The sequence below is a fragment of the Eublepharis macularius genome, chromosome 1, assembly GCF_028583425.1.
Source record: "Eublepharis macularius isolate TG4126 chromosome 1, MPM_Emac_v1.0, whole genome shotgun sequence".
In the NCBI taxonomy this organism is placed as follows: domain Eukaryota; kingdom Metazoa; phylum Chordata; class Lepidosauria; order Squamata; family Eublepharidae; genus Eublepharis; species Eublepharis macularius.
Genome location: NC_072790.1, coordinates 250,875,321 through 250,930,835, shown reverse-complemented (window position 1 = coordinate 250,930,835; position 55,515 = coordinate 250,875,321). Strand labels below are relative to the sequence as shown.

Here is a 55,515-nt window from a genome sequence, read left to right as displayed (position 1 = left end):
TTTTGACATCCTTCAGAACAACCTAATTCTGTTTCCTTCACTCCTGTGAACATAGCTGACCACATCTTGAGGGCGAGAGAATTTTTCCAAGCAGGCAAGAGGCTGTGGAGGCCTTCCTCCCATGAGCTAACCGCCCAGGAATGTAGCAATTAGAGCCTCTTCAGGTGAGGAGGTGGCAGAAGGGAAAACAGCACACCTCACTGCTGGGGAGCGGCGAGGCGGAGGCAGCACGGTCTCCTCGGCTCCCTGCCCTCACCCGGGCGAAGGTCTTGTTGATGGATGCTCCTTGGAAAAGGGAAACGATGGCCTCCCGGAGCCCTTGGGGGCCCAGAAGGCTCTCTGTGCCGGTCCTGGCGGGTGCCGGTGCCGCATCCTCGCCCCATTCTCACTTCTGGAGCCAAGTGGCGGAGGAGAAGAAGGTCTTCTGCCCCCAGGTGTGTCTCGAGGGGACCCAAGGGAGGGGGGAGTAGAAGGGGGAACCTTTTCTGCCAGTTCTCCATGGCAGGAGTTGGCAACACACAACCCCTGGCCCAAATACTGCCGCTTGAGTTGCCAGCTCCAGTTTGGGGACTTTCTGGAGATTGGGGGAGGTCTGGGGAGGGCAGGGTATGGGGACAGGCCTCAGCAGGGTATAATGCCATAACGGCTACCCTCCAAAGCAGCCATTTTCTCTAGAGAACTGATTTCTGTCGCATGGAGATCAGTTGCAGTTTAGGGAGACGACGACGATGCTTACGTACCGTTCTTCTAGACAGATGAGTGCCCCACTCAGAACAATGAGCAAAGTCAGTGTTATTATTGTCCCCACAATACAGCTGGGAGCTGGGGCGGAGAGAAGGGGCTTACCCAAGGCCGCCTGCTGAGCTCACGGCAACAGGAGGATTCAAACCAGCTAGGGTTGCCACCTCCTGGCGGGAGGTGGGACCCAGCGCTTCCTTTCCAGACATTCCCGGCGGTCCCACGCCAGTGTGATGACATCACTTCCGGAAAGTGACCTCATCATTGTGCCAAGTGGGAAAGCGGGCACGCTTTGCAGCGGGCCGATTTGAGTCCCCAAACGGGGTCCAAATCGACCCACTGTGAAGCACGGGAGCTCTCTCAGGGCAGTGCGATGACGACAGTGACGCCATTGCGCCAGCCTTGGGACACGCTCAAGCAGCCCCTTCCCTGCCTCCCTCGCCCCCGCCGGCTAGGTAAGCCCTGGGGGGATGGGATCCCTAAAACCAGCAGAGCATTGACTGGCATCCCAACCATTTAACCACTATGCTACAGCTGCTCCCTATCTGGAAGTTAGGAGCCCTGCCCAGGAAATGGTTCAGAGAGGTGTGTTGGGAAAGGACAGGGACTGTAGACTATACTGCTGTATACTGTCTGCTGCTGTAAGCACGCTCCTACTGGATAGTTCCACGTCATGTAACATCGTAACAATTTCCTTCTGTTTTGTTCAGCGTTATTTCGGCTCTGTCTTTGGATTTCTGCTTTTTTTTAAATTTCTGCAATCCTTTCCTATTGCATTGTTCGCAGCTTTTGACTGTATTGGCTTACACAGTGTCATCCCCTTGAGTCTCAGCAAGAAAGACAGACTATAAATAACATAAATAGATAGAAAGATAAGTGGATAAAGAAATAAATGCCCCCTCCAAAAGAGGCTGCTGAATGGAACGGCAAAGGGGACAGCAAAAGCCTACCAATTGCTGCCACAGAGACTGTTCTACATATATAAGACATAGCAAAATGGAACCTCCATGTAAAGAGGCAGCTTACCTTTGAATTCTCAGTGTCAAAGGAAAGGAACAATGTTCTATTTACAAGCCAGTGTCCAGTCAATCCATCAATATTATTTATGTTAGGACTTTGGATGAAATTCAATTGCATTTAAAGGGGGTGAGCCCTTTTTATTGGGGCAGTCGGACAGGGTGAATTTACACCCTCGTAAATCTTCCTGTTGGGTGTCTGGAGGCTGCTAGTTCTAATTTAGTGGTGAATATTTCTCCAGGCATGAATGAGGTGTTTTCCAGCAGAGCTGTCAGCTGCTTAAAAGAATGGGTACTTGATTAATCGCCCGCCTTTTGAACAGACGGGACTATTAAATTAGCATAGCTTGGAAATTTTTTTTGTCTTTTGGAAAGAGGGCTATTTGCATTGCGCTTAGCAGATGCTGCCACTCACTCGTTCTTAGAAGGGCAGCCGCTCCATTTTTGTGCTTTTTAAAAAAAATGTAGCATAGTATTAAATGGTCAGCTGTAAATCAGCACCCTGCTGGTTCAAATTCCACTCCTGCCATGAGCTCAGCAGGTAGCCTTGGGGAAGCCACTCCTCTCAGCCCAGCTCCTCAGCTGTATTGTGGGGATAAGAATAACATTGGCTTTGCTCACCACGCTGAGTGGGGCACTAATCTGTTTAAAAGTGCAGTTGTTGTGGTGGTGGTGGTGGTTAACAAATGTATTCATTTGAATGAATACATTTATATCCCACCTTACCATGTGATTTAAGGCAGCATACAATAATATTTTTTTAAAAATCCAATTAAAACCCAGATTAATGACATGCCGTCACTAACATCCTGTTCTGTCTCACTCCATGTTCCAATTATGTGCCCAAACCAAAATGCCTGGAGCTGTTCTGGAACTCGCAGCCCTTCAGGTGAAAAGCAGTCTTGATCCACTTTAGGTATATATTTGCAAAGCAGCTACTAGCCCCAGATGCATCTCCCCCATCTGTCTTTTGAGCCAAGAGACAAGGAGGGGTATATTTTTAATCAATAAAACAAACATGTTAATAGCAAACACTAAAACCAGCTTTAATGAGGGAAGGGGGGGTGACAAATATAACCCGAAAATATTTAGCAAACCTTCAACATTTAGAGAAAAGCTGGAAAATATGTGAGATCAAAATCTGCGACTGAAAATTCTGAGGACAGGGCTTATTGAGATGGAGGGGGACAAGGTCACCCCTCTGCCAATGGTTTTGTTCCTTTCTGGGTGTTCTTTACAGCTTTACAGCTGGGGAATTCCTGGGGACGACATATTTGGGGAGGGGAGAGACCTCCCCAACAGTCCACCCTCCAGAGTAGACATTTTCTCAAGGAAACCCATCTCTGTAGCCTGGAGATCAGTTGTTATTCTGGGTATCTCCAGGCCTCATCTGGGGATTGGCAACCCTAGGCTCAAACAATAATAGGCGTTCCCCTTTTTTGAACTGTTGCCATTTCTTGGGGGGAGGGCTCTGTATGGCAGGCAGGAAACCTACAGGACAGCTGTATGGCAGGCAGGAAACCTACAGGTAACCCCCCCCCAGAGCCGCATTAATAGGTTAAACTGCACCTGTTCAATTTCTGCCTGTCCTATAACTCTGAACTTTGGAGCACCTCTGATTCCTAGCAGTAGAATTCTTTTCTGATGTCAAAGTGCCTTGATATTCATTTACTTGAACGTTTCCCCCTTCCCACATTCTTCTCCTGACACACCCAAGTCAAATTCCTATCCCAAATGCAACAGATTTTTGTTTCCCCCTTGCCAAAACCCTCTTTCCCTGGTAGTGATATTCACTACCTTGGCAGTAAATTGTTTCCCCTGCCCCAGGTATTACCTATCTTCAGCTGGCTAAACTGCCTTACAGAAGTTGTGTTGTAAGCCGTGATTTTGAACATGACTAATCCAACTTGCCTTTCACTGGGCTGCAAGATCTTTCTCCTGGCAGGTTACTTATTAAGCTGGTCAGAGGAACACGGAATGTTCTCTAACATTCCACCTACTGTCATGAGATGCTGAAAGTCAATAGTAGTGTTAGGGGCAGAATGAGACAAATTTTTCCAAGAGGGGATTTAAAGAGCATCCAGGGACAAGTATCTGCCACAGGAAGCTGAGGAACCAAACAGCTTGGGATAAACTGTGAGGGGTGCGAAAGTGAGGATCAGGTGTGAATTCTTGCCAAGGAAGACGAGAGTCTACTGATTAACAAGATGTGAAAAGGGCCAGTTTTATTAATCTGAATTAATTAAAATATTGATATCCCTCTTTAGCTTCTTAAAGTCAAGAGGGTTAACAAAGCAAGTTGAAAACACATTTAAAAAAAAAACAATGTAACAGCCCACCAAAAAGAAAACACAGACTGGATATCACACTCCAGAGAAGCCGTCGGCTCTGATAGCTAGAATATTGCTTCCGTTAAGGAAAGCTTGGGAGGGAAGGAGGCTTGGTATAGCTTGATCTTGTTAGATCTCAGAAGATAAGCATGGTCAGTGCTTGGATGGGCGGCCACCACATAAATTGGTTGTGATTTGATGGCACGCACATACACGCAAGGAAAGCTGGGGAGAAGTTAGGGGAAGTAATAATCCAAGATTAGAAGAGAGGTATTACGAGCCAAGTGTACTACAAATAGAGGATCCAGTCTGGGTTCCTTTGCCATTTCTTCTTGGTGCATTTATCCCGTCCCTTCCCCAAGCTATCTCTGTTAGCAACACAGTGTGGCAATGAGTGCCGCAGGTTCATTAAGCACTCATGCTGTCAGGCTATGGATGACAGGCTATGGTAGACAGGCCTCTGTACCATTGCAACAAGAAATCCCAGCTCTTGGTTAAATGGTTTTATTCAGAAATCCAATCATTTCCATATATATGTCCATAGAATTACTCAGGGCCAAGCTACACATGACGAATGACACTTGAACGGCAAGTGGATTGAGTGGAGGGCAAGTGAACAGGGAGAAATACACTTGCCGTTCAAGTGTCATTCGTCACTTGTAGCTTGGCCCTCAGAGGCAAGAAAACATCTAAGCGGTACATGTTTCCTTGATAAGAATAGAAGCTTGAAGAAAGTACAACTCTAAATACCCACTCATTTCCCCCCTCCCACCTAGACCACAGGTTTGCGCGGGAAATGGTCTGGAAATGCATGAAAATAAACTATAACATTTCAGACAGTGAGCTTCGAAGAAAAGAGATAAGTCAGCTGTGTTCTCAGGCTGCTAGAGAAACAAAAGTGATGGTTAGAGCATTTGCAAAACAAAATCAAGGTACAGCAGTAGCAATGGTTCAACACACAGGAACAATGGCACGGATGTAGGGGTACAGACATGACACCTGCCTTACAAAACCACTGATCCGCAGTAAAGCTTGCTAGACAGCCTTCTCGCACTATTATCGTTCAAAACAGAAGGAAAAATACATTTGGCAGTTCATATAAAATAGACTTGATACTGTATGGGGCAAAGGGAGGGATAGAGGAATTCCTTTCTGTGTTTGTAGAAGGGTGTGTGGGATTTGGTACGTACTCCTTCCAACCTGCAGCCACTCACAGCAGAGACAAAGCTGCTTCTATGGGTTTGGCCTGTAGTTCTATTAACTGTTCTTGGAAACAGATATCAGAAATGCTGATTTTTAAAAGGCTAAGTTCCCAGCTCTTATGGCTGTGTAGGAAAAAGGCCCCTTCCCAAAAATTCTGCAGATTTGCCATCACAGCTTTGAGAGAAGGGCAAACCCTCCCTTGTGTGGTGTGTTTATTTTTATACCCTTCTGGGTTTTGGCAGAGCACACCTGTAATTTTATCCTTGCTTGTGAAAGGTGTGCCTCATATTTAAGTGGTAATTTGGTGCTCCATGTGGGGTTACCTAAGAGGACATTTCAGAAGTCTCAGCTGGTCCAAAACCGCAGCTGCTAGCAGGTACAACTTACCAGGATAATCTCTTGCCAGTTTTCAAAGTTCTCCAATGGTTGCTGCTTAAGAACACAACTGAAAAGTGCCAGTTTTGATGTCTAACGCTCTGCCCAGGGGGGCATTAAGGATCACTGTCTCCCAAAGGTGGGTATTTATGAGAGTGCCTGCAAATTGCAAAGCTAGGTCGGTGTGCCTAGAGACGAGGCCTTCTTTGTGGCGGCACCTGCACCTCGCAGTTCCCTCTCCCTGCAAATTGCGAAGCTAGGTCAGTGAGCCTAAAGGCGAGGCCTTCTTTGTGGTGGCACCTGCACCTCGCAGTTCCCTTATAAATAAAGAAGCAGGGTATTGAATAAATATTTCTTTTAATAAGATATATTTGTCTATGGATGGGGGCTAAGAAATCACCCTACGCTGGGCATATTTTGCATGAAGAAGCCTGGATGGTTCCATACCCTCTCATCCGTCTTTTCTGTGAACCTGGGCAGATCATGAGAGGGAGGGCAGAATGGGTTCCATCAGTGCTTAGTTCTCGTGGCCCCTTCTTACATGCCCAGGGTAAAGCTGATTGCAACCTTGGGGTCAGGTAGCAATTTTCCCCAGGCAAGTTTGGCTAGGGATCCTGATGGAGTTTTGCCATCTTCTGGGCATGGAGTACGGGTCACTGTGTGTGTGTGTGTGTGGGGGGTGGTATTTGGGAATTTCCTGCATTTTGCAGGGGGTTGGACTAGATGACCATAGAGGTCCCTTCCAACCCTCTGATTCTATGATTCATGCTGTGTTTGATGATTGATGACCACTGATCACAACAGCGGTATATTTGGCTGTGCTTCAGAAGGACCGCTTGTTTGGTGGTTATGGGACTGGCTAACAGCCCCACAGACCTGTCTGCGGCAGACATTGAGAGTCTGAGCCCAGAGATGATTTCATTGGTAAAACAGTCTGGCACAGATAGGGGGTGTAACCAAAAGAGCACATAAATCTTCAGTCCTCTACATACTTCCCCGGGTTTAAGCCACATTGAAAGCAACGGAAGTTACTTCTGAATAGGGCTGAGTAGGGCTGTCCTCAGAAGGGCTACTTCTGAGTAGGGCTGCCAACCTCCAGGTGGGGACTGATGTTCTCCTGGAATTACAGCAGAATTACAACACCAAACTGAGAGCCAGTTTGGTGTAGTGGTTAAGAGTGCAGGACTCTAATCTGGAGAGCCGGGTTTGGTTCCCCTCTCCTCCGCTTGAAGCCAGCTGGGTGACCTTGGGTCAGTCACAGCTCTCTCAGAGCTCTCTCAGCCCCATCTACCTCACAGGGTGTTTTCTTGTGGAGATAATAATGGCATACTTTGTAAACCACTCTGAGTGGGTGTTAAGTCATCCTGAAGGGCGGTATATAAATCGAATGTTGTTATTATTATTATTATTATAAATTTTCAGATGACAGAGATCAATTCCCCTGGAGAAAACGCTGCTGTGGAGGGTGGACTTTCTGGTGCTATATTCCACTGAACTCCCTCCACTCCGCAAACTCTGCCCTCCCCAAATTTCCCAAATCTCCAGGAAATTCCCAACCCAATCGGCAACCTTATTTATGACTCAATTTATTTTAAACTTCAATTCCAGGGAATACACAAGGTGGGTTAAATAGGATTTGAGAATAGGCCTCCTTACATGCAGCAGGGTTTACTTTGAAGTAAATGTGCCTAGAACAGAGCTGTGTGGCTGCTGCCCAAAGGACACTTAGGGGGCAGTTTTTCTGGCTAAAAACGCAGGAGCCAGTCCAAGGGCAGGTTGAGACTTACGGTGCCGGATCACAGGAGGGTGGCTGGGGATGTTCATGTACTCAGAGACTTTTATGGAATGTTTTCTGGGCTGAGTCCTCTGGACTCTTTAACTAAAGCTGAGCAACATTAGATGGTTTTGCGTGCATGCATACATCCACCAGATCTTTTAAATGCATAGTTTCAAGTGTAGTAGAAGAGCAAAATTCAGATCCAGTAGCACCTTAAAGACCAACTAGATTTCCAGCGTATGAGCATTTGAGAGTCAGAGCACCTGTACATGAATCTTGTTCTTTTAAATGCGTCATGCTCTTAATTCCTTCGGTTCGTCTGTCTCCCCCTGTATGCTAGTTGCTGGCAACAACTAACAAGAGAGCTTTTATTTTGGAGATGTAATATTTTGCAAAACGATGGCGACGCATGTCTCACAGTCTACCTGCAAATCTCCATCCCACTTTTAATCTATTTAAGGCCTTAGGAGCTTCTCAGATGCGCCCTGCTTATCTGCCATGTATTTTTTGTATTGTGGCCTGAGCCTCTGAGAATGTGTAAAGATCTATCTGTGTAACTGTCTAACTGTGTAGCTGTGAGTTGCTTATCTCGCAGGTGGTTGCTTAAAACAGCAGCTGAAAATCCTTAACAAGAAATATTCAACTTCTTTTCTTAAAAATAATGTGAATTTCAGCATCAACTAGCAACAGCAAATAACTAATTAACTATCTAACCTAGACAAACACAACAATCTAAATTAAAACAGAAAAAAGAGGTAACAATTGTTAACATCACATCTCTTACTCTCAGTAACCAGGTTATAAAGTGCCTAATAATGTAAGAATCAAATAATGTCTTTGTACAAAAAATTATACTATGATTAAAGGTAGGCCATAGAATAGTAGAAGTCTTGTTTCACCCTATTGTTAGACCATTGTTCCTCTTTAGTCAAATAATCCAATACTGGTAGCCATTGCTCAAGAAAATAAGACCTGTTGATGCATTTCTCACAGTCTATCTGCAAATCCCCATCCCCCTTTTAAACCCTTAGAGGCTGCAGCCAGGGTTGCCAACCTCCAGGCGGATCAATTTCCCATGGAGGAAAAGGACTCTATGGCAATACACCTGGCTGAGCTCCCTCCTCTCCCGAAGCCACCCTTTACCAAGGTGCTGGTGGAGGAGGAAAGTGCTATCAGGTCATAGCTGATGTATGGTGATCCCTGCTGGGATTTTCCAGGCAAGACAAGAGACTAACAGAGGTGGTTTGTCATTGCCTGCCTCTGTCTGCACAGCAACCATTGTCTTCCTTGGAGGTCTCCCATCCAGTTAGTAATAATAACAACAATAACAGTGAGTTTCTATACCACCCTTTTGGACAGATTAGTGCCCACTCAGAGCAATGAAGGAAGTCAGTGTTATTATTATCCCCACAATACAGCCGGGGAGTGGGCTGAGAGGAGAAGCTTTTCCAAGGCCACCTGCTGAACTTCTGGCAGAAGTGGGATTCGAACCAGCAGAGTGCTGATTTGTACCCCAACCATTTAACTACTATGCTAGAGCAGCTCCCCACCTGGAAGTTGGGACCCCCACACAGGAAATGGTTCACAGAGCTGTGCTGGAAAAGGATAGGGACTGTAGACTATACTGTCTATTGCTGTAAGTATGCCCCTACCAGATAGTTCCACATCATGCAACATCGTAACAATTTGCTTATGCTTTAGTTCAGCTCTGTATTCCAATTTCTGCCTGTTTTCAAATTTCTGCAATCCTTTCCTGTTGTATACTGAGCTCACGGCAGTGGTGGGATTTGAACTAGCAGACTGCTGTTCACAACCCAACTACAGCAGTATCCCAGGCTGATCTGCTCACCTTCCCAGATTTTAGGAGATCTGGCTTGCCTGGGTTATCCAGCTCAGGGTTTCCCATGCAACTGATCGTCCCAAATCTCCAGGAATTTGCCAGGCGGGAGATGGCAACCCCAGTTACGGTCCTTCAACATCTGCTTGGAAGCAGCTGGGTGTCATCTGGCTGTCCACCGCTGGGGACGCTCTACTGGGGCTTGGGAAGGCACTTCTCAGACAGTGAAGTCATCGCTGCGGATTGCCGGATGGAAGCCGGCAAAAAGAGACAGGAGGGGGCGGAGCTTGAAGAGAAGGGGCGGAGCCTCATCAGCAGCTGCCGCGCGAGACTGCCAGAGCCTGGAAGAGCAGGTGGGGGTAGTAGGCGCGGCTTCCAAGGCGGAGCAAGGGCGTGGCAAGAACGCTCGGGGAGCCTCTCAGGGGCGAGCGGGCGTGGCTCGGGAGCGCAAGCCGCGGCCCGGAACAAAGGGAGGGGGCGTGACCGCCGCGACTGGGCGTGGCCAGTATATAAGGAGCGGGCGTGGCTGCCCTCCCTTTCAGTCTGCGCGGAGCGGCGCCGAGGCCGGTGGAGTCATGAATGGGGCGCGGAGCCTTTGCACGTTGGTGGATGTGCGGAGCGAGGAGAACGGTGTGGTAAGGAGCCGCTCCTTCTTCGCCTGGACTTTTATTTTAAATGAATTTAATTAAACGAAATTTATTTTAAATTACTACGTTAATCATGTTTTTTAAAATCAATCTGATACGATATCTTTAAAAACCTGCAGAAAATGCAAAAGAAATTTTAATTGGATTATTTTAACTTTTTTCTCGGTGGGTTTGGTCGATTTTTTTTTTAAAAAAAACTTCTGCAATACTGTACCATAAATAAAGAAGTCCCGCTCCTAGCAATCATTTTTGACTTTGGGAAATGTTTGACATCTCTTAATTGCATTGGCTTTTTAAAAATTTTGATTATTTTTATTTTTTTAAAAAAATCTCTGTTTTTTAAAAAACGAAACCATCCGCTGTTTTCACCCCAGCTCTAATTTAGAAATGCTGGACGAAATGGATTGGAAAATGGCAAAGATTTGATGTTGCGGGGTGAAAAACAATATTTAAGCGTAGTTCAGTTGCAGATGCAAAAGCGCTGGCTGATGCCCCGGGGTCTGGTGCCAATCAGAAGCCCAAATCCATGCCAGAGCAGAATTGGCAGCACAGAAAAACCAGGGTGGTTCTTCTCCCCACCCACCTCTTTTTATCTCAGTCCAAGACGGTTACTCATCGCTAGATACAAGCCAGGACTGAAACTGGAAACCTGTCCTGGCTCAGGCCTTGGTGATACAGCTGTCAAGTGGGGCGCCTGAGCATGTGCAGACTGCCTCTTGCGCTCATGCTCTGTTGCAGGGAAAATGGAAAGCAGTCCAGGGGATACCTTGCAACCTAACTGCTTTATAAGCATTTGGAGGCTGTTTTGTTGGATCTCTGGTGTGTACTTGTTTGTGCCACAGTGAATCTCTGTTCCTTGGACCATCTGGAGTAGCTGCAAGGTAGTCAAAGGGAAGGGAGTTTCAAGTGAGTAGCCATGTGGATCTGTAGTCGAGGAACAAGATCCCGGTCCAGTAGCACCTTAAAGACCAACTAGATTTCCAGGGTAGGAGCTTTCGAAAGTCAAAGCTCTCTTTGTCAGATACGGGGAGTAGAAAAAGGAAGGCGCCTTAATAATCCAAGCAGAGGGTGAGAGGGGCATTGAAATTTAGAGAAACTTTCAAGATAGGCCTTAGGCTCCCATTCATTTGGCACAGCAATTCTAATAGCAAGAGTCCGTGTTTTGGGTGGGGTTGCTCCACTGTTGTAAAGGCAAATCAAAGAATGTGCCGTGAATCACTTTACTAGGGCAGCAAAATTAAACCGTGTATAACAATAAAGAGTTAATCCAATTGATTGGAGAGCATGTGTTTATAATCAAGCATTTCCATAAAAACGCACACAGTCGTTTTTGGAAATGATTGATTATAAACACACACTCTCCGATCAATTGGATTAACTCTTTATTGTTGTACACGGTTTAATGTTGCTGACCTAGTAAGTGATGCACGGCACATTCTTGCTTTCCGTGTTTTTCTCCTCCTTTGCCACTGCTGGGGCTTCCTTCAGATGACCTGTGTGGATGGTGTGCGGAAGTCTCTCTCTTCTGCTGCAGGTGGTTAAATCGTTTGGTTTCTGTGAGATCCGGGAAGCTTGGCGCATTGTTTGATTTTTTAAAAATCTGGTGTTTTAGGAAGGGGGCATAAATTGGCTTCAGTGGGTGGTTGTTTGGGGTTTGGCATAAGGTGTTAGAAGAAGCCAAAGTAAAATGCAATTTAGCTGTTGGCAAATACTGAACAGGCACTGCAAATAACACTTAAAAAAAAAATTCCAAGGTAAGCTTTTGTGGAATAGAATTTGCATTGTGGGCCCTCTTCATGTAGACATTTTTTTAATTGAATCTCGCTGTGTCATAAGACTCCTGTTAGTCTGTCACAGCAAAAAATAACCAAGGCTGTTCCTCTCAAAGTATTGTGAGCCGGATTCTTATCATGAATGCAAGCTGTGTTCTGTAGGTAAACCATCCTAATATAGTTGTGGTGTGAGAATAGTTTCAAATATGCAGTACAGGTGTGTAGGGGAAATGCTTTGGTATCCCTGGGTTGTAACACACATGAGCTTCAGCAATCGATGGGATTCTCGAAGGCTTCTGTTGTTTTATTTTATTTGTTGATTAAGTCTGTGCCATTTGGCATGCTTACTTTTGAACTCTGTGGGGTGTGTGGCTTGAGTAAACAGGTCTAGGGTCAGGCTGTTGTCGTTCTGAGACACCTCCCATGTTCTATTATCCATGCCAGTCGCCAGTTTACTCCCTTGTGCTTTGGTGTGTGTGCATGTACGAATGTGCGCGCAGGTGTGGAACTGGGAATGCCTCTTCCTGGATGACAATTGTATAGACGTTTCGAGGGACCAAAGCATTGCTCATGCCCAATCTTGTTTATCCTCATATCTGGACGATGTAGGCCGGTTGTGGTGCGATCCCTGCATTGCATGTTTGGTGGGCTAGGGGGAGAGATGGAGGCTAGGGACCAGTGGCTGGCCTGAGGCTACCTAGAAACTTCATGGCTCAGGCGTGACTTGAATTGAGGACTTTGTGCCTCTTGCTCGGAACCACAATTTATGACAATTACTGCTTCCTGCCAAATTTTGTCCAGAATTTGCAGAGGGGCATGAGTGATGCCCCTTACTCTTGTTTTGAAACTGGCATTTTCTGAGCTGCCAGTCCCTCTCCCCATTGGACTTTGCTCCGGGGCTCGTGTGTCTCTTTTGTTTTGGATGACGCAACTCTCATGCAAACCCGTTCTTGTACTTTCAGTCTGGATGTTTCTCTTGCAGAGTGTGTGCGCGTCTTCCTTTTTGGAGGGGGGAGCCTGCCCCTTTAGGGCAACCCTCTTGTTTCCTTAAAAATGGGATCCTGTAATATGCTTTCTAAATCTTGAGTCTGTGGCAGATTCCAGGGAGTCTCTGATTTGTTGACGGTGGCCCTGTGCTGCTTGTAGCTCTCTCATCTTGTCCTGTGCCACGGTTCTTGACCTTGTGTGTGTCATGGAACCCTTTGAGTCTGGTGAAAACTGTGGACCGTCTCCCTGGAAAAACACACATCAACACATACCCACAAAGCAATAACTAATGTCCCAAAATGAAAGTAATAAGCTTGGGTGAGCTGTATGCACAAAACATATCTGATGCATGGTTTTAATTAAATGTGTGGATCTGCCGGATCAGCTACTGGCCACAAACCAATTTTGATTTCTTTATATCGCATTGTAAATACGTGCTGTTTCTTTGCTACCTAACAGTGGTAATTGACAAGTATTAAACAATATTATCATTAGTATGGAATGAAAAAATTCCAGTGAACACTTGAAAAGACTAGTGTTTTATCTTCAAAATCACTATCTTCCTATGTAAAGAAGGACAGATGTCTGTAATCTTGATGTCAGGATACATTTTGCTTTTTACCTTTCACCGGGAAACTGTTCTAGGCATTATAATATGGAGACGATGATGAGTGTACATTATATTGTCAGAGGCTTGCACAGCTGGAGAACGATGGTTGTTGTGGATTTTCCGGGCTGTATAGCCATGGTTTTGGCATTGTAGTTCCTGATGTTTCACCAGCAGCTGTGACTATCATCTTCAGTGTCACACTGAGAGATCTGTCTTTTGGGGCTACACCTCTGAAGATGCCAGCCACAGCTGCTGGCAAAACGTCAGGAACTACAATGCCAAGACCACGGCAATACAGCCCGGAAAATCCACAACAATCATGAGTGTACATTATCTGACCATGTGCAGTAAAATTTTGTGCCACCCTATGCTGGCTTGGAATGAAACAGTGCCGTAATAACAACAAAGATTTTTTACAGACAATTTTCAAAGTCTGAGGAAGGAAAGAGAAGAAAAAACATGTGTTTGTGCTCGGTTCATGGACCAGAGGCGTGGTCTGGTGGGAGGCGGGTGCAGTTATGTGCCTTTGTGTGTGGTACGAGTGTGAGAATTTGGCCACCATGGCCCTTATTTTCAGATGCTTTTCTGTTGGTATATGCCGGAATAATTCCCAAACTCCTGGAAATATCTGGAGAAGATGCTCTTTTTGAGCACCGTCATTTGCTCGCCTCTTTGGGGAAGCACACGTGGCATCAGTGCTGTGGCCAGTTTTCCACTGTGTCTGACTAGAACATGACACGCTTGGGCTCTGTGGATCTGGTCCGCTAATGGCAATGCTTTCCCCCGATAGAAGAGGCTCAGAGAGAAGAAAGTGTCATCAGTCCCTTGTGTTGGGGGAAGCTGTCACCATTAGCTGAATGCGTGATCCCACGATTACTTGTATGTTGTCACCAGTGGTCTGTCGGGGGGGAGGAGACTTGGAGAGCATCGATGTACCACGTCAATGAGACATTCCTGAAAGGTTTGGGAAAATCATGCAGGGTGGCAGTGAAAGGGAAGGGCAAACTAAGAACTATGTATATAAAGCCTGGCTTACACTGTATTGATACGAATTTCTGATGCCTTTCCATATTTATGTGATGCAGAATTCTGTGGAATGCCAAAGCTTGCCTACTGCCAAAGTGTTCCAGGAGGAGATAGAGAGCTTGTGAAGTCACCTATATCCCTTTACCAGTGTTTCCCCACTCCCTCTTATCTTATTCTCTGCCTTCCTCCTCCCACTGAAATTCTTGGAATTGCTGAAATCAACCTTTTTGTGACCTTCCGTAGTCCAAAGGCTTGAAAGAAGTAATCTACTCTTCTTCTCAACTCTGGAGGCGTAGTTTGCAACCGGGCTGGCTCGCTGTAATTCAGCATCAGAATCTGTTATTCTACTCCCAGACTTGGGCCTGATAATTGAAAGCTTGCAGCAGCAAGAACCTCTGAACACGTGCAGAGTTCTCTCCAGTGAGTAGCGCTGGTTTGCATCGAGAGCTTCTGGGGAGATTTGAGGTCTGGAATCTCTCTCGAAGATGAGCATTGCTCAGGCTGTTTTTTCCAGCTTTGATCTGCCCTTCAAGGGGGAGGTGGGGTGGGTGGATAGCCTGACACCCCCTTTCCCCCCAGTAGCATCTGGAATGTTTAGCCTGGCTATAAATCTCCGAGCCCTTCCCTGCCTCAGCCTCCAGAACAGTATTTATAATGGTGATTCTTTCTGGGGAGATAAACACAAAGATTGCTGAGGAAGCCAAATGCTCTCTGCCGCTTATTGACTCTTATCTGGCGGGCTGGTGACCTTGAATTCCTGAGTTATTGGCAGACCTTGAAAGAGCTTCTTCAGGAGTTGGAATCTCCCCCCCCCCAACAAATGCAGTCTCTTCTCTTTTGCTAGGTCCATTCTTCTAATAGGTTTGAGTTCAGTGGTACCTTAGAGACCAAGATTTTCAGGGTGTGAGCTTTTGAGAGTCACAGCTCCCTTGAGCTCTCGAAAGCTTACACCCTGAAAATCTTGTTGGTCTCTACGGTGCTCGGCTACCCACCTAAAACATTCTCCTAATGCTGACCTCTACCCGCTGCGAGCCTATTGCACATGGGGAAGGTGCTACTATTAGAAGAATGAATCCATTGATCCAACCCAGTATTTCTGAAATTCCAGAATATTGCATTTAAGAAAAATCCGGCAACCAGGTTTTCGGTTGAGGCTTGGCCGATGGAGCTTTGTTGTGCTGCAAGGTTTGCCCTGATTGGTGCGAGGGGACAAAGAGTCACCCCCCCCTTTCCCCTCCTGAACAAATGACACCAAAGTGCAAGAACAGGTCAGTTGTTCTGTGCACTGGGGACTTTTTAGCTTCCTGGAATGTCTGGTAAGACTGGCATCAAATGGCAGAAGGTCAGTTGATGGTAAATAACCGAATACCACACTTCAGGTGTGGCTATTGAGAAATAGCTTTGGTCCCTCTTGCCCTGTTTTTAGGCTAAAAGCAATTGATGATGGAGTTTCCGTGTGACATAGTAGGATGTAATTGGTGGCGTCACAAGCGCTCTCCAGTAAGTGTCTGCTGCCCTCATGCAAGTAGAAACAGACCCGCCAGCGGAGGGAAATGTGTTCCTAGGGACAATGTAGCAATGGACAGCCACCATGCAGTTGGGAAGACACTGGTGTGCGCTTTGCAAAATTAACAACTGCCTGTACACGTGTATTCTCTGTTGTTGCCCCCCCCCCCTTGTGAAATTGCTTGCCTGTAGATGTCAGGAAAGCTCCCATTCGCGAGGCTTTCCACAAACTATGAAAAACCAAATTACTTAGGAGGGCTTTTTTACACAGGTAGTAAGGCTATACTAAAATGAAACAATTCAGAAAGACCCTTTGATAAAAGGATAACAGCTACAGACTATACTACTAAAATAGTAAAGAGTCCAGTAACACCTTTAAGACTAACCAACTTTATTGTAGCATAAGCTTTCGAGAACCACAGCTGTCTTCGTCAGATGCATTGACAGCTTTCGAGAACCATAGCTGTCTTCGTCAGATGCATCTGACGAAGAGAGCTATGATTCTCAAAAGCTGACTGCATCTGATGAAAGAGAGCTGTAGTTCTCGAAAGCTTATGCTACAATAAAGTTGGTTAGTCTTAAAGGTGCTACTGGAGCTTTCGAGAACCACAGCTCTCTTCGTCAGATGCATCGACAACTTTTGAGAACCACAGCTCTCTTCATCAGATGCATCTGATTTTGCAACTACAGACTAAGATGGCTAACTCCTTTGGATTTATTTAATTTGTTTATTTTGATTTATTAAATCATTTTTGCCCCGCATTTCCTTGCAGTCCAGGGAATCTCAAGTCACAGTGAGAAAGGCAGACTGTAAATGATGCAAATAAATAATAAAATCAGTGAATGTGCTTGAACTATCAATGTCCCAGTTTCATCACTGCACATGTCCTCCCACTACGTGATCTTAAGTAAATCAATTATTCTCTAGCACCCCCCACCCCAAATCTGTGGACATCTTGTAACACTGACAGCTGTTGTATGAAAGCAAGATTCCGGTCCGGTAGCCCCTTAAAGACCAACTAGATTCCTAGGATAGGAGCTTTCAAAAGTCAAAGCCCTCCCCCTTACCTGTCTTCCACCCTTCCCCAAAGCTTGGCTCCCAAAGTGGCTTGCAGCAATTTAAAAAAATTAATGCAAATACGCACTGAGAATTTAATACTCGTGAGTGTTACAAATCCTGTAATCCTGTGAAAAGTCTCTCCACCCTGAGCCCACTGAAATCAGGGGGCTTAGATTGGGTGCCTCTTTTGCACAGTTGTGCGGCTGCTAACTCTGGAACGTGCTTGCATTTGAGGCGGGGAGGGGATTTTCTTGTGACCTGTTTTTGCAAAGTGACCTCTTCAACACAGATCTTATAATCTGTCCTGCTTGGCTGGAAATGGCCAAGCAAGACAAATGGCTGATGGTTTGAAGAAACGCTCAGCTACAGCTCTTTCGCTGGATAATTGGACTTGGGCGTCACTGTTTTGATATTCGTGTGATATACTGGAACTCTTACCTTCACCGGTTGGATGTCGATAAGTATTGATTGAAATGCTCATGGATTGATGAACTTTACCAGTTGGACTTGGATGCATATTGATGAACTTTACCAGTTGGATTGGGATGTATATCGATTGACCTTGTTGTTATATGTACTGATTATTGTTTGCACGATATTAGCATTTTGCACTTAAAAATATAAATATCTAAAAATTAATATTTTTGAGTACTTGTGGAACCTCGTAGTTCCAGTACACTGGAGCTTTTTGTAGTTCTTGGTTTATGTATCCGGTGGTGCTCGTTCAAGTTTAGTCTGTGTGGAAATGGCAGCAACTGTGTGTATGCCGAGCCCACCAGTAGCATGTGGGGAAGGTTGTGAGCTCAATCCCTGGTGACCTGTCTTAAGCCAGAAGAGGCAGGAGAAGGCGGATGCTTTCCCATAACCAACTGGCTCACTTGCCTGCACTGTTGACTAGTCAGTTGTGGCCTGATAGACAACCAAATTTTAGGTGGTTTCCACAGTGGGAGGGGCTTGTGTGGTTTCCCTGTTGCTGCTGCAAATAAAGCACAACAGCAGTAGGTCTTCCATGTGGCAGGTTTCCCCAGTCCCCCAGCAATGGCCACACCCCTTCTCCTGGGACACAGGGGCTTATGCATATAAAAAAAATCAGCGCTAGAAAACCATTGTATTGTTATTATAACAATAGGGTAACAGGTTTTCCAAATTCCTAGCTTGCATTTAAAAAAACAAGGTAAGTCTCTACCCCCCCCACCATTGCAGAGATATGTCTTTCCCCTTATATCTCCGCAAGGGAAATGGCTAGAGATGTACCCCCCCTTTTTAAGTGAAAGCTGGGAAATCAGAGAGCCTGGTACACTTGTTGTTACAATGGTTTATTGATAGAACAATATTCTAGTGCTGTAATAAAAAAAATAATTATAAAGCCCCCATTGGCAGTGAGAGGAAATGGCCGCCGCAGGGACAGTGTCAGGGAAAATGGCTTCCGTGGGGGCAGGAAAATCTGAATTTCCCCACCCACACAGCAGCCATCCAGGCTTTATCATGATTGTTCTCAAAACTTCAGCGCAAAGCAGGTTTGAGAAAAGCCGCACAATGCTGTGTGGAAGCAGGCCGGGGGGTGGGGGTTGGCGGGAGCCACTACGCTCCCCAGGGCATTGTACCTGAGCAGAGATAACCTTTGTGGAAATAGCCTTAGTAAATATTCTCCTGGAGACCAGTCTTGCTCTCCATAGGCAAGTCTGCTCCGTATGTTTATGCAGCTCCTGAGAAAACTGCAAATGGAATATTTTCCCATTAGCGGGCTCGAATATTTATCACCGTTGTGCTTCTTGGAGAGAGGAGCTGCAATTTTATCTTCCTGCATTTATCAGCACTCGGGAGGGGGGCCGCAAATAGCCCTGATGGCATGCAGGTGCCGACTTAATTGCATCCCCGGCGCAGCTAATGGCCTCCCCCTCTTTCCGCGATGCTTAACACGCTCCTGGTAGGGTGGATGATTGCTTCGGAGACTCGGAGAGAATTGGGTTTGCGTAATGGAGACATCGCCTGATAGGATTAAATGGTGTTGTTGGTTTAGTCATTACATATCGTGGGGCAGCCCGGAGGCTTTGCTGTCTTTTACGCCTTCCTCCGATTGCGTGTTTCAGATTGAGATGACAGATAGCAGACTGCCTGACAGCGCTTAGGAAGGAGAGCGAAATCTGTTTTCTTCAAGTTGGCCGTGGCCAAGGAGTTCGGCAGGGCGGCTGTGAGCTGCAGGGCTCTTATTGCAGACTGTGTTAAGTTGGCACATCTAGAAAAATTGGGGTTGGATTCTTTGGATCTGTTCCACTAACTGGTGCCTTCCCCGGGTGCAAGGAGTCTTACCCCAAGCTTTACATTTGGGGCGAGGATTTGCACCACCAAGTGAAGGCGTGGGATTAATGGAATTTATCTGTGTGATGTAAATTGCATCTTTTAATTTAACTCTCCCCTGTTGCAATGAATTCCCCTCATTGCTGTGGTGGTCACCATGCCTGGTTTTGTGCAAAGGTGGCTGAAGCTACCTGGTGCAAATCTAAAAGGGGATAGTTTAAGATGTTGGTGCCGAACTTCCTTGCCAATATTCGAGTCTCACAAAACATCTGGAAGCTGCTGTCCACAGGTCATGGTGAGGCAGCATAATCAAAACTAAAATAGACTTAACAGTTTATTTTATTCAATAGTCTGACAGTTAAATAAAATAGTTAAATTAACAAGCTAAGATATTCAACTTCATTTAGAAGCATTATAGGGGTGATGAAGGGGAAAATTTACTTTGAAGTTTATCCATTCTGGTATCTTTAATCACTGTGATTTATTTAATTATATATCAATTGGTTCTGTCAGCCTTGTTCCTTTTATTATTGCTCTTCTGTATGTCCTTTCCTTTTGTATGTTTGGATGACATTTTCATATATATAATAGTTATCTAGATTAATAGTTAACATTAAAATAGTTAAACTAACAAACTAAATAAATTAATAAACTGACACACTAAATACTTTCCTTTTTTCATAGGTTGAATAGAATGCTGAATATAAAATGTTTAAGTAGAGATGTAAAAGTATAATATTCAGTTTTGTTATACACTGTGTTTATAGCTCTTATGCAACTCAATTCTATTTTATATATTTTTCTGTTATAGCTTAATGAATTCTCTATAAGGTTCCATGCACTTTCTATTGCTGTTCTTTTTTTATTTTTACTTCTATTTCTAAATTTTTAAAAAAGGTCACGATGAGGCAGGTGACAGAATCTAGCCAAGCTCCGTCCATGCAGTTGGCAAGCACATAATTGGTCAGAGAGCTCGAGTCCTCCAGGGGTATGTGGTTGACCACATATTGTTGCCAGAAGGAAAGATTGAAGGACTTCGTCCTAAGGAAAATGGCCAATACGGTTTAGGAGTGTATGTGAATTTCAGGTGATATTGTTGTGCCTTTGAATATGCTATTTGTTCTGAATGGAATTGCGTTTTCGATAAAGGCTTATCGAGTTGAAACGGAGGAATAACCCAGGGCTACCAGTTAGCTGACAACTGAACGGAACACAAGTTCTAAACAATACCGGTTTAGAACTGAAGGCACTTTATAACAAGTTCTAACTACAGAAGTTCAAGATTGAAGGCAATTTAACGTTGAAGTTGGAATTTGCAAGTTATTTGCCTAAAATCAGTATGGATCTTATTTTTTGTGTGTATGGCTGTTGTAAATATTGGATATAGAACACTTTATATTTAATGGTATTAATTTGTCAGTGTGTCTTTAAGTTGTTACTTTGTATGCGTGTGTAGGAGAGATTGTATAAAACACTTTGGCTAAGCTTTGTTTCTAATTAGTCTGGTTCCACAGTGGGTTATTTATTTTGCTAGTATTACACTGTGTATCCTGTTGTTGTTTTTTCCTTTATGTCAGAGAGACAGAACGCTGTTGTGCCCGTTATAATTTCCTGGGGAGGGGAAGCATTGCATAGTGGTTGGAGTTGTAGGCAAGGCGCAATCACCTCTGTACTTGGGGATACCGAATTCTCCTTGCCCAAGAGCTGGTTAGCTTCTGGTCCTCTTCCGTAACCTTTCCTTGGCATGTTGATGGCTGGCTTGCTACTCTGAGAGCCAAGCTACAAGTGACGCGTTACACAGGTTGGACACTTGTCAGCTTCCCTCAAGTTTTGATGGGAAATGTAGGCGTCCTGGTTTTACAGCTTGGCTCTCCATTACAGCTGCAAGACCAGGATGCCTACATTTCCCATCAAAACTTGAGGGAAGCTGACAAGTGTCCAACCTGTGTAAGGCGTCACTTGTAGCTTGGCTCTGAGTCATCTCAAGGTATTTGCTTGCTCAGCGCCTTTCTGCACTTCTGTGCTTAGTGTGTAGGTGGCTTTTGGATAGATGCTCCTGGGAAGGGGCTGGACTGGGTAGCCTGAAAATCCATCTTGGAGTAATAACGTATTGGGGTTATGTCCCACAGGTCTGTTCTGCTAAGGGTGGTGCCCGCAACTGGTGCAGAAAGCCTTCCTGTGATGCAAGAGGCTCTGGCGGGGACGTGTGATCAGTTTGCGACTCCATGTGGAATCTGCCCTCTGGTTTTCATGTTGCAACTCACTGCTTTTCATGTATACATTGCAGTTCTTCCTTTAAGACTAACCAGCTTGGGCATAGCATAAGCTTTCGAGAACCACAGTTCTCTTCGTCAGATGCATCGAGAACCACAGTTCTCTTCATCAGATGCATCGAGAACCACAGTTCTTTTCGTCAGATGCAACTGACGAAGAGAGCTGCGGTTCTCGAAAGCTTATGCTACAATAAAATCGGGTAGTCTTAAAGGTGCTACTGGATTCTTTACTATTTTGCGACTACAGACTAACACGGCTAACTCTTCTGGTTCTTCCTTTGAGGACACAAGGGGGAAACTGAAATTGGAGTAGTCCATGAAGTTGATGGAGTTAAGCATCCTTGATTTCTCCCATGGTATCTTTGCTGTGGTTATATTCCTTTATTGCCAAAGGAAAGCACTTAACAAAGAATCCCCCGTCCCTGCAGCTGGTAACATTGCGCAGTCTCTACTGTTGTTACTTTTGTGTCTTGTTTTGAGATCTGCTCCCCTCCACCAGATTAGATGGGAGGGTTTTTTGTGACAAAAGTTTATTTATTTATTAGTCCACCTTTCTCACTGAGACTCGAGGTAGATTACGTAGTGTGAGATTAGCACAGTCAGTATCAAGGACATTTCAATATACAATGCCGTAGGGTAAATAAATCCTAGAAATGTAGAGTTGGAAGGGACCTACAGGGTCATCTAGTCCAACCCGCTGCACAATATAGGAAATTCACAACTACTTCCCCCCCCCCCCCACACACACTCCCAGTGACTCCTGCTCCATTCCTAGAAGATGGCAAAAACCCTCCAAACTAGCCTGGAGAAAATTGCCTCCTGACCCCAAAATGCTGATTGGCCTTACCCTGGGTGTGTAAAACGGGCCACAAGACCTGATGTAAAATGCAAATTTACAAAGACATAACATTAGCAAAAATCCGATACAGAGTTGAAGAAATGCTGAAACAGAGCATGAGCAATTCTAGGACTGACATTAGACAACACAGAACTCCCCAGTGGGTCATACTTAAAGTAACAGGTAGTAAGTACATAGTCACAGGTGGTACATAGGAGCACATACTTAAAGCAACAGATGCACTAGGCAACATAGTGGTGAAGTCTGTGGTCCCTAAGTTGTCAGTGAAGGATCTCTTTGAGACCCCCTCCCTACAATACAGCCCTCCTCTCTGAGTAAAAAGCCCTTTTGAATAATTCAGTATCGCTTGCGCCCTAGGAGTGACAGACTGTGGGCTTCCTGTCCCGCTCCTGAGCATCTTTTTCTCCCCCCCCCCTCCATGCACCGACGAAGTTATGTGCAAGTTTTCTCTCTGTTTTCTGATCTTCTAGCTGACCATGATAACGTTATTGCCCTACTGTTGTTTCTGTTAATTCCTCTGGGTCTGAGTTCCATAAAAGCCCACCAGGACTGGCCTGTGCGTGCGCACATGAAATGGCTTCAGAAGCGCAAATCCCTCTCCTAAAGGCTAGACTTCCTCTGCGGAGTGAGAGATTGCAGCCAGAAAGGTGCCTTCTGCACATGGGCCTGTGTTTATACTCTAGAATATCCCTTTTCCCTCTGCGTTTCCCTCCCTTTCCAGATCTGCCTCCGGCACCTTTGCACCTCTGCGTTAGGCTTCGTGACTCAGCTCTGCCTCTTCCACGGACCCCGCCAGCCTTTTTTTCCCCTCACTCTGCCATATATGGAGCGGTTGCAGGGCCGCGCATGTTTGCTTTGCATGCACGTGTGTGTGTTGCGTGCCGTTTGCCGCTATAGATACTGGGGTAATGAGAGTCGTGGCGGTGTGTCACGCTTTCGGAACGCGCAGGAGGTGAGCGAGTCTGTGTTGCAATCCTGAGCGGGGGAAAGAGCTGCCCCGTTTTATGAGTTAGCATAGGAAGGGGCCGTGGGTACGTGGCGATTTGCAAAACTGGGGAGGCTGAGCCAGGTGTGAAACGTAACCTCTGCTATAGGGTTCATTCTTCGGAAAAGGTTGTTGTAAGGATTACTGAGGGTTGCCTAGATTGGACTCTGAGAAATCAGAGAGTGAATCTCTGGTGCTTCCTTTAATTGGTAAATAGCCTCGGAGAAGAGGGAGAATTTGATTCCGACGGGAGCACAGTTTTACCTGATCCCAGGTACCCTCTCTGCTTGAGATATTTGTCCCAGTGGGGGGAAGACTACCTCACTATTATTATTATTATTATTATTATTATTATTGAAATTTCACACAACACAATCAATAATAAATAAAGATCACATGTTATCATTGATCGGCCTTGCTGAGCTGTTACAAATTTCCACCGGAGACCTAAGTATCAACCAGATATCGGCGTAATATGTATGCTGTTCCAAGTAGCGCCGTCTTTTGCATTTCTGTAGGTGTTACGTCAGAAAGCTGCAAGTTTTTCGAGATGGCTCCCAGTGCCCCGATGACAAGGGGAACTACTGTTGCGTTCTTCTTCCATAGTCGGGTGGATTCTATTGCCAGATATCTATATTTAATCATTTTTTCATGTTCTTTTTCTTCGATTCTGGCATCCCCGGGGGTTGCAATGTCGATTATCCAGACTTTTCGATTTTCCACGACTGTTATGTCTGGATGATGATGATGATGATGATGATGATACTTTTTGTCTACTTTCCCTGCAAGCAGGCTCAGAGCAGAGCATGACATAACAGTAAACAAAAAGATAAAAATAGGGCACCAGAAGCAGTTTTGGTTGGGGAGGGGGGATTTGAAGAGAAATGATAGCAGAAGGTTCATGCCTTTCCCTCCGTGTTGTAGCCCATGAATTGGGTGGGGCTCTTGACCAAGAGAAACTGAGTTTTGTCCCCTTTGCACACCAAGCGCACGTCACAGAAATGACATGGAAATCGGCGAGGTCCTTGTGTCCCAGTCCCATTTCCTCAGCAGTTTCAGGGCAGGGCAGGCCCTTTCCCAAAGCCTGCTGTTTGAGAGGGGGGTCCTTGAGATAGAGGGGCTGTCCCTGGAACCTTCCTCGTGCCAAAGCAGGGCTCTACTACCAAGTTGTGCGTCTTTCCTCCACTCTTCTTGCCCTCTGCTGAGTGCTGCCCAGCTGCCTTCAGGGAAGCAGCCAGTTCAGCGTCTCCCCGCCTTCTGCATCTGCATTCTGGCTGTACCGGATCCTTGCAAGGGATGCCGTAAGATAATGCGCATGAAGCACTTGGCTTTGTCCCAGAGCAGGGTGTCCGCAGGAGTTTCTTAGCAGCAGGGCTGCCAGGGTTAGAGAGGGCACCCACAACGCACTGGATGCCCGGCCAAGCTCTTTATGATAATTAAAAAGGGCAGAGTTTCACGGCAGGGCATGTGCTTTGCATTTGGAAAGTAGGGCTCTTCCCTTGCCATTAGAAGGTACCCAGGTCTGGTCCCTGGCAGCTCCGGTGAAAGACACTTGGGTGTTGGGGAAAGACCCTGTCTCTGCCTGAGACGCTGGAGAACCGCTGCCTCTTGGAGTAGGCCTCGCTGAGTTAGACAGTCCTGCAGTTCGACTCGGTATGTAAGAGGTCTGGCATATGTGTTCAGACTTGTGCAATAAATGGGCAATAAATTAGGGAGAAATTATGGGAGAGGGGTGGGTGGGTGGAGCTGGCCTTGAAAACTTCAATTATACCCATAAATCTACATTCCAAATTCCTGTTTGAGTAATTCTTAGGCTTGCTAGTCCACGGAGGGGAAGAACGTGGAAATTCCTGCCCCAGCGACTAGCAAATCGTACCCACTTCTCTTTTCTGAAATTCCAGCTGACGTTGCTCGCAGTGCTTTGGGGCATGTCCTGAAGATACTACGGGTAGAAATGTACTTTTGACAAAGAGGGTTTCGCACCCAGGACCGCATTCTGTGTCGGTTCTGGGCCTCTGCAGAACACTTGCCTGTAAAGCCTGCTCATGGCTACATCTGGGAGGCTTCGAGGAGTGCTTTAAGAGACACCCTTCCCTCTACAGAACTTGTTGAAGTGTGGTGGAGGAAAATGCCATCAGGTCACAGCTTGACTGATGGCGACCCCTGCTGGGGTTTTCAAAGCAAGAGACTTACAGAGGTGGTTTGCCATTGCCTGCCCCTGCAACTCTGGTCTTCTGTGCAGGTCTCCCATCCCATTACTAACCAAGGCCGGCCATGCTTAGCTTCTGAGATCTGGCGAGATCGGGCTTGCCTGGGCTGTCCAGGTCAGGATGGTAGAAGTAAGCAAAACAAAGCAAGTAAGCTGCATGGCTTGCGTTGTAATGAGAGGAGACTCTGGATTTTTCTGGGCCTGGAATGCAATTGTCCCTTGCCCGGTCAGTCCTGCTCTGCAGCTATAACAATGCTGGGCTGCTGGTTTTCTCTTGCTCAGGCCCCGAATGTCGTAGGTGGGTCTGTGCAGCTGAGCAGCGCATGATCGGGCAGAGAGAAGTGCAGCAACGTCACATAGCCTCTGTGCTCCAAGCAGCCCCTGGGCATCTCTGATCTTTCTGGCGGTGTGCGGTTCTGTTGCAGACGCCAAGAAGGTGGGCCGTGAGGCTCAGCCTGCTGAGTAATTCAGACATTCCTCTTGTCATGTTGAAAGGCCATGTGCCGCCTTCTAAAATTATTAAGCGCAACCCATTTTCTGCCTCTCGGCTGCAATTGGGAATACAGGGGGAGCAACATGCTTTTCCTGAGCGTGTACAAATTGCTCGTGATTAAGCAGGGGAGCTTGAAAATGTGGGCTGGTCCTAATTGCTGCCCAACGGCCTTCCGTGGGGCCACAGCTCTCCTCGGAGGGATAGCATTGTTGTGGCTCAGGGCAGATGTTAGCCTCTGCTTCTCTTCCATATAAATGGGCTCTAGTCCACAACAGCTTCTCTAGGCTAGACTACTGCAACTCGCTCTACGTGGGGCTTCTCTTGAGCCTGACCCGGAAACTGCAGCTGGTTCAAAATGCAGCAGCGCATGTTATTTTAGGAGCGCCAACTGGAGTGCATATAACACCTATATTGCGCCAGCTGCATCGGCTGCCAGTGGAGTACCGGATCAGGTTCAAGGTTTGGGTACTAACCTATAAAGCCGTATGCCGACTGGGACCAGCGTATACGAGACCGCCTCTCCCCATATGTGCCCCAGAGGACGCTCCGATCGGGAGAGAAACATCTATTGGTGGTCCTTTGCCCCCAAGAGGCCCGCCTTGCCTCAACCAGAGCCAGGGCATTCTCGGTCCTGACCCCAGCCTGGTGGAACTCTCTGTCTATTGAGACCAGGGCCCGGCAGGATTTGTTATCATTTCGCTGGGCCTGTAAGACAGAGATGTTCCGCCAGGCATATGGTTGGGGTCAGGCTTGGCCTCCACCAGCTGAAAAATGGAGAAGAATAAAATCTGAACCCCTCCCTACTAAGGTTGTCCACCACCTTATCGTGTCGAGTTGTGTCTGCTGCTGTTGATTGCTGCCAACTGGATATATATTTTTATATTATATTATATTTTTAATCTTTCTATTATGGTTTTTACTGTATAAATTAACTTTAATGTGTTTTAATATATTCTTGCCCCCCCTTCCTGATCTTAAAATGTTGCAGCCCGTGAACATCCCTTCTTGTGATTCGAGGAGGAGGGTCTTGTCTTTGTCATTGCCCTGAGACTTCTGAAGCCTGAGCGAAGGAGGGAGTCTTGCCACCTCCCTCATTAGGAAATTGTGACGGCAGGAGGAGGGGAGGGACGTCTCCCTTCCTCTGGCTTTGCATATGCTCGAAACACGGCATCCTGAGAAAATAGAAAGATACTTGAATAGAAGTGAAAAAATTGTGAACATATATGAAATGAAATCCTGCCTTCAAGTCATAGCTGCCTTATGGCAACCCCTGGTGGGGCTTTTGTGGCAAGAGACTAACAGAGGTGGTTTGCTATTGCCTGCCTCTGCAACCCTGGTCTTTGTTGGAGGTCTCCCATCCAATTACTAACCAAGGCCAACCCTTCTTAGATTCTGAGATCTGATGAGATCAGGCTCTCCTGGGCTGTCCAGGTCAGGGCATGAAGATATATAAGCAGATATCTATATATATGAAGACAAGAGTCCTTACTGACTCATCAGCACCCAGCCCAAACCCCTGGACCTAGAAACATGGAAATTGGGGAGAACATTTCTTTCATGATGTAAACACCCACTAAGAAGGGATTTTAATTCTCCCCCTAAGGGGGTAAAAAGGAGTAAAATGTGGTTTCCCAAAGGGATACAGCTTCCCTGTGTGGCTGGCAGGCTTGCTGCCTGCTTGCGCCCCCACCAACTGCCAGCTCGGCCACTCTTCCCCGATTGGGCCAGCCTTTCAAGGTCATTTGCATATGTAGGCTAATTGGGGCTCACAACATTCCACACATCATTCCCTCGCCCCTCCTGAGACAGTTGGAACACAGAGGTCATTTGCGTATGAGGCCTGATTGGTCCTCACTCCCCACATTCTAAACAGTATGTAGTTGTTATTGGGAGTCATTGAATGTGTCCTGGGGTAAAATGCACCTCCCAGTCTTCCCCCCCAAAGTTCACTAGGGTTGCCAATCTCCCTGTGGGGCCTGGCTTTCCTGTGCGGTTGGGAGGCTCCTCCCTGCTTGCACCCCCCCCCTCTCTGATTGGTTAGCTGTGGAGCTCTGTGTTCTGAGGTAAAAAACAGGCGAAAGAAACTGCATACAGATGAAGAAAGACGGCACAAGACTCCTGAATAGGGATAACACACTTCGCTTTATTCAAACACCTTTGTGAAGCTTGCGTACTATCCTATACAAAACCAACTTTAAAACCCCCCCAAAATATTACATACCCACAAGTATTAGAACTGGATTTAAAGTAGTTAAATACTGTAGCGACGCACGGGTATCAAGCTAATACAATATCATTTACCATTTTTTTTATATATACATGGTTTGGATGATGTGTGATTACGTTTTGTGTAGGGTTTATTTTTTTTAAAAATTTTTTTAATTAGTTTATTAGGATTTAGATGATTATCGATGATTGTAGTTGTGGATGGTGGTCGATATACAACCTGGGTGATCGATTGTATTTTGTGTTGTATGTTTTCAATTTATCAATTGAAATAAAAAATTAATTATTAAAGAAAAAAAGCAGTCTCCTGTTTGACGCTGTGTGGACCCTCCTCGCTTTCCTCCCAACGCCAGAGAAGGGTGGTCCCTTCCTATTAGCCTTTTGAGAAAAAAAATCCATAGTTCTCCTTGTGTGCACGTGTGCACACCCCCCCCCCATTCCTGACAAAAGTGGTCTTGCACTAAGCACTGATTTGGGGAGGAAAAAATGTGTCCTAGAATGGGACAAACTCCTTGATCTTCCTGGAGCAAGAATCGAATCCAGTCGCACTTTAAAGACGGTCAAGATTTCCAGGGTCAAAGCTCCCTCCCTCCGATACCAAAGATATCTGAAGGTATCTGATGAAGGGAGATTGATTCTCGAAAGTTTATACACCAGAACTCTTGCTGTTCTTTAAGGTGCTGCTGGAGACGATTCTTGCTCCTCTACTGCAGGCCAACTTAGCCCCCCACCTAGAACAAAATAGCAAAAAGTTCAGTAGCACCTTTAAGACCAACCAACTTTATTGTAGCATAAGCTTTCAAGAGCCATGGCTTACTTTGTCAGATGCTTTCGAGAACCGCAGCTCTCTTTGTCAGATGCATCTGACGAAGAGAGCTGTAGTTCTCAAAAGCTGACGATGCATCTGACGAAGAGAGCTGTAGTTCTCAAAAGCTGACGATGCATCTGACGAAGAGAGCTGTGGTTCTCAAAAGCTTATGCTACAATAAAGTTGGTTAGTCTTAAAGGTGCTACTGGACTCTTTACTATTTTGCTACTACAGACTAAACATGGCTAACTCCTCTGGATCTGACACCTAGAACAGTCTTGCTCTTCTTGGCGTGCGCATCTGTTTGCAGGCCAGAAAAAGTTAACCTGCATGTGAGGCACCATTCAGCATCTGGTACCTCTTAGAACTAGAAAGTCATGGGTTTGTGGTGGAGGGGGTGGGTGGGTGGGTGGGGGGAATCATGCAGCTGGTTCTTTTTTAAAAAAATATTTTGATTTTTTAAATTAAGTTTTATATAATTAAAAACAAACCTAAAAAAACTACGACAGGTATACAATAAAAACAAACAAAAATAACTCATCAACATACAAAAACATACGTAATTCAGAAATAAAGCAACAAAAACAAACAATCTAAACTGAAAGTTTTCCGATTTTCTCCAACGAAATCGTATCGTGTCAAAGCTACACTTTCTTTAAGTAACGATTAACAACTCTCTTTTTTCTAATGTCAAAATGCAGAGCTGGTTCTCATGGTTGCGAAAATGTGAACTTTTTATGCCAAAGCTTGAAAAATTGCAAAAGCTCCCGGGAGCTAACTTGACAGCAGTAGTTGGCAGCATTTGATAGGTTTTGTGTGTGTGTGTGCGCGCACGTGCATCCCATTGTGGCAGTATTGTGTCCCTCTGCTTCTCTGCACCTGTTGCTGCCCCCCTTGCAAATCCTGTGCATGCTGCCGGAAGTCCAACTAAATTTGCACAGTATGAGTTTCCCTGAGTCAGAACTCCCTTTGTCAAACCCTGGAAATCTAGTTAGTCTTTAAGGTGCTCCTGGACCCAGATCTTGCTCTCCTACTACAGACCAACACAGCTGCCCACCTGAAACTCTGCCGAAAGGGCGCTGCTTGATGTTGGCAGCGAGGAATAGCCGGGCAGGGCAGGACTTGTTCCCATCAGCTGCTTTTCTTTCGGGGTTAATTTCTAGTTCTGAGGAGCAACCTGTCCTTGGCACTGTTCCATGCCTGCTTATATAACACGACGTGTTGCTTTAAAGGGGATGTGTGTCTTTTATGCAATGTTCTTCACAAATTAAATCCGGAGAAGTTGGGAATCTGGCATTGGAACCAGCATGTGTTCTGCTAGTGGCTGTGCTTACCCCAGTGTAAGTAGCCCTGCTCCCGTCCCCCTTTGCGCCAAGGGAGGGCTCCCTCTTTGGAGGAAAGCATGGGTTCTCAGCAGCCAAATAGGCAAATCTAGGGGGGGATCTTGGCTGAAGTCAGATCAGCCGCAGAAAGTGGTCGCACCGAGCGATGCCACTAGGCCCAGTGAGGTGACCTGAGTATACCTGGGTGGCATGGGCAGCATTGCAGGTGAAGGCATGCCCGCCTGGCTGCCCCCCGGCCCCAGCAGAGGAAAGAAGGCTGGAGCCTTTCGGCTTCATGCCACCTGGTGGCGGCGGCGGCTTCTTGTCTGCCCAGCTCTGTGTGCACCTGGGTCATGGCGAGGGTGCCCGGGTCTTGGCGGCTGCGCACATGCTCGGGCTGGCCCTGCATCCTTTGTGAGTTTGCCAAAAAGGGCCGTGCAGGTTTCCTGTATGCGCATGTCAAATTTTGCACAAGCGAAAAGCCAAGTGGAGAAGATGTTTTCGTTGTGTCTCGGAGCCCTGGTTCACCGACCGGTGAGCCTTCTGGCTGGGGAAGGAGAGGGCTGTGCAGGGAGGAAAACTCTTCCTCTGTTCAGCTGTTCAGGCACCGTGGGAACGCCGGAAGCGTCTGGAATTTACTGTCAGTTTCCCATGCATGAAAGATAAGAGTGGCATCCTGGCAGAGCAGGTGACAGAGGAGGGATCTGATAGAAAGGCATGTCTTGGTTCTGCTACAGGCTTAATTCATGGACTTTGTGGATTGGAGTGTGTGGGTATCCTTGCACTGGGGGAAGGCACTACCGTCAGAGGCCTGGGCCCTTAGAATCCATCTCCAGCTCTTCCTGGGGTGTTAGCAGGGATTTGAGGGTGTCTCCCTTCCTGCTGCATTAACATCTCCTCTAGGACTTTTCCCAGACAGAGTGACTCCGGATTTCCAGGGCTGTATACGTATTTGCCTGAGGTCTAGGAAGTTTCAGGCACCCTTGTGATGTATCTTTGCAAACGGAGCCTCAGGCAGCAGGCCAGTGCATAGTGCTACTCTTTGACCCCAGAGCGATACATCGGGATCCCTTTTGCGGTGGGGCTTTTGCAAAGCGTGGCTTCAGATTGGCCGCCGGAGTATTGATGGGCTGTTCAGGTTTTTAAAATTATTGCTTTGGCAAAAACTGCTTCCACCGTACAAGGACCGTCACTGGGTGACTGAAGGTGAGCTGTAGCAGCCATTTTGTGGCTGGCTCCGCCTCTTGCAGCAGCCATTTTGTGACAGCCATTTTGTGGCCACGCCCACCGCACTGTGCCAGAATTCCACATGTTGAGTATAAAACATGGAAGAAATGACTGATTAAAGACTATTCATATTAAATTTTAGTTATAAGCAATTAAGGAGAGGAGAAGAGAACTATCAAGCTAGATGTTTTGCCACATTTTCTGTTGTAGTTCAAACGTAGGCCATTTCCACACATGTTGAATGATGCACTTTCAATGCACTTTAGTAATCCTTTAGAAGTGGATTTTGTGTTTCACACATGGAAACATGGGGCCAAGCTACACATGACGAATGACACTTGAACAGCAAGTGTATTTCTCCCTGTTCACTTGCCCTCCACTCAATCCACTTGCCGTTCAAGTGTCATTCGTCACTTGTAGCTTGGCCCTCAGTCTGTCCACTTGCTGTTCAAGTGTCATTCGTCATGTGTAGCTTGGCCCTCAGTTCCAAATGATCATTAAAGAGTGTTGAAAGTGCATTATCCAATGTGTGTGGAAGCAGCCGTAGTACTTTGTTTTCTGTATACGTTTGCGTACTTTCTCTTTTCATTTCTGTTTTTCTTTTCCGAATAAATATTTATTTAAAAAATTCCAAATGTGCTCAAAAAGGTTGGGGTCCCCTGTGATACATCATTGGAGCGCCCAGCTGGCTGGGGCCAGATTCTTTTCCTACTCCTTGGCTAGAGTTCCAGTTTCAAATTCAGATTTTTCGCCAGACAAGCTGAGTGTCTTGGTAGCCTGGAGACACCAGAAAGAAAGGAGTGGGCATCTTCTAGCCTTAGTGCCAACAGAGAGGAGGTGTGGCCTTCTGCCACCTTCTGATTGGGATATACGGACTCATGGATCTCCTTTCCGACTTGTATCTGGAGAAAGGAACTTGGAGTCTGGACTCCAGCCTCCAGGTGGTAGCTGGAGATCTCCCGGAATTACAACTGATCCCCAGGCAAAAAAGATCAGTTCTTCGGGAGAAAATGGCTGCTATGAAGGGTGAATTCGATGGCGTTATACTCCACTGAGGCCCCTCCCTTCCCCAAACCCCGCCCTCTCCAGGCTCCACCCCCCCAATCTCCAGGAATTTCCCACCCTGGATCTGGCAACCCTCTGTCCATTAGCAACACCGATCACAAAAATCTGAAGCACTCTCTATTTCGTTTTCTTTCCTGCATCTTTAGGACAGTGTGAAAATATTACGCCTCACGCTCCAGAATGACCTCCCTGGCGACAGGCGTGACCCAGTGAAGCAGAAGGTAAGCAGGCGCCCTTCCGGGCTGTTACTGAGGTCTGGCTTGCAAGAACCCCCTGGGTGGAGGGACCCCTCTGGCTTGGGGAGAGCTGGGATGTTTCTTGGCCTGCCGCTTGTTGTACCTCCGTCTCTGCCCACCTTTTCTCAATCTCTGTACGTGTGTGTCAAAATGGGCTTGGAAGAGTCCAGTGATCCCAGACCCCCGGTTGGGGCGGGGGATCTCCCACCTCTGCTCCCCACACCCCGCCCCAATTTACCTGAGCAGCGGGGGGGGGGGCTGTGCACCTTCCTTGCACACTCCCCCGCCGTGCGGCACACTCCCGTGCACCACAGCCGCTGGGATTGGGCCCGTTTTGGCCCGGATCGAGGCTGCTGCGGAGCGCAGGAGCGCTCCTGCGCTCCGCAGCGCTCAAAATGGGCCCAATCCGTGGCAAATCAGCCCGTTTTCAGCATCTGCGGAGCGCAGGAGTGCAGCACCCAAAACAGGCCCGTTCTGCCACGGATCGGGCCCATTTTGAGGTGCTGCAGAGCGCAGGAACACTCCTGTGCTCCGCAGCGCCTCAAAACCGGGGCTGATCGGCAGCACAACAGCCCGTTTCAGGCACATTCTGCAGCGCCCGGCCACACGATGACGTCAACTCGAAGTGACGTCATCATGCCTGTGGGGGCACGCGCATGCACAGAGCGTGTGTGCGTGTGCACCCCCCTCTCCCAAAAAGTAAGTGCCAGGCCCCTGTCCCCCCGCCGGGAAATTGAGGGGGCCTGGCAACCCTAGAAGAGTCCCGCTCTGGCAAGCCCCATACGGCATTTCTTTAAAAAGCAGCTGGTTTGTGCAGCGTATGCTCACGTGCAAGAGACCAGCGTTCAGCCCCTTGTTTTGCCATCTCTCCCTACAGCCGGTGGGAAGGGCCTTTGCGATGGTGGCCAACCGGCCCACGGGCAGCCACACCTTGGCTTCGGAGTGCGTCAAGTCCAGCGAGGGGGATGAAGAGATCATCAAGGTGAGCCGCTTGCCGTGGCAAAGCATCCGTGGCTGAAAGCAGTGGTCTGGAGCCCTCTTGAGAAAAGATGGGGTAGTTAGAAAACAAGGAGGTCTGAAATACTGGAGGTCGGAAAAAATGCTCGTAATGCAAAATAGCACAATGAGATCTTTGCAGATTTATAAAAACATCCTATGGTAATAGGATAGGTACAATGAGGAATTAACAAAACTGAGGCTGTCGTACTTTGGTCACATCATGAGAAGACAAGACTCTCTGGAAAAGTCAGTAATGCTAGGAAAAGAGGAAGACCTAAAACGAGATGGCTGGACTCAATAAAAGAAGTCACGTCCTCCGGTTGGCAGGATCTGAGCAAAACGACAGGACGTTTTGGAGGTCTGTCATTCATAGGGTCGCCATAGGTCGGAGGTGGCTTGATGGCACATAACACACACAACAAGGAATTAACGAAAGACAACGACATACAATCTCACGTGCACATAATATTTACAACTTGTTTTTTGGATATGAGCTCCATTGTTGTCCCTGAAACCGCATAGTATGAATTGGGTTTTTTTGAGTCTCTGGCTTCCTACCAGTGTAAGGTCATTCATGACCAACGAAGATCGAAGCCAGGATATTTATCTTTTGAAGTTACAATACACTAGAATTTATTGGCTTCTGAACTTCTTTCTTCAAAATTACTTGCCCAAGGTTGCTTATGACTGAGGAAGATTTACACATCGAAACAGGAATGCAGCCAGCGTCCTGACTTGTTGTATGTCCTGTGTAGCTTGTCAATTCCTCCGTGGATATGTTTTATTGCAGTAATTTTGTTGTATGTCTTTGTAGTTTTATTCCTCATTGTACGTATCTTATTACAGTAGGATGTTTTTTATAAATTGGTGAATATATCATAGTGCTATTTTGCATTACAAGCATATTTTTTCCCTGGTCTCCGGTATTCAGTACTTCCTTTTTCCCTGTCCATTAGAGGTTCTTACCCCTTTTGTCTATTTGGTGAGGGGTAGTTAGCCTTTTTTGTAAAATGATGCATGGCAGGAGATAGTGGGTAGAGGACTTTTTCTCTCTTAGGAGAACTTGCAGACCCCCAGTGGAGCAGATGATTAGAATTCAGGATGGACAGTCTTTATTTATGCATTTGGAAAATGCACATATCCCCTCTCTGGAGACCTGATCGGGACAGCTTACGACTAAAACAATAAAATGAAACCATTATAATACATTCATTTTTTAAAAAAACTCTATTAGAAACAAGTTGGAACCCTTTCAGATAACCCAGGGTGTAAAAACAATTTAAAACACATGACCTACATGTTCTTGATAAATCATCCTTCAGGCAGGCTATAAACCAGCGAAGAGGTAAAACCCCTTAGTTAGAAGCCTGAGGCCATATTTTGGCCTGGTGCCCAAAGGAAAGGAAGGACCAAGGAAGTACTTCATTTAAAGAGGGACTTGCCGGCTACAGGATGTAACAAGGGCCATTAATTCGGATTGCTTTAAGACAAGATTAGGCAAATTCAGCCCTGGCATCGATGGCCCAGGCTAGCCCGATTCTGTCACTTCTTGGAAGCTAAGCAGGGTCAACCCAGGTTAGTACATGGGTGGTAGAGCAACAAGGAAGACTGAGGTTGTTATGTGTAGGAAGGCAATGGCAAACCACCTGTCAACATCCCCTGCCTTGAAAATCCGATGGCGCACTATAATTTGACTACAACGTGACAGCAGAGGAAAAAAAGATGAATTCAAGGAGGAGACGTCCATCAGTGACTACTGTCCACAGTGAAGAAATGGAACCTCCATGTTTGGAGGCAGTCACCCGCCATTACTATCTTTGGGGTGGGACAACTTTAGCCAGTTGCCTGGTTTGTAGGCCTTTTGAAGACATCTGATTGGCCAATGTATGAAGCAGATGCCAAGACATTGGTCTTACTTGGCAGAGATGCTCTTATGTACTGGATGAGAGATGAGCAGGGATTTCTATCAGTTTGCCCAGATCAGTGGTCTCCCACTAAACTTATTAGTGCTCTGTGTGCACGGGAATAACAACAACAACAACAACAACAACAACAATACACTCAATCAAAAACATACTCCACCTGGTTCTTCCTGCATTTCCTTTTTAGCCCCTACGTTTCCAAATGTGAGACACATGGGCAAGCACGCCAGTAATAATAATAACAGCAACAGTGTGCTTATATACTGCTCTTTTAGAAAGATGAGTGCCCCACTCAGAACAGTGAATATAGTCAGTGTTGTTATCCCCACAATACAGTTGAGGAACTGGGTTCACGGAATCACAGAGTTGGAAGGGGCCATACAGACCTTCTAGTCCAACCCCCTGCCCAATGCAGGATGAGCCTAAAGCATATTTAGAGAGGAGTGGCTTACCAAGGCCACCTGTAGAGCTCATGGCAGTAGCAGGAGTCAAACTAGCAGAGTGCTGACGCACAACCCAACCACTTAACCACTGTGCTACAGCAACTCTGTTATAAAAACTGTGCTTATATACCTCTTTTCTGAACAGATTAGTGCCCCACTCATTGCAGGGAACAGTGTTGTTCTTGTCTCTGCAATACAGCTGGGGAGCTAAGGCTGAGAGGAGTGGCTTCCCCAAGGCCACCTGCTGAGCTTGTGGCAGGAGTGGGATTTGAACCAGCAGAGTGCTGACTTGCCTCCCAACCACTTAACCCTACATTGCCCTGCAGCATGCAGGGACGTTCCTTTGCAGACAAACCGGACATAGAAAGGGTTTTCCTGAGAGGTCGGAGCTTGGAAGACTACAGGCTTTGGGAGACCGAGGGTACCATAGAATGATTCGGCGACTGCTAGAAACCACTGGGGCAAGCAGTCCTTGAGACCGGAGAGGGAAATACTGGAGATCTCTGGAGTTTCTACCACATACTGAAGAGGCAATCCTCATTTCTATTTCCGCTGTAACTGAAAGGAGCTTGCCTTTTCAGCGCCACGTGGTCCAGCCGGAGAAACTTTAAAGAAGCTCCGGCACCCCAGCTTGGTACCCATGCAGGCATGGAGCGCCATAGGGTCACGGCCCGCTAGCCTCCACTGAAAGAGGCGATGGCCTGCAAGCGCTCTTGCAAATAAAATACGTAGTCTAAAAAGTGCAAGTGAATTTTCTTATCACGTATCTTCTAGTTACCAGCAAGTCAGAGAACTTGCGCTAGGGAGAAATCCTGAAGGCCTGATTGAAAAGGGAAAAGGGAAATTGAAGGCCTGATTGAAAAAGGGGAATTGGGCTTTTGTAGCCCACTCTAAAGGAAAAGAGGAATAATTAATCAGGCTGGGCCATCCCGGGAGAGGCCCTGCTTCTAGGATTAAATGTTCTCTTTGATTGGGTCGGTGGTGACTGAACCAGAGTGGCCTCTTGAGGCCTTTGAGGATTTGAGTATCTTTCAGGAGTGGTCCAGCCCTGCCTTAAAGCAGTATTGCCTCCTTCATGGATCTGGACTGGGTATTGTGCTACAGCCCCTTCCGGATTGAGTGTCTCGCCTGTCTCCTGGGTTTGGCAGTCTTGCAGCTGGGAGTGGTTTTCTTACGGGCATTGTGTTTTTTCCCCCTTCTGTGGCTCAGGTGTACCTGAAAGCCCGGGCAGAGGACAAGACGAAGAATGAGAAGAGCCCCCACCGACTGAAAAGTGATGGCGGTGAGAGCCAAGAGGTACGTGGCGGTTTTTCAAAATGGCTGCGCGAGCATCCGTGAGGATTGCGAAGGGAATAGCCGTGTCCGTCGGCCATTGCAAAACGCAGCAAAAAACTAGATGCTCTTTGAAATTGTTAGTCTTTAAGGGGCTGCTAGATCTCTATTGTGCAACTATCCGAAGTGAACAAAGGGATCCTAAAGCATTCTTTTCACAGCATCGGCGCAGCCTGCATCTGGCCCTCCTGGCGTCGAGAGGTGCGCTTTTGCAAGATGTGTGGGCCGTGCCTGAAATCTCCGGAGCCAGCGTGATGGCTGGATGTGATATTTCCGTGCCCGGGGTGGAGCCTTAGCACCTTGCAGTCGGCCCTGTGGTGGCCAGCAGAGGAGCGCATGCCAAATAAGAGCAATGCCCACGTGTGGGGCGTGCGCCTTGTTTTGAATTGCCAAACAGACTTGCCCGTGACTTTGCAGGGCTGAGCAGCCTCCCCAAAGCGGGCTATTGGATTTTTGCTCTTGCAGATAAGCGTGTCCCTGCTTGCTGGCTCGCCGCAAATGTTTATGCTGCTGTAGCACAGTAGTTAAGTGGTTGGGCTGCAAGTCAGCGCGCTGCCGGTTCGACTCCCTCTACTGCCATGAGTTCAGTAGGCGGGTAAACCTCTACTCTCTGCCTCAGCACCCCAGCTGTATTGTGATAATAACAACAGTGACTTTGTTTGCTGCTCTGAGTGGGGCGCTCATCTGTCTAGAAGAGAGGGTATATAAGTGCAGTTATTACAAAGAGCTGTTGTATCATAGTGGTTAATAGGCTGGGCTGTGATTCAGCCCTCTGCTGGTTCGACTCCCACTACTGCCGTGAGCTCAGTAGGTGACCTTGGGCAAGCCACTCCTCTCAGCCCCAGCTTTATCATGGGGATAATAATAACACTGACTTTGTTCACTGCTCTGAGTGGGGCACTAATCTGTCTAGACGAGTGGTATACAAGTACGTTGTTGTTGTTGTTGTTACCACCAGCCTGCTTGCCCTCGTGTGTCTCATTTGGAAACGTAGGGGCTAAAAAGGAAATGCAAGAAGGTCCAGGGAGAGTATGTCATCCTCCAGAGGTGAGCCGGCGAATGGTGTTGGGCAGGCTTCCTGCATTGCTTCACCGATACTTTGGCCCTTGGGAAAGCCGAGCCGTGTTGCAAAGCCCGTCTGCTCTGCTCAAGGGGCTCCGTGTTTGGGCTTGCCCGCAGCGCCTCTGCCTGGCCGCAGCTCACTTCGGCAGCTCCCTGACTCACCACGCTACAGAGGTGCCAGATTCGAGTGGCTAATTGAGTTTTGGTAGGGAACTGTCCCCTCTCTTTGCAGCCTCCCCCGCCCCGGTGCCACGCCCGGCAACACCGCTGGCTCCTCACCCCCTCGCAAGGTGTCGGCGCTTCCTGCTGCCAAGTGGCGGCTGTTCCCGAGAGCGGCAGGACCGTGGGAGCCTGGCATTGGGCTCTCGGCTCTTCCAGAGGCAGGGGGAGAGATGTAAAAGAGGGCGTGTAAGCAGCTTGCCTCGCTGGCAGAGAGCGAAGAGAGGGAAGCAGCATGGGATCCGCGTATGCTCCTGCCGCAGTGCTTATGTGCAGGTGTGGAGGCGTGCGCCCCACTCGCCTGACCTTTGTGTCTTGGGGACCCTGGCAGGCAACAGGCCCTCTCTGTGCAGGCGGCTGATGGGGTTGGAACGATTAAAGCGCAGGCATCTTTTCCCCACTCCCCTGGCTGCGTGCTGCAGCTAGACTGCCCAGTGACTTACTGGGGGGAAACGTTTCTCATCCTTTGCCGCCCGCATCATCGTGGTATCCCACTCTTTCCCCAAGGAGTTCAGGGACCCCGTGTGCATGCACCTACCTCGCAGGGCTGTAGCGAAGCTGTAATGGTCTCCTTGTACAATTCCTTAGCCGTGTTAGTCTGTAGCTGCAAAATAGTAAAGAGTCCAGTAGCACCTTTAAGACTAACCAACTTTATTGGAGCATAAGCTTTCGAGAACCACAGTTCTCGTCGTCAAATGCCAGAAAGCTGTGGTTCTCGAAAGCTTATGCTCCAATAAAGTTGGTTAGTCTTAAAGGTGCTACTGGACTTTTGTAGCCTGGCCTACCTCACAGGGTGGTTGCTTTGACAAATGAGGAGGGGAAAACCCTGTGTACCATGATGAGTTCATTAGAGAAAGGACTGGATAATTGTGGGTGGATTGGAGCTGTGCAAACATACATGGGATAGATCTTGTTTTACTGTTGTCAGAGCAGGAGAAGGTTTGTTGATGCCTGTTGAAATGCTGAAGGTATCCGGAGAAGGGAGCTTGACTCCTGGAAATCTTGCTGGCCTTTAGGAGGTGCCATTGGACTTGAAATCCTTCTCTCTCTCCCCTCCCCTCCGATACAGTTGACTTCGGGAAAAAAGAACGGGATCCATCCATACAGAACCACCTCGTATCGGAGTCTGTCTGCAGGAGAGGTATGTAGGGAGAACTTTGGTCTCCTTGTGGACGATCAAAGGTTGCCAAGAGAGCCCCCCTGTTCGTAATTTGCCGTCTTCCTCCATCAGCCCTAGATACCAATGGGGTGGGAGGGGCGGAAAGGGGTCAGCCAACTTGAGAGAGGATCCAGCATGCATTCCAGGGGATTGGAAATGAGGGTCTGTTGGCAGGCTTGAGTCCTCTGCCCTCTTCAGATAGCCCCTTCCCTGGTGCAGTTTTGCAGGCCTGCCCCCAACCCTGACCTGGGGGCGTACGGCTGTTTGCTAGATGCACCCTTCTGCCCTATGAAATTACTTCCTTCTACTAGCCGCCTTGTGGGACAAACAGGGCAGTGCCTTCTAAACTAGGGAGGCACCGTTTGTGACCGCTGATCACATCTCTTTCCCGTGTCCTGAAATTCGCCGTCAGGAGGAACCGTCCTGTCACGGAGAAGACATCCGAATCATGCGCGAGACGACTAAGAGGCTTTTCTCCAAGCTGCAGGAGGCAGAGAAGCGGCATCAGTCGGATCGGGCCGCGTACGAGGTGAGCGTGCAGGGCCTGGAGCCCCGGGGTCTGTTCGATGCAAGACTTGCTCTCCCTGGTGCAAGAAGCTCTCTGTTCACGAACGAAGCTGCAGGACCCAACCTAATAACAATAGTAGGACTCCCAATAACACTCCCTTATTCTAGGGTGGAAGAAATGGTTGACTAGAGTTTCCTTTTTCAGTCTCCCGTAACTTTCTGTGTGAACCCCCTGGATACTGGAAAACAATTGAGCTTTTATTCCAACTATCTGAGGTTTTAGTCTTGTGGCCAGAGGCTTGGTTGAGGATAATTTTGCCTGAGAGCCAGTTTGGTGTAGTGGTTAAGAGTGGCAGGACTCTAAATCTGGAGAGCCAGGTTTGATTCCTTACTCCTCTGCTTGAAGCCCACTGGGTGACCTTGGGTCAGTCACAGCTCCTTCGGAGCGCTCTCAGCCCCACCCACCTCACAGGGTGATTGTTGTTGTAATAACATACTTTGTAAACCGCTCTGAGTGGGTGTTAAGTCATCCTGAAGGGCAGTATATAAATCAAATGTTGTTGTTATTAACACCGAAATCGAGTGTTGTGTTCCTCACAACAATGTTGTATCAGAACGAACTGTTAAGTTTCACGGTCAGGGGGATCACTACAACTGTGCCTACAACTAAGCAGTTTGATTGTGCAGTGTGTTCACGCTGTGGGTAGTTATGGGTGTAATCTAGGCTTGTAGTAAAAAGACCAACCAAGGGCAGTGAAAACTTACTTGTTTCTAAAAAAGGTGCTGTTGTCTAAAGGTTTTTTTAGTGACAAAGCGCAGATAAAGTAAACCCGAAATTGGGCAGTTTTCAACATTGTAAATTAGATTTCCTTTTAGTCCCATGTCCCTCCAAGGAGCTTAGATCCCTCTCCCGCATTTCTATCTTTGCAACAGCCTTGTAAGGTAGAATACACTGAGAATGACTGCCCCAAGGTTGCCCGTTGAGCGCTGTCGCAGATTATGGATCTGGGTGTTCTATGTGTGCCCTTTAAATAACATGAAATGTGGTTCATTGAACTTCTATGGAAACCCATGTTGCTGGCATGGTCGCCCGCAAATTCTTGGTGGGGCGTTTAGGACGGGCGTGCTTGCTGCAAAGGCAGGTGACTGTCGGAGGGGAACTCCTGCAACCTACTCAAACGGGGCTTTTCTTTTGCATTGCAGACGTCCATCTCTCACTACCGGAGGGAAGCAGAGCAGTCGGGTGCCGCTCTGCGACAGGCAGAACTGGATCTGGCAGAGAAGGATCTCAAAGTGGAAGAAGTCCAGCGGCTTCTCTCGGGGATGGAGAAGGTACTGTTGTTTCCGTGGTGATGCTCTGGATGGAAAGGAGGGGGCACATGGGTGTTCCCTGAAGGGTTTTCTGCCTTCCTTTGTGTCTGTGAAATGCTCAACTCTTTTGAACTAGATCGTTTCAGATGGGTAGCTGTATTAATCTGTAGTAGAAGAATAGTAAAGAGTCCAGTAGCACCTTTAAGACTAACCAACTTTATTGTAGCGTAAGCTTTCGAGAATCACAGCTGTCTTTGTCAGATGCATTGTCAGCTTTCGAGAGCCGCAACTTTCTTCGTCAGATGCATCGACAGCTTTCGAGAACCACAGCTCTCTTCGTCAGATGCATCGACAGCTTTTGAGAACCACAGCTCTCTTCGTCAGATGCATCGACAGCTTTTGAGAGCCACAGCTCTCTTCGTCAGATGCATCGACAGCTTTTGAGAGCCACAGCTCTCTTCGTCAGATGCATCGACAGCTTTTGAGAGCCACAGCTCTCTTCGTCAGATGCATCGACAGCTTTTGAGAGCCACAGCTCTCTTCGTCAGATGCATCGACAGCTTTTGAGAGCCACAGCTCTCTTCGTCAGATGCATCGACAGCTTTTGAGAGCCACAGCTCTCTTCGTCAGATGCACCGTCAGCTTTTGAGAACCACATCTCTCTTCGTCAGATGCACCGTCAGCTTTTGAGAACCACATCTCTCTTCGTCAGATGCACCGTCAGCTTTCGAGAACCACAGCTGTCTTCGTCAGATGCATGAGGGATCTGACAAAGAGAGCTGTGGTTCTCGAAAGCTGTCGATGCATCTGACGAAGAGAGCTGTGGTTCTCGAAAGCTTATGCTACAATGAAGTTAGTTAGTCTTAAAGGTGCTACTGGACTGTTTACTGTTTTGCTGCTACAGATTAACACAGCTAACTCTTCTGGATCTATGTAGCAGAAGAGCAAGATTAGGGTCTGGTTGTACCTTAAAGACCAACTAGGTTTCCAGGTTAGGAGCTTTCGAGACACAGAGCTCCCTTTGCCAGCTTTTGAACTAAAGGCCACTGCACCTTGGTTGTTACCGTCTCAAAACTCTGAACGCCTCTTTGAATTTTTTGTTGTTGTGTTGCTAATTAAAGCAAGCAATACAAGCTGTAAGGGGAAAGCTGTTGAGGTCAGAACTGATTAAAAACAGCAGCAGGGGGGTTATAAAACTTAATAATGTAAATGTTATCTGGTAGCTGTATAAGACGAACAAAATTAGTGTTAGGGTATGAGTGTTTGTGAGTCACAGTGGTGTTTGAAGAAGTGAGCTGTGACCCATGAAAGCTCATGCCCTACCACTCATTTTGTTATCTAGTAAAAGAAATGATGCTTGCTCTCCAAAAGGATAGCACAGGCTTTGCCCAGCACTGACGGTATGCCAGGGAATGTGGTTGTGGAGGCCTTCTAGGATTAGGACATCACCATGGAGGGGGGAGTAAAGCACAAGTTGAGCAAGTGGGAAGGAATTTGTGTGCTTCTCCTCCTTCAGCTGAAAGGCACGTTCGTCTGCAGAGGACGGCGTATGCCACGATTGTGCAGGATTACGGAATCTGCTCTGGGCTGAAAATTCATCTTTACAACAGTCTCGGTAGAAAAGAGCAAGAGTTCAGTAGCACCTGTAAGACTAACAAAATTTGTGGATACCGAAGAAGCGGGCTGTGACTCACAAAAGTTCACACCCTACCACAAATTTTATTAGCCCTGTAGGTGCCACTGAACTCCTGCTTTCTTCTACTGCTGTAGACAGACTATTATGATTCTACTGTGCAATAATTACTCTGCAATTTTATCCCTCAACCCTCATGTTGCTGCTGGCACGTTCCCCTCATGCGGGAGGCTCTTCGAGGTCCCAGGTCTAACTTGTTGCCTGCAACGGGAGGCTCGGCAGTATTTTTGGACCATCTCAGAAGCTGGGAGGGGGGAACTGACTATGTTTCCATGTGGACAACACCTGGGGAGCTTATTTGCATTTGCTTGTACGGCCCGAACCCTCGGAGGCCTAGCCCTGCGGCTTCTCGGTCTTTCCCTGGCCGTGGCTTTGGAGGGCCTTCCTTGGGGCGTCTTCTCTGTTGCTTTAAAGCCTCCTGCAGGCCCTGGCAGCTCTCCTGACTCTACTTCCCTTCCTCTCCTTGCAGGAGCACCGGAGCCTGCTGCAGAAGATGAAAGACAGCGAATCCGAGCTGGAGGAGCTGAGGAAGCTTCGGAGCGAACAAGCTGCCGAGCAGGAAAGGTGAGGCGCGCTGCCAGGGGACAGCTAAGCTCTGGGCGTGGCTCCGTGGTGCTCCAGAGGAAGACACCTGCCGGGCCTTGACGGCTTAGGTGGTTCTCAGATCCCTGCTGCCCTCGAGAGGCTGGAGAGAGAGTGTCTCTGCTACAAGCGAGGACCGATACTTTCTTCTTTGCTCCTCTTCCGTGAGATGCTTTGCTGCTGATGTTCTGAGGGCATCTGCTTTTTAATCTGTTTTTGAGAGTATCTCATAAAATGCCTGTATAAGTGACTTTCGGAGGAAGTGAATTGCCAATTCTCCTGCGGTTGTCACTCCTTTCCCTGGGAAAAGGGCAAAGTTGTAGATTCTGCTCATACCAGTGCCTCCCTTGGGGGAACGGCTGTCAGCACCGAGAGAAAGCTCAGGCCGTAGAGAAACGAGCCTGTGGGGTTCACCTCAGTCTTTGGATTTGGTAAAAAAAAGTGAAAAGCCTGCCCTAAACCATTCTAGGGGCTAAATTTTCCCTCCCCTTTCCTGGCTAACTTTTGAGCAGAATAATCCATTAATGACAGCTTGCAGTCCTGATAGCAACTGTTCCCATTTTACAGGTGGAAAAACTGAAGCTAAGCTTTTAAAAAAATGTTAGATACTCCTTTACAGGTGGCTTTTGTGTAGTGGAAAAGATGCGCATTTTTTGTTTGGGGTGCCAGTGCAGACAGAAATAATCTCTCATGTTCTGGTAACTTTTTTTGGGAACGTCTAATAGTGCAGCAAACATATGGATGGGTTCCCCCTCGCCCCAAATGTAGATAAACTTGAGAGCTCTTGCAACAATTCCCAGATTTCTTTGCGGGGGGGTGGGGGGGCGGTCTTCATCAGCTCTCTCCCATGCCCAAAATGTGCATGCTGCAACACACTTTGCAGTCCTTCACACTTTCCAGGCGATGTCGCAAGCAGCAATTTTTTTAAAAAATGACTTTCCCTTCAAAAGCCTACTGTGTATTCGTTCTGCTCCTCCTCTAGGTCTTCCAAACTTGAAAAGGAAGTAGCCACTTTGCGGGAGAAAATCCACCACCTGGACGACATGCTGAAGAGCCAGCAGCGCAAAGTGCGGCAGATGATAGAGCAGGTGGGTTTCTCTTTGGGCTGGGATCAGCCATGGGGCTTCCGGTCCGGGCTGAGGGGCTGCAGGCCAGAATTCCCTCCCTTGCTAGGCCTTCTGCTCTGCTTGCTCACCTGTTGTAATGTCCTTTTTCTTGTGAGAAATGTTTTGTTTTATTAATAGAGTCAAAAGCCCAATAAAAAGGGCAAAGAACTAAAAAAGAAATAGTACAAGGAGCGTAGAAAAAGAAAAGAGAGACTGAAATTAGAAATAAAAGAAAACAGTAATACATATTTCATTTTCCAATTTTCTCTGCAACGCTTATGTTAGCAAACATCGCACTTTAAATTTTAATCTCTCCCAAATTTACCTTTTCAGTACTGCTTCCCTTCAGTTTATTCTTCCCAAATTTGTCTTCTTAAAAATCAGATCCACAAATCGTCAAATCATTTTTCCTTGTTTCACACAGAAAGTCAATAAGGGGGTTCCAGTTAGCCGTAAAAGTAGACAATGTTTTATCTCTGATCAAAGCTGTACGTTTAGCCATCTCTGCTAATTCCGTCGTTTTCATAATCCAGCCCTCGATTGAAAGCAATTCTGTACTTTTCCATTTTTGTGCATACAAAAGGTTAGCTGCTCTAAGTCATATACAGAAATAAAATACCGTGCTGATTTTCCAACCGTTTGTCCATTAATCCCCACAAAAACCTGTTGTATCTTCATGGAAAGCATTCAGAGGCACTTAATCTATCGATCTTCCCCTATTTGCTGTTGCTCCAAAATAACCACGTTATTTACTCTTCACTGGGTTGGATCTTGAGGTTCTATTTTGTTCATTGTGGCACTAACCATGAGAGAGTATCCTTGTACCGGGGAAGGCGCCACTGGTAGCCGAATAGGTCTGTTGAGTACAACCCACTGTAAATATGCTGAACTAATAAGCCACGTGGAAGAAACCAGATCCCGAGAGGGACTCAAAGCCTTTCCAATCCAGCTGTAGGTCTGTCTGCCTTGGCTGTCAGCAGTCAGACCCCCTCCCCACACTGCTTTTTATTTCTTTTTTAATAAAAAAAATTTCCTGTTGAACATCTGCTTATTTGAGAGTTCTCTAAGGGAACGATCCCAGTAGACATAGGTGGAGGCTCCCAGTTACCCTCCTTTGCTTGTCTCCTTTAATGCTAATTCCTCCAAATAATTAAGGATATCTCCTATATGGGTAACCTGGTGAAGGTTCATCGGAGTCATGCCTTTTCTGTGCTCGGGAAATTTTGTGAGGAGAATTCACTTGTCGGGTTGTCTGCCTCGGTGATGGGGCTGATGCAAAGAAGGCCCCGTATGCACAAGAGTTCTTGAGGGGCTTTGCTAAGCTGCAAATGTTCAACAGCCGGTTTGGTGTCGTGGTTAAGAGTGGTGGGACGAGAACCGGGTTTGATTCCCCACTCCTCCACTTGGTCAGCTGAGTGACCTTGGGTCAGTCACAGCTCTCTCAGAGCTCTCTCAACCCCATCCACCTCATAAGGAGTTTTGTTGTGGGGATAATGATAACATACTTTGTAAACCACTCTGAGTGGGTTTTAAGTAGTCCTTAAGGGTGGTATATAAATTGAGTGTTGTTATCATCATCATCAGTAGTCCTGGTTTCCCTCCTCCCAAGAACTCTGAGGAATTATTGGCTGATGAGGATGTGGGAGATCTCATGAGATCCCCTTGCCTGCTTTTGCTAATTCGGGGTTCCAGTGGGGGGGTGGCGGCCTCGGGTGTACCCTATTATCTTCCTAGGGAGCGGTTCCCTTCTGAGGGTGCCCCTTAATGCCGCTCTTCTTCCTAGCTTGGGTCTCACCATCCATTTGGAGGCTGGGGCTGTTCTGACAAACCGTTTGGGATTTTTTCCCCCCTCTGCAGCTTCAAAACTCCAAGACGGTCATTCAATCCAAGGACGCCATTATTCAGGAACTCAAAGAGCGAGTGGCTTACCTGGAGGCCGAGGTATTTCATTTATAATTTTTAAAAACTATATCCCCCTCTCTGGCCCCCAAAGACCCTTGGGACAGCTCACGACGTAGCAAAATGCAAATCAGTAGCAACTAGAGTTGCCAGGTCCCTCTATCCTCCCGGCAGGAGGGTTGGGACCTGGCCCTTACCTTTCACTGGCTGACTTTGAATCCTCGTGCGTGCGCCAAGCGCGTGTGCTCCGGCCGCGGTGTGATGCCGTCATTTCCAGAAGTGATGTCACCACGCCGCGTGCGCAGCAACATCACTTCTGTAAGCGATTGTCATCGCGCCGGCCGCGGGAGCACTCCTGCACTCTGCACGGTTCAGATTCGGCTGGTTGGCCCCAAACGGAGCACAGGGACACTCCTGTGGCCGGCACTCCTGAGGTGGTTGCCGGTGGTGGGCAAGCTCTGGGCAATCAGCGGACGAGGGGGAAAATCTCCAGGAGTTTGCCCACCACCGAAGGGCACCCAGAAACCCTAACAGCGACCCTTCCCAATCGAGCCCCACTGAGTGCTAATCACCAGCAGCCACACGATACGTATAGAGAACCCAGCAGAAGCCAGAACAGCAAAGCCAAAAAACACACGTCCAGCCCAGGCCAAGAATAGAAACCCAGATAAAGCAACCGGGGAACCTTAACCCCCACCAGTTACTGAACAGATCGCTTGGGGTGCGTGGCTCTCCTTTTAGAATGGAGCATGGTCACTTCCTGAAATGGGATGTTGACGATTTCAGATCAGGATGAGTTTTGGGGTAAGCTGCAGGGTGAGGGTAACGGCTGACAGTTTGTGCAGCGATATTATACTTTAGAAAAATAATTCTGCTATATCAGGGTGGGGCGGGGTTCTCTAGCCCAGTTTCCTGTTTCTGGTAGTGGCCAGCCACATTCTTTGGGGGAGCCTGCAAGCAGGGCGTGGAACCAACAGCCCCCCCCCCCTGGTTGTCTACAGCGCTTGGTGTTTAGGGGTATGTTAGGTTGGATCCCGCAGCTCTGCCCTGCAAATATCAACACTTTCCTCCTGTTCTTGACCGTGGAAGTTCTGGCCATCACCGTCAACAGTAGTTGATAACGGTGTTATAAAATGATTTGCGCCGCTTCTTGGGGCAGCAGGTCCCACCTTGCTGATAGGTAAGATGGCCGATAAGTAAGATGGCGTGGAGAAGGTTGGTGCTTGCCGGTCAACGGGACCGACCAGAGGAGACAGGCCTTCTGTTTGGTTGCCCCCTGGTGGCACGTGCCAGCGCTACGGGAGGCCAGATGGATCAAAGCAAATGCACTGGCATTTTCAAAGCTCGAAGTAGTTTTTGAGGGGCCAGGTTCTTAAAGACCTCCTGCTCCCCTGCACGTGAATTGGGATCCTCAACATGCACAAGTGGGCATCTCCTCTTGGAAAAAAGGAGACTGCTGGCTCACCTTCGGTCCTCAGCTGCCTGTTGAGGGTGCCATGCCCTGCAAAGCCCCGTCCCCATTTGTAGCACGGGATTGCTGCCTGTGTCAGGGCCTTTTCTGTGATGGCTCCACAGCATTGGCCTGCAGCTACTAGCTGGTGCCTAATTCTTCTGCTTCTGGGTTCAACAAGTGAAAACCTCCCTCCAGCTTTTTGCCTGTGTGACTGTTTTTTTTTAAAAAAAATGTGGTTATAGCAACAGCTGCGTTGTAATAATTTACTCTTACATGATTTTTTTTTAATTGGATTTGTATGACAGCTGCCACAGACATTTTGGCTGAAAGACAGCCAGATACACCCTTTTCTTAATAATTTAGGCAGGTCTGTGAACATACCCTGTGTCCTGGCGAGTTCTGGACTGAGATGCAGACTCGTATATCAGTGCACCCTGAAATTTACCGTCCTCTTTTGGCTTTCAATGCAGCGTCTATCGGCTGCTTCAGAAACTAATTTTGGTTTCCACTTTTAACCTTGGGAACATTTCCATAGTTGTCAGCACTATTAGCTTGTAAGTACCCTGTCTGGTTGCAAAGACGGTGTCCTTGAATCCTCTTCGCATTGTCAAGAAATGGCCTTTCTGAACATTAAACCTAACATTGGCCAGGTGCACAAAAGTGCCTCTGTGCCTTATTGGCCATTAGCAATAAGGAGATCACGCCGGATGCAGCAAAATATCCCTGATTAGCATCTTGTGAATTGGATTTCTGATGTCACCTTAAGAACAGTATCATTGATTCCTGTTATTTAATGCTTGCTTTGTTTTCACTGATTGTACCACTTTGCAATGAGAGTCCCTTAAAAAGGGAACCACTCAGATGGAGGAAGCGGCAAGATCCCTGAACACAACGAGCTCAGTTTTGCCTCTGTAGGCTCACAGCAGCTCTCCGAGGTCTTGGACAGCGTAGGGTGTGTCCCAGGAACTATTTCCGGATATCCTTTAAACCGGAGATGCCGGGGACTGGTTCATCCTTCATTGGCTGCCTTACCAGAACTCCTGCCTACTTGGTGCCAACCCAGTTTCCTTCCGAAGAAGACAGATCTGTCTACTTGAGGTCTGGTCAGGGTTGAACAAGAACGATGCAACTTCTGTGGTATTAAGCGAAGGATTCAGCTTTCAGAATTCGGCTCGCATCTTGGAAATGAAGATTCACGCTCTCGGGGAGATCGGTTTGCTTTGCCTTGTCATGCCTAAGCAGGCCGGAGATGGGCCAGATCAGATTTTTCAGCAGGTTTCACAATTTTGTGATTGCTGTTTATTGATTATTTTCATTGCAAGATGCTCAGCGCAGTGTACAAGGAGCATCTCCCCCCCGCCCCATCAGTTGGGCTGAGAGATGCTGCAGAGGGGCTAAAGCCAATATGCCCTGGAAATTCTGGGTCCGTAGCTTCCAGCAAGTTTTTAAACTTAATTTGCAGGCACGGTATGAAGGTGTGGGTGGGGGGGATGCGCCTGCAGTCTTTCAGCATGCATCTAGTTTAGCTCAGAGCAGCAATTTGAATCCTGGCCTTAGAGTATTGGACTCATGCTGTGATGGTGGCAGGAGAAGGTCAGCATGCCTTGTGTGGCTCCTTTCCCCTCCTCCCATAAAGCCAGATTGTGTATGTTATGTGCCATCAGGTCGCCTCTGACCTATGGTGACCCTATGAAGGGAAGACCTCCAAACGTCCTGTCATTAACATTCTTGCTCAGGTCCTGCAAACCGGAAGGCGCTGCTTTTATTGAGTCCAGCCATCTTGTTTGGGATCTTTCTCTCCTCCTACTTACTGCCTTCTACTTTTCCTAGCGTTATTGATTTTTCCAGAGAATCTTGTCTTCTCATGATGTGACTGAAGCCAGGTTAAATTCTGCAAAATAGAAAGCTTTTGCACACTTGCTGTTTAACCAGGTTGGGGCCTTTGGTCAGTATTCCTCTCCGTTTCCTCCGGAACGCCTGCTGTCCTGCCGTGGGTGGGTCTGGTGTTAGTGAGCCCCTAAGTCATAACTATTTCTGCTGCTCGGGAGTGTTGGCTCATGGAGCTTCTGTGGTTGAAATGAAAGGTCGGGGTCTCTGAGGTCTCCTCTGCTTCAATTTCAGAACCTGGAGATGCACGATCGAATGGAGCACCTCATCGAAAACCAAACCAACTCTAGCGGGTACAATACCAGGCCCCGCTCCAAATCGGATTACATGAGCAGGTGAGCTTGGGGGGGAGGGGGTGGCTCTGTGCGAGCTGTGGGGTTTGCCTACGCCATGGAAGGGCAGCCTCTGTGGGGTGCACTCAGCAACCCCCATCCGCTTGTACGCCTTCCAGCTGCCTTTGCCTGCCTTTTCTCTGGGCTGATGGGTGGGAGGGCAGGGCTCCCAGCCCCCTAATTTTCACCCAGAAGAGAGAATTTTAGCTTGCTCTCTTTGCCACTGTGATGAGACAGTGCACCTAAGAGGTTGACGCACAAAAAAGAATTAAGTATGCGCAGGTGAGCCTGATCGCGTCAGATCTCAGAAACTAAGCAGGGTCGGCCTTGGTTAGTAATTGGATGGGAGACCTCCAGCGAAGACCAGGGTTGCAGAGGCAGGCAATGGCAAGCCACCTCTGTTAGTCTCTTGCCATGAAAACCCCAGCAGGGGTCGCCCTAAGTCAGCTGTGACTTGAGGGCACTCTCCACTTCCATACTTAAGTATACTTAATTCACTTAATTAATTCTTTTTTAGTTTCAACCTCTTTGGTTACTTTTCTGCAAGGTTGTTTTTTTCCCTCCTCCCTTTTCTCCCCTTTCTTCTTGTCCTTTATGAGGTGGTGCACCTGCCAACCCCCCCTTAATTTAATTTATTGCATTTCTAGCCCTCCCTCCCCACGAGCAGGCTCGGAGCAAGGTAACAACATTAATAATATCAGTGACATAAAATACAATATAAAATCAATAATACAGTACAAGATATAAAATTAAAACCTTGGCCCTCTTTGTCCAAGGTAAACAAATGGGTGGTGCCAATTGCACACTAGGAGCTAAACTACAAGAGACGAATTACACGAGTACGCGCACGTGAAGGGAGTCGCAATGTTATCCAGGAAGCCGAGTTTTAAAAAATAGATAGGAAGGCTTTGTCAGTTTCCCTTCTCAGAGATGGCTCCTCTGAGGGTTTGTTAATTTCCTCTTCCCCTCCCAGAAGGGGAGGTGAAACTGACATAATCGCCTTCTGGAGGCAAAGAGGAAATTAACAAACCCTCTGAGGCGCAATCTCTGCTGGCTCTGTAGAGAGGGGAAATTGACAAAGACTTCTGATCTGTCTTTTAAAACTCAGCTTCCCTGCTAACATTGCGACTCCTTCACGTGCGCGTCCTCGTGTAATTCGTCTCTTGTAGCTTAGCTCTAGGACTCCCTTGGTTGCTTTAAGGAGGGCCAGCTGGTGAGCTGCACGCCCAGTTTGACATCCCCAAGCCACTGGCCCTTGGAATCCTTATCTTGTTTTTATTTGAAGAGCTGGAAATAAGAACCTGCCCCCCACCCCCTTAAGTAAGGCTTAACAGGGACAGGGAAAACTGAGGGAAATGGTGAACCTAGCCAAACTCTTAAACCATGTAGTTACCCGGAGAGAGGAGATTTGGATCAAGAGGGAGGATGTCTTTGGGTCCCTTCCCCCATGCTGTTTTGGGTGCCTCCAGCTTGTTTCGACAAAGAGGCAAAAGGATTTCAGGACGGTGTGATAGATGCCCCGCTGCTAACATGACAGTTCCAGGTTGAGGTTTTGCACATGGAACTCTTTTGAAAGGATTTCTTTCTTTCTTTATTTACTTTAGATTTTTATTCCACCCTCCCTGCGAGGCAGGCCCGGGGCGGATTACATTAGGTAAAAACGTTCCATATAATTTACATCCAAGGACAAATGTAAAACAACAGTAGCAAAACAGTTCAGTATGAAATATAGATATAAGACAGTCGATATACAAAATAGCAGCAGTCAAATTCACAAGTCGAATTCGCTGACTGGAGGTAGTCAATCTGCCAATCGGGAAAACTAGATGGTGGACGATTCTAATAGGGCCGGCAGTGGCCCAGCCTAAGCTCAACCATACGCCTGGCGGAACATCTTTGTCTTACAGGCCCGGCGAAATGACAGTAAATCCTGCCGGGCCCTGGTCTTACTTGACAGAGAGTTCCACCAGGTCGGAGCCAGGACCGAAAAGGCCCTGGCTGTGGTCGAGGTCAGGCAGGCCTCCCTGGGGCCGGGGACCGCTAATAATTTCTTATCTCCCGATCGGTGTGCCCTCTGGGGGAGAGGCGGTCCTGCAGATAAACTTCTCCCAGTCTGCATAGGGCTTTATAGGTCAATAGCAGAACCTTGAACCTGATTTGGTACTCCATTGGCAGCCAACGCAGCTGGCGCAGTTTAGGTGTTATGTGCGTGCCACTCGGCACTCCCATAATGACACGCGCTGCTGTATTTTGAACCAGCTGCAGTGGATAAGTTGTGGTTGATGGCCATGTAGCTGTGGCTGCCCAGGACAGACACTGGGCCATACAGGGCAATTGATTTTTTTCCCCCTTCTCTTTTCAGCAACAAAAAGATTACCAAAGCTCTTGGGCCCAAACCTTTGCCTCTTATTCGAGTGGTGGAAACATGAACAGACTCCCCCCATCTGCCTCCTCCCGTCCCATGAAAGGTTTGGCTTCGGAGTAGAAGAAACTCATCCCACCTTGCTAAACGCTTGGCTTCAGCCAGCAACCTCAGCCGCTGTGCCGTGGCCTCTTGGCGCTCCAAAAGACTGCCGCTTCCATAGTGCGCCGAGGCCACCAGGACACTGCCAGCAAGGAAGGCCCACCAGAGGCCGAATGGGCTCCGTGGACCGTCGGGATGTGGGGAGGGGATTTATGAAACTCGGTGCTCTTCCTGGAGGTGGACTGTCCCTTGCAATAGGATCTACAAGACTGGCCAACATTGTAAGAAGAGTTCCTTTTTTTTATAAAGATACCTCCCTCAAACATTTCTTTTCTGGCTTTATTTACTCCTGCAAAGTGTCTGGCTTGGTTCCTGTGTGCACAGAGTTTCTCTTTTTTTGGAATATCCTTCAGTGAGTTAAAGGGCTCTGCACCCAGGACAACCACTTGTTCCAGAGAAATCCGTAGGTATCATTACAGACCAAGCCTGTTGCTTCAACACAGAACCGTTTTCTAGCTCCTGTTTCTTGGTCATGCTACAGTCTGACGTAATGGTGGGAGGGTGGGGTGGGAGGCCGTGAATTAGCATTCCGTATATAATGCGATAAGTTTATTGAATGTTCAAGATACTTCTATATATCGGCATTAATGCAGCTTGTGTGGTCGACTGTTTCCCCCTCTGCTAGAATTATATCCTTAGATTTGCAAAGCATGGATGTACGCTCAGGATATCCACAGTGGAAAAGGAGCTCAGCTGTGCTTGATGAGCCCAAGGACCCAACTCTTACAGGAACCGATCTTTGCAAGGTTCCCAGTGAAACTGTTCAGCAACCTGAAGTCCGTTTGTTACCATCTTTCCACTTCTGCCATAGGTCCAGATGCAGAAGTGTGTATTGTGTGCTTTGCTGTGCGGGGGAGCCCAGCCCCCATTTCCCCTTGCCCAGAGAACCTGTTCAGCTCTTCCTTCTACTGTTTGTCCAAGGAAGGGAGCCGGTCTTTCCCTTTATATCGGGGACGGCAGCAGTCTGGGAAGGGGGGAAAGCACTCCTGATTTGCGCCGTGTTCGTGTGAACGAACGGATCAGAGGGAAGGGTGTTTAAAGGACAAATCCATCCCCTTCTGTCAGCAATACGAGTGTAACAGTCAACGCTGGCCTGGGGCTTGCTGAGCTGATGGCACGTCTGACGTAGCTATGAGAGAATCTCTGTGTCTGTGTTTTTCGAGCTGCGCAAGCAGCAGATACACATCAAGACCTCCAAGCTTTGGGACTTTATCCTGATCCAGAGATGAGGTCAGGCAGTGGGAATCTCCATCCAGGAGATTCCAAAATCTTTCCTTTCTCCAGAAATGGAGTCTATTCAAGGGCTTGTATTTATTCTGTAGATTACTGCAATAGTAGTTTGGCACTGATAGTAACCTTAACTTGCCTTACTGAGCATGTGGCTGTCTCCCCTACCTGTTTACCCTGCCCTTTCTCCAAGGAGTTCCGTGCATCTTAAATGGCTCTTCTCCAGCCTTATTTTATCTGTACACAACAATCCTGTGAGGTAGGTGAGGCTAAAATGAAAGACAGTGACTGGCCCAGAGTTGCCCATAATTTGAACTTGGCTCTCCCTTCTGTTAGTCTAACTCACGTAACCTCACTACGCTGTGTTCAGTGTTAGAATGTACCGATGTTATCCAGCATGGCTTTGCCTTTGGAATGTACTTCCAAAAAAAAATTCTGTTGACTTTGCATGTGTCAGAGATCCAGAGGAGCTAGTCGTGTTAGTCTGTAGTTGCAAAATAGCAGAGTCCAGTAGCACCTTTAAGACGAACCAACTTTGTCATAACATAAGCTTTCGAGAACCACAGCTCTCTTCGTCAGATGCATCTGACGAAGAGAGCTGTGGTTCTCGAAAGCTTATGCTACGATAAAGTTAGTTCGTCTTAAAGGTGCTACTGGACTCTACTATTTTTCATCTGTGTCAGGTGTGTGTCGGGGGGGACTGTGTGCCTACTGACCAGCCTAGGGGCGCAAAAGCAAAGCAGTGGATGTAAAAAAAAAAAAATTAAAAGCAAAGCCACCTGCCTTAAAGTGTCTGTATCCAATTGCTGTGTACTTAGCTGGTTGGAATAAAGAGCGAGAGAATTCCAAAAGGCTCTGGGTTTGTTTTGTCCTTCCATGCGGGCATCGCTACTGTCTCTTCGCTTGGCAGCCTGGAAGCCTTTTCAGAGTGACAGCCTCTTTGGGCGCCTTGATGCCAACACAGCTGTGAGCA

At 47.4% G+C, this 55,515-nt stretch overlaps 1 protein-coding gene across 2 annotated transcripts; it reads left to right on the top strand.

The window, feature by feature from the left end:
- Positions 1-222: 222 nt before the first annotated feature.
- Positions 223-55,065, top strand: TUFT1 (tuftelin 1). 2 transcript variants are annotated; one of them, XM_054997739.1, is made up of 12 exons: positions 223-434; positions 32,796-32,870; positions 33,763-33,867; positions 37,459-37,545; positions 39,932-40,003; positions 40,434-40,550; positions 41,732-41,860; positions 44,002-44,096; positions 45,097-45,202; positions 47,078-47,161; positions 50,694-50,794; positions 53,154-55,065. In XM_054997739.1, exons 1-12 carry the CDS (start codon positions 276-278, stop codon positions 53,218-53,220), a joined length of 1,197 nt encoding a protein of 398 aa, XP_054853714.1. In that variant the 5' UTR covers positions 223-275; the 3' UTR covers positions 53,221-55,065. The 2 variants fall into 2 exon arrangements, with proteins under 2 accessions (XP_054853714.1, XP_054853724.1); XM_054997749.1 differs by lacking the exon at positions 223-434 and adding an exon at positions 9,823-9,911.
- Positions 55,066-55,515: the final 450 nt, after the last annotated feature.

What these genes read in the sequence shown, in the direction of transcription:
- TUFT1 (XM_054997739.1), top strand. Translation starts at nt 276, where the DNA reads ATGGATGCTCCTTGGAAAAGGGAAACGATGGCCTCCCGGAGCCCTTGG. An exon ending in CGGATCGGGCCGCGTACGAG is followed by an intron (nt 40,551 to 41,731) that starts GTGAGCGTGCAG and finishes TTTGCATTGCAG; the next exon opens with ACGTCCATCTCTCACTACCG. An exon ending in TGGCTTACCTGGAGGCCGAG is followed by an intron (nt 47,162 to 50,693) that starts GTATTTCATTTA and finishes CTTCAATTTCAG; the next exon opens with AACCTGGAGATGCACGATCG.